This window comes from Sarcophilus harrisii, chromosome 4, assembly GCF_902635505.1.
Source record: "Sarcophilus harrisii chromosome 4, mSarHar1.11, whole genome shotgun sequence".
In the NCBI taxonomy this organism is placed as follows: Eukaryota; Metazoa; Chordata; class Mammalia; order Dasyuromorphia; family Dasyuridae; genus Sarcophilus; species Sarcophilus harrisii.
In genome coordinates this window covers 336,659,535-336,731,623 of record NC_045429.1, presented here as the reverse complement: position 1 = coordinate 336,731,623, position 72,089 = coordinate 336,659,535, and the positions used below count along the sequence as shown (strand labels likewise).

At 36.8% G+C, this 72,089-nt stretch overlaps 5 protein-coding genes and 1 long non-coding RNA gene across 7 annotated transcripts in view; 5 read left to right on the top strand and 1 right to left on the bottom strand.

The window, feature by feature from the left end:
• Positions 1-5,800, top strand: part of LOC100930272 (keratin, type I cuticular Ha1-like) — an 8,310-nt gene extending 2,510 nt beyond the window's left edge. The window contains exons 3-7 of the mRNA XM_003768237.3: positions 574-730; positions 2,799-2,960; positions 3,077-3,202; positions 4,103-4,323; positions 5,325-5,800. Coding sequence (XP_003768285.1) covers positions 574-730; positions 2,799-2,960; positions 3,077-3,202; positions 4,103-4,323; positions 5,325-5,463 — 805 coding nt within the window. The 3' untranslated portion in view covers positions 5,464-5,800. The remainder of the gene's footprint in view (positions 1-573; positions 731-2,798; positions 2,961-3,076; positions 3,203-4,102; positions 4,324-5,324) is intronic.
• An 11,586-nt stretch (positions 5,801-17,386) lies between these two features.
• On the top strand, positions 17,387-24,177 carry LOC100930528 (keratin, type I cuticular Ha3-I). The gene is made up of 7 exons (XM_012548294.3): positions 17,387-17,790; positions 19,057-19,139; positions 20,184-20,340; positions 21,538-21,699; positions 21,796-21,921; positions 22,879-23,099; positions 23,872-24,177. The coding sequence occupies exons 1-7, from the start codon at positions 17,443-17,445 to the stop codon at positions 24,008-24,010; spliced, it is 1,236 nt and encodes a 411-aa protein (XP_012403748.1). The 5' UTR covers positions 17,387-17,442; the 3' UTR covers positions 24,011-24,177.
• Positions 22,987-52,723, bottom strand: LOC116423309. Of its 2 annotated transcripts, XR_004233866.1 has the most exons (6): positions 52,604-52,723; positions 36,549-36,608; positions 26,878-27,032; positions 25,931-26,049; positions 23,196-23,300; positions 22,987-23,079 (listed from the first exon to the last, which is right to left on the bottom strand). It is a non-coding gene; the product is annotated as an uncharacterized LOC116423309 (long non-coding RNA). The 2 variants fall into 2 exon arrangements; XR_004233865.1 differs by lacking the exon at positions 26,878-27,032.
• A 271-nt stretch (positions 52,724-52,994) lies between these two features.
• On the top strand, positions 52,995-59,343 carry LOC105750378 (keratin-associated protein 17-1). Its single transcript, XM_031966251.1, has one exon. The coding sequence runs from the start codon at positions 57,456-57,458 to the stop codon at positions 57,792-57,794; it is 339 nt and encodes a 112-aa protein (XP_031822111.1). The 5' UTR covers positions 52,995-57,455; the 3' UTR covers positions 57,795-59,343.
• A 38-nt stretch (positions 59,344-59,381) lies between these two features.
• LOC100930792 (keratin-associated protein 16-1) lies at positions 59,382-64,749 on the top strand. The gene has a single exon (XM_031966243.1). It carries the CDS (start codon positions 61,935-61,937, stop codon positions 63,330-63,332), a length of 1,398 nt encoding a protein of 465 aa, XP_031822103.1. The 5' UTR covers positions 59,382-61,934; the 3' UTR covers positions 63,333-64,749.
• A 737-nt stretch (positions 64,750-65,486) lies between these two features.
• KRTAP29-1 (keratin associated like protein 29-1) lies at positions 65,487-70,039 on the top strand. The gene has a single exon (XM_031966247.1). It carries the CDS (start codon positions 68,496-68,498, stop codon positions 69,582-69,584), a length of 1,089 nt encoding a protein of 362 aa, XP_031822107.1. The 5' UTR covers positions 65,487-68,495; the 3' UTR covers positions 69,585-70,039.
• The last annotated feature ends 2,050 nt before the right edge of the window (positions 70,040-72,089 follow it).

Genomic DNA, 72,089 nt, shown 5'->3' with positions numbered 1-72,089 from the left:
TCAACATAATAGTGACTTCTGAATCCCTGTATTCAAACAGAGACAAGATGATTTATTCCTATTGAGGGTACTTAATCTGGGGCATATATATTCTCTTTGCATTTTTTGATAACTATCTATCAATATACTTAGTTTCCTTCATAGTCATATGCATTTTATTTGAAACATTTAAAAACATAGTAGCTAGGTTCTGATTAGAGAGAATAATGAATCCTCTGAAAAGTGGACAAATTATTCAAATTCATACCACACATTTCCACTAGGCTTAAACCAATTACAATATTTTACATAATTATAGCTTTGTATAGTATGAATTTGAGATCTTTTTATGAGATCCATTATTCACACTAATTGGGATGAAGCTGAATTCTAAGAAGGTGGCCTTTTGGCTAGACTAGACTGCCAAAGGAATCTATAAGCCTCAAAAGGTGAAGATTCCTCGGACTAGGATATCTCTAAATACATTCTGATTCTATATCCTATGCTCCTATGACTCTGGTTTGTGAGAGTAGATTTTCCCTTTGAACTTTTGCTTTCTTTGCATGTCTTTTGACTTCCTATCACATTTTAAAGGTACCAGACAGAACTGTCCCTACGTCAGCTGGTAGAGGCTGACATAAATGGCCTGCGCAGAATACTGGATGGGCTGACCCTCTGCAAGTCTGACCTGGAAGCTAAGGTGGAATCCCTGAAGGAGGAGCTGCTCTGTCTCAAACAGAACCATGAGCAGGTAAGGGAATATCGCCAAACTTAGGTATCTTGACTAGTGAGAAGGGGCCTGACAAGACATAGGGAACAGAAGGAAATGTCTTTTCTTTGTCTAAGAAAGTGAATATTTCTTGAGCAAGAAATGATCCTTGCTTTAGTCAGTCAACAAATGATTAAGCACCTATGATGTACCTTGCATTGTGTAAAGTTCTATGGATTTAAAGAAAGGAAAAAGATTGTGGAAGCCCCTGAAGAGTTCATTAGAGAATAATTAATGCACTCTGTTTTGTTGGCATAAAAATATGTGGTCATGAAATGTAGTTGGTTAAAACATATCTGATGGTTAATAGTACTCATTAAGCTTAGCATCCATACCAGTTCAGAGACCAGCAACATTTCTTTGAGGAGCAGGAGATCAGTCAAATCTTTCATATTATAACCAATCCGAATGTAGTAATCAGGAAATCTTGGTCCCAAAGTCTCTGTATGAAAATCATGATTAAAAATTGGGCATAGAGTCTTGTAAAGAAGAGAAACTAGAAAAACATTCTCAATAAATAACATCAATAAATATTTGCTACAAAAGGCAACGATGATAACTAATATTGTAAGTCCTGTAAGATTGGCAAAGTGTTTGATATTTGAGAAGTAGGTACTAAACTATTAATACTATTTTCCTATTGATGATACCAAAGTTCAGGTGAATTGTCCAGGATTAGTTACATAATGAACACTTGTTAATCAAATATTATGAGTCAGGAAGGGCAGCCAGACAAATTGTGGATTGAGTGTGGGACCTGGAGTCAAAAAGATCTCAATTTAAAACCAGGTTCAGACACTTACTAGATGTATAATTCTGAGCAAGTCACTTAATTCTATTTGCCTTAGTCTCCTCATCTGTAAAATGAGCTGGAGAAATAAATAGCAAATCATTTCAGTATCTTTGCCAAGAAAACCCCAAATGGGATCATGAAGAGTTGGACACAACTGAAATGACTGAACAACAATAAAAATGTGTCAAGTACTATGCTAAGTTTTGGTAACACAAGGAAAGGCAAAAACATAATCTCTGATCTTAAAGAATTTATATTTTAATGTAACTATGCACATTAAAGATTTATACAGAATGGGTAGGAAATGAGCTTAAAAGGGTCCCCAGAAAACTAGTGATGATCCAAAGAAAGTTTTGAATCTAGCTTGCTCCTTGCTCCTTCCTGACTCATAATATTTGATTAACAAGTGTTCAATAGAAAACAGGAAGAAGATGTTGGTGGTCCTGAGGATGGTGATAGTGAAAAAGACAGTAATGAGTAAGAAGAAAAAGTAGGAGGAAGAGCTGCCAGACTCCAGGAGATAGTATGCTGAAGGAAAAATTGGAATTAATGGGAATGAATAAATTGTTTTATCATTTTAGAAAAAGTATGATATAATGAATAGAGAGCCAGTCAACCCCAGGAAGGTCCATGCACAAATCTTATCTTAAACACATATTGGGCAAGTATAATGGCTTATAGTCAGTGGGTGCCAGTGAATGGACTTGAACCCAATAGACAAGTTACGGTGCTCCAGGAAAATCTTGGAGACTATAATTTCAAATCCAGTTGCTGACATGTATGGGTAAAAGGAGTTTCAATATCTAGAAATTCCTTATACTAATGAAATTATAAGATCAGAACTTATTCCTACCTTTTTCTATGAGTCATGGAGATGGGTGACATAGTGGATGGAATGTTGAAGTCAGAAAAGGCCAAGTTAAAATCCTGCCTTTGCTATTTACTAGCTATGTAACCCTGGGCAAATGATTTAACCCATCTCTTTCATATCCTTAACCTATCTTCCCATTTATAAAATGGGGACAATAATAGTATTCACCTTGTAGGGTTGCAGTGTGGATTATTGTATGATGTATGAAAAAATCACTAAGCAAATATTATTACTATTTTCTTCAAGCTCTATGTTCCCAGAGAGCTGAAATGCTTAATTACTGCTTTAAGGGAAAAAAAACTTGATGTGTTTTCTAATAATGCTCTCATAAGAGGCTTTATGAGCAGCCTCATTTCTGCTGGGTTCCTCCCTTTTTTCTTCCATAGGAAGTCAACACCCTACGATGCCAAATTGGAGAGAGACTCAATGTGGAGGTAGATGCTGCTCCAAATGTGGATCTGAACAGGGTGCTGAATGAGACTCGGTGTCAGTATGAGACTGTGGTGGAGAACAACCGCAGAGATGTGGAGGAATGGTTCACCACTCAGGTGAGGATCTGGTGCACTTTAATTCACCAGAATGTCAGGCAGAATTTATCAGTCCACCAGCTGCCTTCACTAGCTGCCTCAACAAACTTCCTGACCAAAACCAATTTCTTTTTCAGACAGAGGAATTGAACAAGCAGGTGCTGTCCAGCTCAGAACAGCTGCAGAGTTGCCAGGCAGAGATCATTGAGTTGAGACGCACTGTCAATGCTCTGGAGATTGAATTGCAAGCTCAGCACAACCTGGTGGGTTGCCCCTTGGCTCTGAGTTCACCTTGTGACTCCATCAATCAAACAATCAATGAGTCTACAAGCATTTATTCCATACCTACATTTCACCAGCCATTCTGATAGGTGCTAGGGATAAAAAACAAAAAACAAAAATCAAAGAGTTCTTTCTATCAAGTTGCTTATATTCTATTAGAGGAAATAACACATATATATGTGTATATATATATGTAGATAAAAAGTACTTTCGTAAGAGAAGGGAAGATGCTAGCAATTGAAGGGGATCAGGAAAGACTTCTTATAGAATAAAGAACTAAGTCTGGGAATAGATTTCAAAGGTCTTTGAAAAAGACTGACGAAAAATAATATTTTAATTTTTACTCACCTCTAACTGAAATTTATCATTTCCTTCAATTATTTAAAGACATGATTCTGGAAAAAGGTCCATAGACTTCACCACACACACACAAAATTAAGAATCTTGGCTATAGATAAGGGCTTGAATTAAAGGTTAATAAGGATTTTTAAAGAAGTACAGGCGAGAAGTGATTGTATTCTAGGCAAAGGGGGCAGTCAGATAGGCTATCATGTATTGAAACAGCAAAAAAACCAGGTTAGCTGGATCAGATGGTGGGTAAATATCACATAATGAGGCTGAAGAAGTGAGTGAAAGCTATGGATTAAAGGGGATTAAATTCCCAAACAGAAGGGGCTTGTATTTGATCTTCAAGAGAATATAGAGTTACTGGATAGATAAAGATAGAAATACAAGTAATGTTCATAGGGAGGCATCTGATTGTTTTCTTATTTGTCATCATTATAAGGTGACTGTGAAACTCAGGGAGATATTCTTGGAAGTGTCTTACAAAAACCTGAAAAAATGACACATCTGGCATTCTTTTCTGTCCTTCATCACAGAGAAATTCCCTAGAGAACACCCTGACAGAAACTGAAGCTCGTTACAGCTCCCAGCTGTCCCAGGTACAGTGCATGATTACCAATGTGGAACACCAGCTGGCTGAGATCCGTGGTGACCTAGAGAGGCAGAACCAAGAGTACCAGGTCCTTCTGGATGTCAGAGCACGACTAGAGTGTGAGATCTCCACATATCGTGGCTTGCTGGAGAGTGAGGATTGCAAGTAAGTCATCCTGTGGATTTTGGACAAAGCAGCATGTGTGATTATTCCAAATTATGACCGAAATCTAGCATGAGACCCAAAGAGCAGGAAATTTGTTACCAAAGTTTGAAACGCTAATCTGTCTGCATGGCCTTTCATGGTATGTTATTGGGAAGAAAATGTCCACATTATTTGTTCTCCTTCCCCGATTTAATTAATTAAAAAAATATCCTTATCATTCATTGTAGTGAAGAAAATTCCTTCTACAGAAAAAAACAATTTTGGCTGTCTTTATCAGTGAGAGGTCTCCTTATAAGCTTCCAAGACCCTGGATAAGTTCTTGAACTTGAACTTGAAATCAACAAGGCTTGGGTATAAATGCTGCTTTAGAGACACTCATTAGCTGTGTGATCATGAGTCAATAACTTAAACTTTCTGTGTCCTTGGTTTCCTCATTTGTGACATGAGAAGCTTGGACTTAATAGCTTCTAAGGTTTCAACTATGATTATAGGTCCTATCATTTCATTTGTGTAAGGGCCTCCAGAGGAAGAAATTCCTCTATCAATGCAAATCAGTACCTTCTGGGCATTTTTAGTATTGGAAAGTTGCTTTGAATATTGAGAAGTTAAATGACTTGTCCAGAATCACCCACTCAGCATAGGTTAGAGGTAGGAATTAAAGTCAGATCTTGTCAACTTTAATACTAGTTCTCTGAATTGAAAGTTATATTGGGAGTTTGATGCATACCTAGATAGCATAAAATGGTATCTTCCAAGGGAGTGATGCCATCTTAGGTAACTAAGCATGTGTCAAATCCCTACTACACAGGGTTAACAGTAAATTCATTAGAGAATTAAATCCAGATTATCAGTGCTCTGCCTTGATTTTTATAGGACAAATAGGGAATATGTGTATGTGATAATGTATATATTTTTTGATTGTATTACTGTCCACATTACACTTGTTGGTTGGTGAGAAAATGATTCTTATATTTTACATTTCCATAATTTTGTCTCCCCAGGCTTCCCTGCAATCCCTGTGCTACCACCAACGCCTGTGGCAAGCCCATTGGCCCCTGCCCAATCAGCAATCCATGTGTCCCCTGCACACCTTGTATCCCTCGTTCTAGATGCGGCCCTTGTAATTCCTTTGTACACTAAATTTCCCACCATCCCTCAGAGAGTGGAGGACAGAGGGTCATTTGATCCCAACCTTTCCTCCAGCTTCCTCTCACAATGATTATATCCTGCTAAATAGAAGAGGCCAAAGAAAGATTAGGAAGAAATGGACACAAATTTTCACAAAAATTGTCCATGATTCCAAGGGACTAGAAATTTGCTGGTTCTACACATCGAAGTTTCATGTTCCTGGAGGTCTTTGATTTTCAGATGTTTGAGCATTATTCCCTTCAGAAAGTATGATCTCCTCTGTTGCTTTAACCTCTTCTTTTTTCCTTGTAGTTCCCCTGTCATGCTTCTAATAAACTTCTACCTTTGCAAAGCACTGATGATTCTCATGTATATTCATTCTTTTCAAAGTGTGTGATGTTTATATTTCATAAAAAGCCACTTGAAAGCAGAGGGTTAGTCACTACTCTGGATCTACAAGTAGTCATCATCATGAATAACTCTCATGAACAGAACAGGCTTTGAGACAGCTTAGGCACTGTATAAAACTGCATGAAAAAAGCTCCCTGATCTGAATAGGACAAATACTTCAGTGATTGTAGCTTCTTTTAGTAAGATTTCCCCAAAAGATATTTTTGGTAAGAACTTTCCCTTCCATTGGGGGCTTCTTGGCAGAGATACTGGAATAGTTTGCCATTTCCTTCTGACTCAGTTTACAGATGAGGAAACTCAGGCAAATGAGGTTAAATGACTTGCTCAGGCCTATATAGCTAAGAAATGTCTGAGGCCAGATTTGAAATCAGATAGATGAATTTTCCTGAGTCTATAAAGTCTGGCACTCCAACCACTGTATCACCTCGCTATCCAAATGAATGGAACCTTTTCATAGTAGTCTCCATGGGAAGCTAGACACTTATTTCAAGTATTATGCCAGTATTCAAAATGTGCTGGAAATATCTTTTGGGGAAATCTTTTCAGAATCTATGGCAGGTTAATAGTAGCAAATCTACTCTTTTCTGAGCTTATTTAACCCTTTGGAATCACCAGAAATCATAGAAAGCCAAATCTAGTGAATGAGGTGGGTCATCAAGTTGAGTAAATCTCCTTTGGGTCCTAAAAGGAGGTATGACAAGAAGGTAATAAGGAGAAGTCTTGCATGGGGATAAAGGTCTGAGGTCATTGTAAAAGAATTCCAAGTGTGTTGGGGACAGAATTCCAGAATTGTGAGTGTCCTCAGATGCCATCTTCATCATTACCCTATGAACCATGAAATTTTGATTACTATATGTCAATATAATTGGGTTTTTTTGATCATATGCATTTTTCTTATGCCTTTAAAATATTTCCAGCATTTCCCTATATTTCCAAAGGGGCCCATACCACAACAAGATTAAGATTAAGAACTTTTGATCTAGATCAAAAGATCTATTGATTTAAATTAAAAGATCCATTGTAAATCTAACAAGTTTACTAACAAGTAAGGGAAAGCCTATGCAGGGGTCTTCAAACTACGGCTGCAGGCCAGATGCAGCAGCTGAGGATGATTATCCCCCTCACTTAGGGCTATGAAGTTTCTTTATTTAAAGGCCCACAAAACAAAGTTTTTGTTTTTACTATAGTTGGGTCCTCCAACAGTCTGAGGGACAGTGAACTGGCCCCCTATTTAAAAAGTTTGAGGACCCCTGTAGGGGTAACCCATTCCACTTATGGATAGCTCTGGTTGTGAGGAAATTTTTTCTTATAGCAAGTCCAAATTGTCCTCCTTGCAACTTCCACCCCATCCTTCTGATAATTCTTCAATATTTTAACTTTCCCTCCCCACTCACCCATCTTCCCTTCCTCCCCACCTTTTCTTTTTTTTCTCTTTCCTTTTTTTTCTCTTCCTCTTCTCATTTCTCTCCTCTTCTCTCATTTCCCTCTCCTCTTCTTTTCTCTCTAGTTCTCTTCTGTCCTATCCTATTCTCTCATTTCCTCTTCTTTTCTTACCTCTCTATTCCTCTTTTCCCTCTCTTCTCATTGTCTTCCCTCTCCTGCCTTCAAATCTTCTTGTTTCTTAAATCAACCCTCATTCCCAATATTACTGGAATAACTTTATAGCTTCTCAAGGTAATTACTTCAATGGTAATCTTCTCCCCCAAACATCTTCAGCTGATTGATGCATGAAATCCTACCATCAGAAAAGTATTTGGTTTTTTTTTTAAGTGTTCCCTCCCTGAATCTCATTTGAACTCACAGGTTCTGGAATGCTTGTAAATAAAATTAGCATCACTGCTTTGAGTCCCAACTTCTTTATACCAAAGTATGAGAGACTGATAGCATGACATAATTTCTTTAGCCAGAAGAATGTATCTTTCCTTCTGTCATTAGGCAAGCACAGATCCTCAGGATGAAGGTCCATTAGTTGTTGTCTCTTGGCTGATCGCTGTCATTCCAGTTTAAAAGTCTAGAAGATGTCATTTGCAATGAGGGACATGAATTATTGCTGCCATGCTTCAGGGACTAAGCAGCAGGAGGAGAACTCCATCCTCTAACCCGTATCTTGCCCCATCCACCCATCTAATCTCTTTCCAACACAGAATTGAAATGTTGGTGCTAGTGGAGACATCTAGATAAGGAAACCTCTAACATTCTTAACAATGCTCCAGTCCCCAAATTCCTTTCACATCCTTAATGTTGTGAATTCATAATATCATTGGATCGTATGTATGGACTAAAACAAAGCTTCTTAAAGTGTGGGTCACAACCCCATATGGGGACATATAACTGAATGTGTGGGTGTGAAAAAGTTGGCAATAGTAAAAGGGATCAAATACTTTGTCAAGATTTAATTCTTTACATAAAAATAAATAAGCAATCCATCTCATTAATATGCAAATTTGATTTCATCTTTAATAAATGGTAAAAGTATATGCATATTAAAGACATGTTTTAAAATAATTTTTATGATATTAATAAATGTTTGATTTGTATACCTATTTTATGTACCTATATATCCGGGATTGCATAAAAATTTCTCAGGTGAAAAGGGATTGCCAGTGGAAATAATTAAGAAAACTTCTTTGTAATTTTGTATTAGTTAGCAGGGGCCATGGCCAGTGGTCTTTACTTATGTCTTGCCAAAGGATTCTAATGACTTTAGAGGAGAGAATGAGGCTTATGACTTTGCATATCCCTGACTAGTTTAAATCCAATGCTCTTGCAAGTCAAGACATGACCCTACTGAGATGTTACTGGTCCTCTTCCAGAAAGAAGGACAAACAACAATAATAACTGATTGTTCCTGTGGGGTTTCAATCAATTAACCTAACAGTCTACCAATTAGCAAGCATTTAATAAGTACCTACCATGTGCCAGGCACTGTCCCAGATGCAAGGATACAAAGACAAAAGTGAAAAGAATATGTCCTCAAGGACCTTACAATTTAGTCAGGCATTTGCTCTTGTCTCCCCCCACCAAATACAAAAAAAGATAAAATGTAATTTGAGGGGAAGACGCTACCAAATTAATGGTGGAGTGGGTAATCACTCTTGAGATCAATCTTAATCTGACGTATGTGATATGTAGAAATGATCTTTTTGGCATGATATTTATAAAGCATAGGTATGTCTCTGTCACTGTCCTGCTCAATAAACCTCAGTGGTTCTCTAGTGCCTCTAGGATAAAATACAAACTTCTTTGTTAGGAACCTAAGCCTTAGGCAACCTGAACCTCCAAACTCTCTTTCCACATCATTCTCTTTAATATATCTGTGGTTCAGCTAAACTGATTTTCTTGCTCTTCCTCACAGAAGATAGTTCAGTTCTTGCCTCCAAGATCCTCCTTACCAACATCTTTTCATATTCTTAGCTTTCTCCAGAGCTCAGGTACCACTTCTTACATAGACCACCTCTAGGAGCTTTTTTCCTAACCCCCCTCCAAATAGCTTGCATTTATCTTGTATGCATTTTGTATGTGAGAGATACTGTGGCATAGAGCAAAACTTCCTAACTTGTGGGTCCGAAATCCCAGATGCGGTGATGTAACTGAATGTGGGAGATAGGTGAAAAAATTGTTAACAATAAAAGGTATCAAATATTCTTCTAAAATTTAATTCTTTATGTAAAATGAACAAGCACATCCATCTGAGTAGTATGAAAATTTGTTTTCATCTTTAATAAGTGGTAAAATTATATGTATATCAAAGAATTGTTTTTAACATTTTAAAATAAATTTCTTTATAATTTATTATCAATAAATGTTTGCTTTGTATACTTATTTTATATATCAATATATTTAGGGTCATGTAAAAATTTCTGGTGTGAAAAGGAGTGGGGAGTGGAAAAAGTTTAAGGTTTTCTGTGGAGCAAGAGGACCAGGCCTCCCACTTAGAACGATCTGCCTCTGATGTTTATTAACTGCGGGATTGACAAACCACTGAACTTCTCAGAGCTCTGGGCAACATTCTAACACTACAAGCTAAGTCTTGATTAGAGTAAATAATGTATCCTATGAAGTGGGCTCATATATTCAAATTCACACTGTTCAAAGTTATAATTATGTAAAATATGATAATTGATTGCAAGTCAGTAGAAATATAAAATCAGAATTTGAATAATGTGACCACTTCAGGGATGCATTATTCAAACCAATGGGGATTTAGCTTGTATAAGGTACAGAACAGAAAATAGCCTGCAGGGTTAGAGGAATTTTTCTCCTCAAGAGTTACCTAATAACAGTGAAATCGGTCACAATTTTTTTTAATGCTATCCTACTTCAGAGAAAGTACTGATACTGTCTGAATACAGACTGAAGCATACTAAGTTTTCCTTCCTCACTCCCTCCTTCTCTCCTTCCTTCCCTCTCTCTCTCCCTCCCCCCATCTTTCCTCCCTCCTTCTTTCCTTCTCCCCTTGTTCCCCCCTTCCCTTTTTCCTTTTTTTTCTTTTTCTGTTTCTGTTCAAATCTTTTTGTACAAAATGACTAATATGATAAAGTTTTACATAATTGCATATGTGTAACTCATATCAGATTAATTGTGTCTCAGGGAGGGGAAAGAGCAAGGAGAGAGGGAGGATATAAATTGGGACTCAAAACTTTAAAAAAATGTTTAAAATTGTTTTAGCATATAATTGGGGAAAATAAAATATTATTAAACTGCATGCATCTATATGTATACATGTTATTTCCTTTACCAGCTGTCAATCAGTCAGATTGGTAAATATTTAATAACCAGCTCTCAAAAAAAGTTTGATCTGAATTAACATTTTTTCCTCCATCAAATCAAGCCCTAATTTGATTCTTCTCAGTTTTCTGAGGTATAAATGTGCACACTGGCAATTGAATTGACTGGCTTCAACAAACCCTTGGCCTGATATATATGATATTCTTAAGGACAGAGATAATTATTTTTCCTCTTTGTAAAATCAATGCTTGGCAGTGCCTGTCACATAGATATGACATCATAAATGTTTGTTGATTGTTGCTGCTGACATTATTTACCAGCCTTGTCTTTGAATTTATCAGGAATCAGGAATTAACACTTATACCTGGGAGTCATCTCCTCTGACTCTGAACTTAACTCTGCCACTAATTCTCTTTGTGTGGTTTTAGGCAAGACACTTCCTCTTTCTATGCCTCAGTTTCCTCAATAGTCCAATGAGAAATTTGAATTAGGTGTTCTCTAAATTCCCTTCTCTAAATTCTAAATTCACTATAAATTCTTTATAAAATAGTTCTTATAGAGGGATTTTGGGACTTTCAATAGAGAAGATAGTCTTGCAGTTTTAAAATTAGAAGAAATCTCAAAGCCATTCAGTCCAATTCTCATTTTATAATGGAGGAAAGGTAAGTTGAGAGAGTTTATGTGATTTGTCCAAGGTCACAAAACTGGTAAATAGGCAATCTTGATTTGAACTTAGGGATTCCAAATCCATTCTTTTCCAAAAAATGGAAACTCCAAAGCATTCTTTTCAAGCCCTTCTCAAGACTACATATAATGTATGTGTATATATATATATATATACTGTATTCCTTTCAATGTCTTTTCAAATGGAATTTAATATTACAATGCCACTTCTTTCTGTTCCCTCTTCATGTATAGACTTATACTGTTACTAGTAGAGTATGAGGTCCTTAAGGGCAGGGAAATTTTTATTTTTATTTTGTCCATTTTTCTATCTCCAGTGCCTATCATAGTATCTTCCACAAGTATCTGTTTAATAAATGCTTCTTGGATTGGGCCAGTGGGAAATATTTTTCTCTAGGCTCCTAGACATCCATCTGTTGATTAACAATAACAATAATGATAGGAATCTAATAGGGTTCTTGATTTCCTTAGTGCTCATTCTGGGGTTCCCTCAAAGGTTAAAGGGAGCTCAGGGCGGGCATAAGGCATGAACACCCATCAAGCTGTAGCCTTTGTTTCTGGAATGACTGGTGTCTTAAATCTCTAGTGATATTTAATTAGCACATTGCAATAATGGCTTTTGCTTGGCTTCTTTTGAAACCTTTTAATGACTATTTTTTCTTCCTGCCCAATCTGGTACAAGTAATTAGCCAATGACAGAGGTCAGCTCTTTTGGTCTGATTAATTGAAATATACTAGCTGTATAAAATAATAAAAGGTCAGGAAGGAAACAAAGGGAATATAAAAACATCTTCAGAAGCAATTTAAAGGATTCTCAAAACATAGATTTGATTTATGGGTTATAAGTTGGCATTTCCATTTTTTTTCTGACTTGATCTTTGCAATATAATTCAGATTTAGAACTGGAAACAACTTTAGAGTTCACCTAATCCAATTCCCTTGCTTTATAGATGAGGAAATTGAGGCCCAGAAAAGTTGGAACTTCCTTAGAGGTCACATGGCCAGTAAATATCTGAGACAGGAATTGAACCTAGACCTTCCATGTCCACTATACCAGTGGTGATAAATTAAAATAGAAATAGGAGCCTAAACTGTGGTCCCATAACTTGACTTATTGACTTAGAAAATTGCATTTTTATATTTTACATGTTTTATTGCATTTTTATTTATTTTTGCTACCAGTTTTCCAATTACATTTTAATGTTTTGGGCTGTGGTGGAGAGAATTGTGAAACGTATGATGCCAGTAGACTGTCTTTCCATCCATCTAGTTATTCTTTCAGTCATCTTTCTATCCATATATACTAGTCTTGTCAAGGTGAACTGAGATATTAACCCCCTTTTTCAATTCTTCTTTCTGATCATTAATCCAGTGGTATCTACCTACATCAATGATGGAAGGGTCAGGTGAAGAAGCACAGATTTCTAGGTAGGAAAACACCTCTGAAATCATCTAGCTCAAGGCCCTAGAAACTCAAACAAATGGTTCCCCAGTCTCTACTGCAAAGCTGCTAATGAGGAGGCACCTGTCATCTCTGTCAATGAACCAGTCCCTTTCACATTTGGATAGCCCTAGGTTCAGAAACTATTTTGTTAAATCAAACTGAAATCTGTCTCTCTGCACTTTCTAACCACTGATCCTAGATTCTCTAGAGTCAAGCAGAACAATAATTCATCTTTCAAATAAATGTCTCAAGTTTTCTTTTCTCTGGGTTAAAAATCTTTATTTTCTTAAATGATCTCATTCATCTATTTATTCATCCATTTATCTCCTTCTTTATTAGTCTATTTTCCAATTTATGTAATCATTTCTATGTATCCATTCATTCATATATGTCCATCCTTCTCTCTATCCTTCCCTCCATCATCTATCTATCTGAATATCTTCCTGTTCTCTCACCATCTTACTCGCCTTTATTGGGATGTGCCCCAGTTTGCTAATATCCTTCCTGAAATATGATAACTAGTCTCAACACAATATCTCATATGTGGCCAAGCAGAATAGAACACAGTAAGACATGTGTTGTTTCTTTTGTTCTGGAAATAATGTCTCTTTTAGTGCACTATAAGGCAGCTAAGTGGCACAGTGGATAGAGTGCTGGGCTTGGAGTCAGAAAGGTTCATTTTCATGTGTTCAAATTCAACCTCACACGCTTATTAGCTGTGTAACTCTGGGTAAGCCACTTCACTCTATTTGCCTCAGTTTCTTCATTTATCAAAGGGCTGGAGAAAGAAATGGCAAACCACTCTAGTATCTTTACCAAGAAAACCCCAATGGGATCATGAAGAGTCTGAAACAACTGGCTGCCAAAGAATTAGGCCATGTTCAGATTTATTCAACTAGCAGTACTTCTGTAGTTTTTGTAAGGCTGTGTTGAGGACTTGATATTATTTGCCTGCATGTGGATCTTATTTCTCTTTGTTCTGTTTCACTTCCATTAGAACAGGCAGTAAAGAGCTCCTCGGCTATCAGCCTGAAGAAAACATCAGGCAAGAGATTGGATTTTCTGTGCATTGCTTTGCTAAAGAATCACGTATCTCCTCAATAGAATATAAGTTCCTTAAAGTTAGGAACTGTCTCACTTCTCCATTTGTATCTCTATAGTACCTGACATATTACTTACAAATTGCTTGTGGATTGATGAATAAATAGTTTTTCACTTAAGCAAATAGATGGTGCAGTGGATAGAGTGACAGACCTGAAATCAGGGATACTCATTTTCCTTAATTCAAATCTGGCTTCAGATATTACTTGCTATATGACTTATAAGGTAAGTCACTTAACTTTGACTGAGATCATCTGTAAAATGAGTTGGAGCAGAAAATGACAAATCATTTCAATATCTTTGCTAAGAAAAACCTAAATAGGGTCATAAAAGAGTTGAACACAACTGAAGAACAACTGAACAACAACAAATCTTCTATTTTTATTCTGGTTCTTGGTTTCTTTTCCTTCTGTGTTTGTCTTTATCATACCCAAAGGAAATTCACAGAACCATCTACTATTTAGTAAATACCATTTATCAACATCTATATTTATAAAATGAATTGGGGGAGAATGTTCATTTTTAAAAAATAGTATTTATAGAAAGTTTGACTATTCTTTCCTTTTAACCAATGATCTCTCTTCACCCACATAAAAGAACTAAATTTATAGAAATTCATTTAACAAATTTACAAACTAATTTACATTCATTTTTTCTGAATCTCACCTGTACAACTTGCAAAGGTCACTCCATCCTTACCACTTCCTCTCCATCACCATATTTTAGTGAGAATCATTCTCACTCTCCTTGTCTTCCCTGAAGCATTTGATTTTGGTGAATATCCTCTCCATTTTCAAATTCTTTTTTTCTTCCTTCCCATGAATTCATGGAGACTTTTTTTCCTTTTCTTGTTTCTTCTCTCATTTCTCTGACACATGTCCTCTTCCCTCCTTGAATGTGTTTCCCACGGTTTGATTCTTATTTGATCTTCACTCCCTATCTTCTCTACTTTGGAGTTCTCACCTATTTTTGCTATTTTTTCTATTTAAGTTTGAGCCTCCATACTTCTCCCAAGCTCTAAATCTTATACCTCTAATTACTAGTAGGGCATTTTTTCATTATATGTTATAGTAACACTTTAAACTCAATATATCTAAAATTCATCCTTTCCCCTCCCAACATGACTCTTATTTGTATTTTATTTTGTCACTCTCCCACCAATACTTCAAATTAATGATTAGTTATTCAAATAAATAACCATTTATTAAATGCCTATTATGTATTCAAAGAAGAAAACTAAGTGGTCCTCAGTCTTAAGGTACTTTTTGGAGGGGGGGGGAAAGGAAGGGAAGATACAGTGGCATTAATAAAGATAAATGCAAATAAAATATGAAGTAAATACAAAATAATTGATAGAGGTGATAGTGTGAGGAAAAACAGGGAACAAGATAGCGCTAACAAATGACTAGTATATGTGTGTATGTGTGTGTGTGTGTGTGTGTGTATGTGTGTTTGTGTGTAAGCAGGAAAAATCATATGGAAGAGGTAGTACTTGAATTGAACTTTTGAGGAAGATAGAGATCCAAAAAGTCAGGATGAGGAGCAAGGCATTTCTGGCATTGGGGACAGTTTATGCAAAGGCTGGGAGATGGGAGGTAGAATGTCAGAAATGGGAAATACCAACTAGGCCAGTATGAGTGGAATATGACATATATGAAGAGAAATAATGTAAAATACATAGAAAGCTCAAACTTTAGCATTTCCCTGATTTCCTCCTCCCTGCTACCCTGATATTTATCTGGCCATTGAGCTTTGTTGAGTCAAGAAGTTTAAATCTCGCCATTGCTTTTTCTGATGTAACTACCCTCATCCAACTCCTTGTCTCCTCATCATTGTGCATTTATGAAAACCTCCTAATTGGTCTGCATGGTTCTAATCTGTCCTCCTTAACCCAATCTGAACAATGAAACCAGATTAACGTTTCAAAATTTTTTTCTCTGATCAAATTACTTCTCTTATTAAGAACAAATAATGGATCTCCATGGTTTAAATTCCAACACTTAAGTCTTAAAGTCAAAGTCTTTTATAGTTTGGTCCCAAAGTATCTTGCCAAGTTGGTTTCCCACTATTCGTCTACATTTGTTTTTTAATAACTTTTCAGTTGTGTATGACTTTGTGATTCCATATGGGTCTCCATACTGAAGTGTTTGCCATTTCCTTCTCTAGTTCATTTTACAGTGAGGAAACTGAGTGACTTACTGAGTGCCACAAAGTATCTGATGCTAGATTTGAAGTCATGTCTTCCTGACTCTAGACCTAACAATCTATTGTACCAGCTTTTCTAATATTCTCTTCTATATAATCCCTCCAACCTCTCTGTCTCCTAAACACACAACTTGATGGGTGTTCTTCCATATTGTGTTGAAACTATTTCTTCTGTGAAAAACACTAGTTCTGAAATTCAAATCTCACTTATACTTGTCCGACTTTAAGAAACTCCCTTAACTTTCCTGGCCTCATTTTCCTAATCTGCAAAATGAAGCAATTGGACTAGATGGCCTGTGACAATCTTCCCAACTCTAGATCTAATATCTTTTGGAATATCTTCCTTCTATTTTCCTACCTATAGAAACCATTGCCATAGAAACATAAAATATCAGAATTAGAAGTGATGTTGGAGGCCAAAATGTTCTGTTCCCTCTTGTTCTCCATCATTTAAAGACCAAATCAAAATTCATTTTCTCTATGACTGTACCAGCTTATGGTGAGCTCTGCTTTTTACTTACCAATTGTCCTACTAACATCTCACTGCTTTTCTATCTGGTACACAATTGTTATTTGGTCATTCAGTCATGTTAAACTCTTTGTGACCCTGTGGACCATAGAATGCCAATATTGTCCATGGGATTTTCTTGGCAAAAACACTTGGCAAAGACAAATAGTACTTTGCCATTTCCTTCTCCATTGGTACATCATAGGTATTTAATAAATGTTTCATTGAGTGCTGTTATGAGTTATCTTATCAAGACTCAAGTCTTTTGTCCCCACTGGATTGAGCTCCCTGAGGGTATGGATAGTGCCTACACTTCCTTGAAATTCCTGTCCAGTGCCTACCAAAATTTATGCCCCTCAAAATATTTGTTGACAAATTGATAGATTTATTGAAACTCAGTTTAGAATGGGAGATATGTGATAAAGGGAGGAAAAAAAAGCTCTCTGATTTTTGTCACCTGTAAAAGGAGTCAAGAGGCAGAGTCAAGTTAATAGCTGGAAGTTAGGACACCAGAACTAGGTGGCAAAACAATATTGTCACCTTACCCACCAAGCCAAATTAACAATAGTTGGCGTGAGGGTTTTAAAGATTCTACCTCTTTGAAGCTAGACACATGAAGCTCTTATTTCACTGACAAAAAGCTCTGGAGAGGAGTCCTGACTTAGCAGGAAGCTCAAGTAAAGTCTTTTATGAGGTGAGGGACTTTTCTGATGGATGTAAATAACAAGCTGTGGGGAAGGGCATTTGAAAATCTGTGGGGTAAAGAGGTAAAAATAAAGGTGTGGTACCCTGTCCACACCCTCTGCTGAAGGGCTATAAAAGCTCCTTGGTGGACAGAGGCTCCACAACTTCGACTCTAGAGAGGAGTCTTCTGCACCTAACCAAACAACCCACCATCCTACTCACCACCATGCCTTACAACTGTTGCCTGCCCAGCATCAGCTGCCGTACCAGCTGCGCTTCTAGGCCCTGCCTGCCTCCCAGCTGCCATGGCTGCACCCTTCCTGGGGCCTGCAACATCCCTTCCAATATAGGCACCTGTGGCTGGTTCTGTGAAGGCTCCTTCAATGGCAATGAGAAGGAGACCATGCAGTTCCTGAATGACCGCCTGGCTAACTACCTGGAGAAGGTTCGGCAACTGGAGAGGGAGAATGCTGAGCTGGAGTCTAGGATCCGGGAGTGGTGCCAACAGCAGGTCCCCTATGTGTGTCCAGACTACCAGAACTACTTCAGGATCATTGAGGAGCTCCAGCAGAAGGTATTGGGTAGTTGGGCAGCACAAAGTCATTCTAAGACTTGATAGAGATGAAATCATAAATGAGAAACCACTTGTATTATGAAACTAGACAAAACAAATTCCATTTAAATTTAAGGCTTTTGAAATTGGCAATGACATTTTCAATCATTACATTTTTTCAATCATTAAGTTTTTTGGCCATTTCATACTCTGTCTTTCAGTGACCTGTTAAGTATGAATATTTACACGATGCTAATGATATAGAAGTTAACAGTACTTTGCATAAGAGAGCTGTAATTATGAGTTCCTTCTGAGCACTACCAGTTCATTCAACAAAGAGAGTGGAATTTCTTAGTTATTGGCCAGATAGATGAAAAATGGTGTTGAAAAAAGTTAGTTTAATTTTTCTGAATGAACCTCATTCATCTTTCTTAATTTAGGCTTTAGTCAACCTGAACATTTATTAAGCTTTTGTTGCACCGTTTTTTGGGACTATCAAATAAAAGAATAAAATGGTCTATGACTTTTGCCATATGTAAAAAGAGTCAGAGGCAAAGTTAAGCTAATTCTCAGGAATGAGGACACCACAGTTAGGTAGCAAAGCAACATTATCACCTTGTCCACCAAACTAAATTAATGAGGGTTGCCATGAGGGCTTTAATTATTCTACTTCTTTGAAGCTAGACACATGAAGTTCTTCATTGACAAAACAACTCTGGAGAGGAGATCTTAGCAGGGAACAGAAATTTTTTTGGAGGAGGGGTAATCTTTAATCTCAGCCAATATGTGTTTCCTATTTTCCTAGTCGATAAGTAAACATTTACAAAGTGCCTATTTGGTGTCAGGCACTATGATAAATGCTAGGGATACAAAAAGGTAAAATCCATAGATTCTGCTCAAAAGTGGTTTTTATGGGCTAGTTAGCTGTGAGGAAACAAGAGTAGGAGTGTTTGGAAGTATGTGTGTATGTGTAGTTTGGGAAAGGATAGGAGGATGTTGTAAGAGACACAAAAAATGGATGGGGTCCATGATAATTTTCATGTAGAACAGTAATATTGGGGAGAGACTTACCTGATAACATTTTTCATAAATGATTTTCTGAGTTTCGAGTACATCCCTATGGGCAGTGAATGACTTTTTACAATCTAGTAAGGATACTGTGGTCAATCAGCCATCCCCTTTTATATTGCTTAGATACAGTGGTCAAGGGGTCTAGTTGTATAAAGCTCATAAATGACTAGTTGCTCTAACACCTTGTTTCCTGTGTGCTGTGTTGGAATATTCCAGATCTTGTGCACCAAGTCTGAGAACGCCAGGTTGGTGGTACAAATCGACAATGCTAAGCTGGCTGCTGATGACTTCAGGACCAAGTGAGTTGTCATGGTGAAGCAGAGGCTATTGGTGAACTTATAAAAATCAGGGATGGGAGGGACCTCGGGGTCTTTTGGTACAATTTCATTTCTCCTATTTGAAGAAATAGAAGTCATGGAATGAAGCTACTAGTCCAAATTCCAAGCAGGTATCACTAAAGAAGCAATAGATCTAGAATTGGAAGTGACCTTAGGTCATATCATTGAGTTTCCTCCTTTTACAGATAAACTGAAGCATAGAGATGTGACCTGAATTTCAAGGTCACACAGGTAGTTGCAGCAAAACCTTAATTAGAACCCAGACCTTAAGTTCTGGACTTGGAAATCCAATAATCTTTCCATTATACCAAAGCTGCCTCTCTTTTCCCATTAATTTTCCTGGTCTGCTTCCTCCCCTGCCTGTCATTAATAGAACTCATGGCTTTTTCCTTGAATTTTCACCAGAAATCTATTGGAATCAGAGATCTTCAATGCTAGAAGGGTCTTTGGGAGAGCTCTTGTCCAATCCTTTTTATGTGTTGAGATAATTAAGACTCAGAGGAGTTGAAGTGACTTGACTTAGATTCCGTGGTGAGAAAACAGGTCATTTCCAAATCCACTCCATCATGCTGTTTCCCTTGTTTCATCTAGAACAAATCTCAGGCATGTGGTTTTTTTCTTGGGAATACAAATGATTACTGAACTTCTTTTTCCTAATACTACGTTCATCACTTTTTGATGATTTGTATACATATTAAATAGTGTTCTATCTGATGTCTAAGCTTTAAAGGGAGGGGAGCTTGGAGAAGCACAGAAAGCTATCCTGAGGGGATTCAATGTAAGGTGTCCCAAAAGTCTCAGTGCAGTTGAAAACTAGCTGAACTGAGACTTGAGACATCTTGTGTAAAGGTGATTAAAGAAATAGACAGAAATGGCTGCTATAATTCCTAGGTCCTAATTAGAAAAAGTCAAATAAAAACTATAACAGAAAAACTGCAGAGTCCCAAGTCAGAACTTATTCCCACCCTTCTCTCTACTAATCATCACCTCCCGGGGGTGTCACAGGTATGAGACTGAGTTGTCCCTGCGCCAGCTAGTGGAGGCTGACATCAACAGCCTGCGCAGGATTCTGGATAATCTGACTCTGTGCAAGTCTGATCTGGAGGCTAAAGTGGAGTCCCTGAAGGAGGAGCTGCTCTGTCTCAAGCAGAACCACGAGCAGGTAAGGCATGCTGAGCACCTGTGGGACTCCACATGATAGAACTTGTAGTGTAGTAAGTGGGGGTAGGAGGCAGAGAAGCCATTTATTATGCCCCAAGGATCTAGGGAAGTTATTTTAGTAACACAAATCCTATTACATAAAATGAGAGAATGAGTAATGTGTAAATTGGATACATGATATGGAATTTGAATTTTTCTGCTTGAGGCCAGACACCTGAGCAAAGAAAAACGAATGTATACATTCATGAAATAAGGTCAGCAGCAGGGCAGCTTTCCATGGCCTCCTTTTCTGAATTCATGGTAGAAATCCTTATGGCTTCAGGAAGAATAGGAGAAAGATCTGGAAAGGCCTTGGAAACCTTTGTCAGAGAAGAGAATGCTGAGGTTTGAATTATTGAGGTATTCCAAAATCACCTGACAAGTTAGGGGCATAATTGGGATCAGAAACCAGAACACAATTCTTCATCCGAGTAAAGTGCCATTGGCCACACACTCAGAGTATGCTGAATTCTGTCAGATTTGTGGTTTGGTTAGTTTTGCTTCACAGAGTAAGCACTTTGACTCTTTGGCAGCCTGTAAGAATATGTGAAGGAGGTTACGACTAGAAATGTCTGAAATTTTCCTTCATAGTACTTCTCCTTTCACTGAGAGAATCAAACAGCCTCTTGGACATACTAGTTCTGTCCATGGATGAACACCTTAAACATTTTTGTCCTTTTGCTCTTTACCCTGCCCTCCCTTTCTCTTTCCTTCCATGTTTCACTCCCTCCCTTCCTCTCTCCCTTCCTCCCTTTTCCATTCCTCCCTTCCTTCCCTTCCTCTTTTCCTCCCTCCCTCCTTCATTCCTTTGTTCCTTCCTTTCCTTCTTCCCATCTTCCCTTCCTCCCCAATAGTGATACTCTTCTTTTTCCCATGAGTGTTTGAGGTTGCATGGGAATCAAATGCCAGATTCCATTGCAAGAGACTTTAGACTTAATTGGTCCTGGGCTTTTCCCAAGTATAAATACTTGGGCAGTAGAGATCTGCCAATGGTGATTTTTCTCCTAAGATAAAATGACCAGTGCTTTCTCTTGTCGATGGAAATATTTTAGTGTGTGGTCTATGGAATCTATAGAATCCTTAGAAAGACTTTGTAGGTCTTTTAGGGAAGAAAGTTATCAGAATTCTTTGTATTCACTCTGACTCTTTGCTTCCTCAGGAAGTCAACACCCTGCGATGCCAGATTGGGGAGCGTCTCAATGTGGAAGTGGATGCTGCTCCAACTGTGGATCTGAACAGGATACTGAATGAGACCCGGTGTCAGTATGAGACTGTGGTGGAGAACAACCGTAGAGATGTGGAAGAGTGGTTCACCACTCAGGTAAGGATCTAGCTCATGGCCACTGCACAACTAGAATTTTTCTGGGGCCTTAAAGATCATATTTTCACCTTATGCTCTCCTTTTGTGACATTTCAGACAGAGGAACTGAACAAGCAGGTGGTTTCCAGCTCTGAACAACTGCAGAACTGCCAGGCTGAGATCATTGAGCTGAGACGCACTGTCAATGCTCTGGAGATTGAATTGCAGGCCCAACACAATCTGGTGGGTGACTTTAACACTGGGTGACAAAGTACATTCATCTAATTTAAATGAGATAAAATTTAATAGGTATAAATGTAAAGTATTATAGTTTAGGATCCAAAACATCAATTTAAAAAATTATAGGAGTAATGGTTATGTAGCAGTTTTTCTGGAAATGATCTGGGAATTTTAGTGAATTGTAAGCTTAATGTGAGTCAACAGAGTGAGGCAGCAGCCAAGAAGGCCTATATAATTTTAAGATACACTAAAGTGATTGGGACATCCAGGCCTGGGAAGATGAGAAGTTCTGTATTCTCTCTTAGTCAGACCTCATCTGGAATAAATGTGTGAAGTATATGTCATACATTAAAAAAGGATGCCAGGAACCTGTAGAGTACCCAGATGAAGGCAAACAGATTGGTGAAAGGTATTGCAATCATGTCAATATGAGAACTGAACAAAAGAACTAGGATATTTAGCTTGTAGAAGACCTAATAAGGATATGATTAATCTCTTCAGGTATTTGAAAGGTGGCCATATGATGGAAGAATAAAGACTTGTTTTGTCTTGGGAGACACTATTAGGGGAAGTGGGTAGAAGTTTTGAAGAATCAAATATAGGATTAATAACAGAACCTCCCTCCCAATCCCACATCTTCCAACAATTAGAGCTGTTCCAAAGTAGAATGGTCTCTTGGGAGGTACTGGGTTATCCATTACTGAAGGGTTTTTCAGTAAAGCTTGTGTGGGACTATTTGACTGATGTAGTATAGAGGCAATTATTGTTCAGGTATGGGTAGGTTTTGGATAGCTTATTCTAGTCAGTTCTCATATTCTTTAATATAGGCAACAAAAGAGTTCTCTGCTTTGTGGCAAACTAGAATGATAGAAAAATATGAGGGAATGTGGGGAAGGTCAATAATAACATGAATAAAGAACAGTTTCTGTTTCTGACTTTCTTTTTTCTTATCCATCACAGAGAGATTCTCTTGAAAATACTCTGACAGAAACTGAAGCCCGTTACAGCTCTCAGCTGTCTCAGGTACAGTGTATGATCACCAATGTTGAAGACCAGCTGGCTGAGATCCGGGGTGATCTGGAGAGGCAGAACCAAGAGTACCAGGTGCTTCTAGATGTTAGAGCCCGGCTAGAGTGTGAAATCGCTACATACCAGGGTCTGCTGGAGAGTGAGGATTGCAAGTAAGTACAGTATTAGTGATTTCTTCCCTGGAACTGTGATTTTTTTAGGAATTAATATATCATTTCAAATGGAGAGGATATGAGTTCAAAACCTACCTTTGCTTCTTGCTACTTCTGTAACTTTGGGAAGGCACTCCTCATGCTTTAGTTTCCTCTTCAGTAAAATGAGAAAGCTGAACCAGATGGACTTCCAATGCACATCTATGATCCCATGAAAATGTGGTGCTAAGTAGGTTGTAGTATTTATCAATGGGGAATTTATACTGAAGAGCAGAGTGCAGGTTTGAAATGGTAAATGTATGATCCATAGAGCCCTCCAATATAGACTTGGAGTCAATGCATCTTGGCAAAGATAGGGAGAGTGAGTGATAATAGATGTACTGGACAAGGGCTGTACTTGCATGCATGGAATATTAGTAAGCACACAGATAAGAGTCTTTCTTGCAGAATTTATGGGAGGGTTGGGGCAAGATTTGAACAAGAAGAGAAGGCATGGAGGGGTTATGATTCACTTCTTCAAAGTAAGTACATATTCACTTTGATGAAATCACAGATCCAACAAATTATTCAAGCATTCATCTGGGCATTGAGAATAATAAGATGATCCAGTTAAATCAAACAAGCATCAGGCACTATGTTAATATTCTTAGCATCTATTCTTACACAACTTGTCTTCTACTGGGAGATTTTTAGTTCTTTTTGTTCCCTTTTCTTTTAACCAAAAGTTACCCTTCTTCCAACTAATCCAACTTCATTAATTTTGTCTTTCCAGACTTCCTTGCAACCCCTGTGCCACAACCAATGCCTGTGGAAAGCCCATTGGCCCTTGCCCAATTAGTAACCCTTGTGGCCCCTGTGGTCCCTGTGCCCCTCGCTCAAGATGTGGTCCCTGCAATTCTTTCATATGCTAAGGACCCCAGCATATCAAGGAAGAGAGAGGAGGAAAGGACCAAGCACTGTCTGACTCTGCTCCAGTACTGTTTCATCTGAAGACTTCAAAAATAGAAACTGATTGCTCCCAGGCTTTCCTATTAGACAACAATATGAAAACTTCCCACCAGTCAAAAAGTACACTTTCAGGAAAATATGAATTTGATCTCTGTGACTCTTGTCTCTCACTCCTCACCACCTGCCTGCTCCTTCAGCACAGCATCTGCTTTTGGAGTGTCTCTTGAATCGGGCAGGGCACACTATTGTGACTGAAATGCTTCCTCAAGTAACACAAAACAGATTGGTTCAGACAAAATTATGTAATTATCACAACGATGAATGTTTATGATATATTACATTTTAATAACTTATTTTCTAAAATAACTACATTTAGTAGAGATGTGATGATCATACCATAAAAAAGAATGATTTTTTTGTCATTTCTGATAACTGTCTCTAGAGATTCAGTAAAAGTCCTTAGGTTATCCTCCCAATAAACTCAATTATTCTAGCACAATATAATCATGTCTGTTCTTTTCTATTTATTGATTTTGGCCTGGCTAGACTGAATGGCTGAAAATTGATTAGGTGTTCTTCATATGGATCACAACTTTCTACTGCATAAAAATATCCCTGCCTACTTTGTCTATGGAGCTAATTTGGGTGTTTGGGAAGAGGAGAGAGGAAAGGAAAAGCAAAAGATAAGACATATTCAGAACTATTTCTCAGGAAATGTTAACTGTCAGATAGTAGGCATTAAAACTCAAATGCCATACTGAATATCTATGGAAGGATAAAAGTACTTATTCTCTGAAAAGTGAGTAAGGGACAAATGCTAGATTTGGAATCTAAGGACCTTTGTTCAGATTCCAGTTTTGCCACTTGCATTGATCAAATTACTTAGTTTCTGTAGACTTTAGTTTTCTTCTCTTTGAGTTGGGTTTGATATAGTCTCTTTCAGAAATCTATATTCCTTTGAATTTATGTCAGCTTTTCATGGCAAACTGTTAAATTTATCTTTCAAGGCAAATGGTCTATTCAGAGCTCCTTGAATCCTATTTCGTTCAGATTTATTCGTCTGTATTTGACAATTAGGTGGCACAGTGGATAGTGTTGCAGGTTTGTAGTCAGGCAGATGAGTTCAAATCTGGTCTTAGACACTAGCTATGTGAATCTGAGCAAATCTCTCTTTTTTTCAAGGTAAAAGTAGAAAGGAATTTTATTACAATTTTGTGAGAAATGGCATCTCCATTCCAACAAGCAGTTAGGCAAGGAGAGGCTTGGACAAATCTCTTAACACTTGTTTGCCTCAGTTTCCTCATCTGTAAAATGATGTGGAGAAGGAAATGGCAAACCACTCCAATATCTTTGCCAAGGAAAACTCAGATAGGGTCACAAAGAGTTTAATATGACTGGAAAGAAATTGAACAACAAATTTGACTTTACCAGTCAGCAATAGAAACCATCAATATATGAAGTCAGTGTATTTAAGAAAGATTGGTCCTTAAGTAGAGATAATTTAACTATGAGAGTTGATCAAGAAGAGACTGAGTATCTATCTTTCAAATCATAATATAGTGGAAATGGACTGAACATAAGAGAACCTTGATTTAATTTAAAATTTATGTACTGTATAACCTTGCCAAGTTATTTTTCTCCTTTTTGAATATCAATCACTTCATTGTTATTATAAGGTCAGACTACATGATCTCTAAGTTTTCCTCTGTCTCTGAATCACTAAGTATAATATGCAAAACATTATTCTAGGTTTTGTATTGATATAAAGACAAAAGGAATACAATAGGTAAAGACAATATGTAAAAGATATCCAGGATATTGTTCTAGGATTGCTATAAGTTAAGGGAAGATAATGCATATGAACTGGATTTCAAAAGTCTCACCTCCCTTAGCCTTTTGGTCCTTTCAGCTTTCTTCCTATGTTCCTTGATGCCAGCAGGTCTCAGTCCTGCTTGTGTTCTCCACTTTCTATAACAGTGATAGAATCTAATCTTTCAGTTCCCTGCATATTTGGAAGAAAAAACAAGGAGGCCCATTACGATTCACAGTCATCTTTTTCCCCCCATATCTCTATATAACTTTTCTTCATTTCAGTTGAGTGGATTCTGAACTGAAGGAAGAAAATGGGAGGAAATTTTTTTCTCAAGTTCAAAGTCCCCAGAAACATGGAAAACTTTGGGAAAAGTCTATTTATCAATATTCTCACTCCACCAAGCTTACAAGACAATTTCTCTGGGTGAGAAGTTATAACTAAAATATAATTATCTTTTCTTTCTCCATGCTAGTTTCCTCTCTGAACCTGCCTGTTCCTGTCATTAATATTATCATTCTTTTAGTCTTTTAGCTTTGGTTTTTTTTCCTTCTATTTGTGTCCAACTCTTGATGACCTCATTTTGGATTTTCTTGACAAAGATACTTCTAACAAAGATAATAAGCTGCAATTTCCTTCTCCAGCTCATTATTACAGATGAGGAAACTGAGGCAGATAGGTTAAATGATTTGTCAGCATCATACAGGTATGAGGTCACATTTGAACTCAGGAAGATGAGTTTTCCTGATTCCAAACCTGTCACTTTATCCATTGTTCCACCTAGCTGTCCTCGAAACATGGGAGTCTTCCTTAAGTCTATCTTCTCCCACTTCCTTTATACATAGTGAATTTTTAAATGTCATTATCTATTTTGATTTCTCCATTTCCATTGTCACCACTCTAGATCAAAATCTACTCATCCATTAACTAGAATCTTAAAACAATCACCTCTCTTTTCAGTTCATCTACCCAATTCTTCCCTGTTCTTAGGAAGACCAAATACTTCTTTGAAAAAAATACCTGAGATCATTTTAGCTTTCCTTTATTCTTTCCTTTTTTCTAGTTCTGTGCTCCAAATCTTAATATTGTTCCTTATCCTTTCTTCCTTTGCTCTAGTCTTGAAGGAAAAGGGGTCGTTCTTGCACATTTTAACTTCTCTACTTGTGTCTTTCAGTCTTGATATAAATTCCCCAAGAAAGAAAAAGAAAAATAGTAAAAACAATAAAGGAAACCCCCTATTGGAAAAAGTGTTTCCTTACTTAACTAGGTGAAGCTTTTGCTCATAGGCCTGAGGTGATGGGCTGACTCATAAAAGAACTATGAACACTCAGTGTAAAAGTAGTTGTGATATATAGCAGCTGCAGTTCAATGGAGAAGCACCAGAAAACATTAGACCCTCAATGGAGAATCAACAAATGGCAACTTAGTAGAGGAAGCAGTTCAGCAGATGATATTAGCAGTTCTCTGGGGAAAACAGTAGGTGGAAACATTGGCTACAGAGTGGTGTTTAAACTAGGATGTGACTCTAGGAGCTTAAATTTGAACAACAAACATTTGTTTTGGAAACTTGTGGGGGGATATGTTCCTTGTGTGTAAATGGTGGTGGTGAATTTTGTCTTATTTACTTTGTTAGATTGATTTGCATTTGAACCTTTGTTTTGAATTGTAGGACAATGGAATACCTAATGAGGTATGTGAACTATATTTCTACACAGCAGAGTAGTACTTTGAACTTGGGAGTAACATTTTTAAAACCACAGTGAGGAGGGCCTGGGCAAAATTTGGAAGATGAATTTGGCAGTGCCATGCAAGATGGAATAGATGGCAAGAAACTGGAGAAAAGAAAAACAGATAGGAAGCCATTTCAATAATCTTGGAGAAATATGATCAAGGCTGGTACTGAAATGATGTATGTTCAAAGAGCCAGGATGGAGAGAATTCAACACTGTATTGAGAGCAATAATTTAGGAAAGCATGAAACTAAAAATTATATTATGCATAAATATATGATTAAATCTAAATTAATAAAAATCACTTTGAGATAAGAGAATACCATTCCCAGTTTTTGCTTAAAATTTTGGTTCCTCAAGGAGATGTCTTGAGCAGAAACTTGTTACTATATATCTAGACTATTGCAATAGCCATTAAACAGTGCTTTTTACTTTCACTTCTTTTCTCTTTCTCTTCTTATACATATCCTTCATACCATTACTGTACTAATTTCCCTTATACACAAGGAATATGTGCTCAAATATTTTGAGTGGCTCCCTATTGCCTACTTGAGTTTATAGTCTCTTGATATTCAAAGTTTTCTATATTCTGGTGCCATAACCTTATCTAATTTTACTTCCCTCCAGTAAAACTCTGTAATACTTTATACAACTACTCTTATCCTAGAATAAGACTTTATTCTTTTCCCATATTATGTTTTGTTTCCTATATCTGGAATACTATCCTTCCTCTAGCTTTACCTGCTGAATCAATTTTTTTGAAGCCCAATATAAGTTATTCTTCTTGAAGTTTTTCCCAATCTTCTGGTAGGTAAAAAAATTATCCCTTAGATTCTTCCCAGATCTTTATTTAGACCTCTTTCAACGATGTGTAGGGCCTAGTAGCACCTTCTCCCCAACTTACAGGTCCAGTTTCTCCAGGGATGACTATCCCATATTCAAAATACTCTATGTGTTTTTACCTATAAAATGATATGATCATAGATCTACCCAGATGTGCTTGTCTTCAATAATAAGTCACAGGACACAAATATTTATAAAAATGGTATAATAAGTAAAGTATCTTTCCAATGAAACTGGGGAATAACGTCTTACAAATACATTCAGAAGTAAAGAGAGTGAATACAAAAAGGTCATGAATTGGATACAATACACATAAAGGACACATAAAGGACCAGAGTATATTAGAGAAGAATGATGTCATATCTTTGATGCTACAAGCTATAAAACTATTAATTTCTTTTCATTAATCCTGCTGATCTTTGTCTTCTAGTCTCTCCCAAACTATGCTCCACTGGTCTCTGGGGAACACTGCTTACCTATTATCTACATTGCCCTTGTTTCTGTTTTGGCTGGAGTCCTTATTGGCTTTGCTCTCCAAATAATATATTTCAGTAATTGTCTGGATTTTTTTTTTTTACTTTTCTGAACAGCAGAAAGCTTCAGAAAATTTCCCAGTAGTTTTTGCTGTTAGAATCTGTGTGTTCCCCACTGCTCCATGAAATTTGCAGATAGATTTCAGTGGCAGTGTCTATGAACTCAGATCAAAAAATACTTTATTTTTCAATATAATTGTTTTCCTTTGTAATTTATGTAATCCCTAAATATTTAATATTTGGCATATAAAAACATTATTCTGAGAAGGGATCTATAGGCTTCACCAGAAAGCCAGTGAGTATTCATGATATATAAAAGATTAAGAATTCCTGTTCTAAGAGAAATAGTACCTGGAATTCTTGAGCATGTACTTTTTCCCTGATATTATTGCATATAATTCTATAAATGCTAACATGAACAACAAGACAAAAGAAGCTCAAGACATAAAGACAGGCAAAAGACAAAACTGCCATCCAACTGGAAGGCACCATGATGGCTTACTTAGAAAATCCTAGAAAATGAGCAAAGAAAATAGTAAACAATAATTTTATTAAAGGAGCAGAAAGGATATAGTAATAGCATTTCTATAGAGAAATAGAAAAATTTAGGTGCAAATAATTGGAAAGTAGTCTACATTAAATAAAAGTAATGACTATTATATACATATATAAATTTATAATATGCATAAACAGATGTATGTGTGAGTAATGTTTATATATGTACAAATATGTACAAATATATATGTTTCTCTGTGTATGCATATATAAACATTTCTCAAAAGTAAACCTAGCAAGGCATGCTCAAGACTTGTAGAGAGAGGGGTTTGCTAATAAATGTTTAACAATGGTCTCTCTAGGGAAAAATATGTTATGTAGAACATGCTTTTAAGTTTAATCTTCACTATTAGCACTTTTTAGGTTTAGACAATGAATATGCCTTAAACCATTATTTGTGGCTTTTGCCAATTTCTGAGGTATAAATATTCACACTCAAAATTGTGTAGGTAATTTTATCTAAATTATCTAAATAAAATTACAACACATTCCCTAAAGAAATTTAGAATACATTAGATCCTGAAGTTTATGTATGTAGCAAACTTCATTTTTTCTTGTTTTAAGAAATTGCCGCAGCCACCTCAACTTTCAGCAACCATTAAAGATAACCAGACTATTACATAATTAGCAATGGATTCTTGAAGAAAAAGTTTCTAAAGTTCCTCTTAAAGGACCAACTATCTTTATAGATGCATCCAAACATAAAATTTATGCTATATACTCTCGTGACTTAACTATAAAGATAGTCAGAAGTCCTTTTCAGTCCACTCAGCAGAATGAATTGTATGCAATCATTCTAGCTCTTACTTATTATCCAAGAGATATAAATATAATATTTAGTTTGGCCTGTTCAGTAGATGTGGTACAAAGAATTGCCACAGCCCAAATAAAATTTGTAGCCTCTAATATATATCAGCTCTTTAAGAAACTTCAAGAGCAAGTGAGAAAGCATCTAGGTAAGTTTTATATCTTGTATCCACTCTCATAGTGGACTTCCAGGTCCTATTTTTGATGGTAATTCAAAGGCAAATAGCCTTCTAACTATGCTGGCCAATACTCCTTTATTTCAAGAAGCCTAAGAATCTCATTTTAAATATCATCAGGCTGCTTGAGCTTTACATTTACAATTTGAAATAATAAGAAAGGAAGCTAGGAGCATAATAAAAGCCTGTACAGTTTGCCTTCCTTTTCCTGCTCCTACACTGCCTGCAGGGAAAAACCCTCGTGATTTGAGACCCAATGAAATTTGGCAAATGGATGTGACCCATTATAAATCTTTTGGTTATCTGTCTTTTATCCATGTTGTGGTAGACACTTTTTCAGGATTCACTTTTGCATTACCATCAGCAAAAAGACAGCCCGAGTGGTCACTGAATTCCTTATAAAAGCATTTGCAATTATGGGTATGCCACAAGCCATAAAAACAGACAATGGACCTGCATATACCCTCAGGAATCATTGTATTCTCCGAGACATGATAAGATTGTTGTAGGACTTCGAAACCCTCAGGAATCATTGGATTCTCTGAGAAATGATAAAGATGGAATCAAAATGATGAAGTAGAACCATCAATCCATCTGAATTCTCCCAATATATTGTTCCAAACAATTTTAAAATAATGCATCAAATTTACTTCTAGTGAGACATTTTTCCAGTCCAAGAAGACCTGGGAGGTCAGCAGGAGAAGTTTGTGACCCCAGAATAGAAGCCAGCCCAGAGCATTTATGGCAACAAGATGAGCTGTGGACTTTGGAGAGCAGATAGGAATACTTGTGCTTGTGGCTGCAGGGGAGCAAGGGCTCTTCCTAGATAATATACAGACAAGGAGAGCAGTGATTGAACTTCTCTCAGGATTATACCACTTTTGAAGGACCAAAAACCTGTGCTCACAGAACTAGGTCTGAAACAATAGTACAAAAAAGGCTGCCCTAAGGGACAGTGTCTCCTCATCCTTAGATGAGTAGAACCTAAATTTGACATAAAATTCAAAGTGAAAAAATAGTCTGAGAAAATGAGTAAACAACAACAACAAAAGAATTGGATCACAAAAAGCTACTATATGACAGGAATGATCAAGATACAAATTCAGAAGACAACAATGTAAAAATAGCTATAAGCAAAGTCTCAAAGAAAAATGCACATTGGACACAAGCTCAACAAGAATTTCTGGAAAAAGCTGAAAAAAGATATGAATTGTAGGTAAAAAATGGAAAAAGAAATGAGTGATGCAAGAAAATAATAAAAAGTGAATTAACAATATGGTAAAAGAGGCACAAAGAAACTGAAGAAAAAACAGAATTGGCCAAAGTGAAAAATAGGGACAAAAGCTCGCTAAAAAAAACTTCCTTTTAAAATTAGAATTTGACAACAGGAAGCTAATGATTCCATGAGACATTAAGAAATGATGAAGCAAAGTTTTGAATTTGAATTTTAAAAATAGAAGAAAGTGTAAAATATCTCATTGGAAAAAACAACTGATGTGAAAAATAGATTGAGAAGAGATAATTTAAAAATTATTGGACAAACAATGTCACAATAAAAAAAAGGCCTAGACATCATATTTCAAGAAATTATAAAGGAAAGTTATCTCAATATCTTGGATAGAGAGGGCAAAATAAAAATGGAAAAAATCCACCAAACACTTCCTGAAAGAGATTCCAAACCCCCAGGAATTTTATAACCAAATTCCATAGCTCCCATGTCTAGGATAAATCAATTTTCATGGATTTGCAATCAGAATCACACAAGATTTTGCAACTTCCTCATTAAAGAAGTGAAGGAATTGGAATGTAATATTCCAGAAGGCAAAGGAGTTAGGATTATAACCAAGAATAACCTACCTAGCAAAATAGAGCACAATCCTTCAGGGTGAAATGAATATTTAATGAAATAGAGGACTTTTAAATATTCTTAATAAAAAGACTAGAGATGAATAGAAAACTTGAATTCAAACATAAAACCAAAGAGAAGCACAAAAAGGTAAATATGAAAGAGAAATCAAAAGGGACTTAAGACTATAACACATTCCTACAACAGATGATGATACATTTAACTTCTAAGAACTTAATCATGATCTATGCCCAAAGAGCTATAAAATCATGTATATCCTTTGCCCTAAAGACACACTACTAGTTCTGTACCCCAAAAGAGATTTTTTTAAAAAGGAAAGGTCCTATATGTACAAAAATATTTCTAGCTGCTCTTTTCTCAGGGCAAAGAATTGAAAATTAAGGAGATGTTCATCAGTTGGAAATTGGCTGAATAAATTGTGTCATATGATTATGATAGAATACTGTTGTCCTATAAGAAGTGATTAGCCGGATGCTTCAGAAAAACCTGTAAAGCTCTCCATGAGCTCATACAAAGTAAAATGTATCACGTACAAACTAATAGCAATATTGTGGGATAATCAGTTCTGAATAATTTTGCTATTCTCCACAATATCCAAGACTACTCTGAAGGACTTATGGTGAAAAAATGCTATTTAAACCCAGAGAAAGAACTGATTGTGTATGAATACAGATTGAAGCATATTTTAAAAAAAACTTTATTTTTCTTGGTTGTCTTTTTAGGGGGGGGCTGTCTATGTTTTCTTTTGACACATAACTTTTATAGAAATGTTCTACATAATCTCACATGTGCCTTCTTAATGGGGAAAGAGGTAGGATGAGAATCTGGAACTCAAAATTTTAAAAACATAAAAATTGGTTTTACATGTAACTGGGAAAATAAAATATTTTAAAATAAAAATAAACAGTTTTTAAAAAGAAAAAAAGAACTTTATTATTGTTAGAACAGTTATAAGGTTCTCTCTTTATATACATACATACATATATGTAAATATATATATGTTTTCTACATAGATGGGGGTAAAAAGGTGTGTTGATTGTAAAAAGAAAATCCCAAGTTCTTTTGAAGATGGCTTTAATTGTTAGAAGATTTAGATTATATGTGTGTGCACATATGACATTTAGTCTCCTTCCCAGTAGGGTAATCTTTAAAAAAAGGAGGGATGAAAAAAGAGAGCTGAAAAGAGGGAGAAGAGAGGAAGAATGGGAAAAATTATGTCACATAAAACAGATTGCAAGGGAGTTACAGTAGAAGGGAAAATGAGGGTGATGGTGGCAGGTAATACTTGAACATCACATTGATATTAGTTCAAAGAGGGAAGACTGTGTGTGTGTGTGTGTGTGTGTGTGTGTGTGTGTGTGTGATATTATCCAACAAAAGGTGGAAGATAAGATAAAAAGAGATGGTGGTGTTAAGTAAGAGAAAAATGGAAGAGCAGATTAAGGGAGGCAGTGGGTCAGGAAAAAAAAACAGACATCTGAGGAGGGACAGGGTAAAATTAGAAAGATTCATAAGCAGAAGAAAATAAGATGGAGGGAAATACATAATAATCACAACTTAATGTGAATGAGATGATATCACTCATAAAATTGAGGTGAAAATCAGAGTGGATTAGCCACAAGAATCCAATAATATGTTGCTTACAAGCAACTTGAGACAAAAAAAGACATACACAGAGTTAAAATAAGAGACTAGAGCAAAATCTGTTATGATTCAGCTTAAGTTAAAAAAGATAAAGATAAGAATCCCGATCTCAGACAAAAGAAAAGCAAAAGAAGACCTAATTAAAAGAAATGGTTAGGAAAACTGTGTTTTGCTAAAAGGGACAATAGACAATGAAGAAAGATCAATACTAAACACATGCAACAAATGGCAGCACATTCAAACTCTTAAAGGTACTAAAAAACATAACAAAAATAAAAATAAGTGAGCCAAAATCAGAAGGAAAACAGGAAACTGGGAGAAAAAAATTTACAAGTTTTGATAAAAAGCCTTACTTCTCAAATATGTAGGAAACTGAATTGAATATAAAAATAAGTGCCACTCCCCAACTGATAAATAGTAAAATGATATGTAGAGGCAGTTTTCAGAAGAAGAAAGCAGATATCTATAGTCATATGAAAAAATGCTCTAAAGTACTATTTCTTAAAGAAATGAAAATTAAAGATTCATACCTATCAGAAGAACTAACACGACAGAAAAGAAAAATGACAAAATGCTGAAATGGATGTGGGAAAACACTAATGCATTGTGAGTAGAACAGTGAATTAGTTCAAGAATCCTAGTGAACAATGCCCAAAGGACTATAAAACTATGTATACCCTTAGACACAGTAACCAAATCTGTATCCCAAAAAGATTTTTAAAAGAGATATGTGTGTGTATAGATAGATAAGTACATATATGTAAACATGCCCACACACACAAACATACATATATATCTCAGCTCTTTCTCTGATGGCAAGTCGTTGATAGTTGAGGGTATATCTACCATATGACTGTGAAAAAATAATGTGCTGTAAGAAATGATGAACAAAATGCTTTGAGAAAAGTCTGAGAAGACATATATAAACTGATGAAGAATGAAGTGAGCAAAACCAGGTGATCATTGTACACAGTAACAGCTATGTTTTAACAATGATCAATTGTGAAAGTCTTAGCTACTCTGATTGACACAAATGATGCAAGCCAATTCCAAAGTACTCATGATGAAAAATGCTATTCATTTCCAGAGAAAGAACTGATGAACACCGAGTGTGAATTGAAGCATAATTTATTTCTTGCTTGTTTTTGAAATATGACTAATATAGAAAAGTTTTCCATGTGTATAATTGATATCACATTGCTTTCTTTCTCAATGGTACTAAGAGGCTGGAGGGAGGGAGAGAATTTGGGATTCCAAAACATTTTTAAATGAATATTAAAAGTTAATAATTAAAATTTGAAAGTTGAAAGAAAAATTTAAAATAATTTGATACCACAAACATGAAATTGATTATATTTTGATAGATAAAAGGTTACTCTTTAATTATTTGGGGATCATTCTGGAATCAGCTGTCTATTTACTGCCAAACAACTGGCTTATTAAAGCAAATGTCAAAATTAGTACAAAAGTAAAACGGAATAAAAATGAGAAAAGGATGGTAAGCAATCAAGACAACCTGCTCCTGACATATTCAAATAAGTTATTGAAGATAAAAATATCAATAGAAGACACTGACACACACACACTCTAAAAATTTCATGCAATATTTTAACTAAATAGCTTAAAGACTAGGTCAATCAGCAAAAACCTGACTTACTTGCTGAAGCGGAAATGGAAGCCTAGAATAAGACATGTTTATAATATAAATTTGTTCATAAAATTTTAGTGAGGAAGATATGGAAGATTAAGAGCAATGTTATCCTTAAAATAAGAAAGACAGGAAATAATAACCCCAGTTTAAATAAATTTGGTAATAAATACAAATAAGTAAAATCATTACAGATTAAGGAAGAAATTTAAGATTTGATGAAAGAACAGAGATTTCCATAGCTATTTGAATAATAGAAAGAGAGAAGTTGGACAAGTTGGAGTATTCTTGGCACAGGATGTAGCCTTTAAAAGTTTCTGAAAAAGTAAAAGGTAAATATAAATATATATGTATAAATTATACATGTACATATGTAATATATATGTTCAATAAATTTGCCTGAGGGGTACAGGTGGAAGAGGCTGAGAACAGATCAGAGGAAAGATAATGAAATAGTTCTTGAATACCCTGGCTGAATGTTTGGAACAGTGATAATTTTTAAGCTGACTCATTTTTATGTGAATAATATATGTAGAGATGGAAAGAAAAGAATTTTTGTTTAGCTGCCTTCTCCATTCATTCCTTCATCCTCCATTTTGAGGAGAGCCCCAGATTTACCACCCTTTATTGTCCAACTTCACTGCCATAATGTCAAATGAATTAATTATCTTCTTTACAACATATTCACATTTTTTTCAACTTTTTTTTTTGAAGTGTATTGTCTTCTCCCTTTAGAATATGGTACTTGAAGGCAAAAACTGTCTTTCTTTTTAATTATATTTGTATCACCAGTACATAGAAAAATACCTGGCACATAAAATGATTATATTATTAAGTACACTGCTGCAGGTACTCTTAGAATGCATTCTCCTGGTACAATGACCATACCTTCCCATTCCATCATTCATCTGTGTTGCTCACTGTGATGTTGATATACAAGATCCTAACCTATAAGCAAGGTAAAATAAAAGAATTAATTTTTAAAAGTTTACAGGCATGAGGAAGCCTATAAATTCTAGAGAGAGTTATACTGAAGTCTTGTTGGAGCCTGGAAATATGTAAGTTGCTGTAGGTCTAGCAAGAGATGACCTTGGCTTTAAGTAGCTGTAGATATAAACATAAAGAGACAAATTTAGGAGACATTATGAATCAACCAATCAATCTACAAACATTTTCTATATTCTAGCATTGTGCTAAGTGCTGGAGAATATAAATATAAAAAATGGAACGACACTTACAAGAAACTAATGAAAGTATAAAGTCTCAAAATTTTATAACAAAGTATACAGTGCTTATTGTTATTTTAAATTATTAGTAAAGTGATACAATTAAGGGTTAAATTGGCATAAGGAACCTGAAGGCTTTCTCTTTAGAAGGTATATTTAGTATTTATTCTTTGATTGATTTAGGCTCTTGTTCAAGATTTTATGCTTATGACTGACGGAATGCTGTAGACATAAGAAATGATGAGCTCAATGATTTTACAAAAATATGGAAAGACTTGTACAAAATAATGAAAAGTGAAATAAGCAGAACCTAAAATTGTATACAGTAACAACAACTGCTTTAAAAATGACTTTGAGCAAATAAGTCATTTTGACTATTATAAATGCCTGCATTAACTATAGAGGACATATGAAGGAAGATGCTATCTGCACTCAGAGAAAGAAATGATAAACAGAAGTACATATAGAATGATTTTATATCTAATAGTAACCATCAGTAGAGTGGTGTGGAGTGAAGGAAAAAAAAAGAAATTTGTATGATAATGTTATTATATATTTAAATGAAATAAGTTGTACATAATAGCTGTGCAGTTCATACATACTTTTGAAATTATGTTATTGAAATGTTTGTAATTATAGTATGTAAGTCCCATAAATTAAAATTCATTAACATGGCATTCAAGGTTTCAATGGATTTTCCAGTCTTGATTCCTGCTGTTTTACTTGAAATCCTCCATATTCTTCCCTGTCTCCTTCTGCCCTTTTCTCCTAGCATGTTGTTAGCCTTGATCTAGTAGATTCTTCCTTACTCCTAATGTCTAGTTGTTAAAAGTTTTTCCTCTTTCAAAAAGTGAGTTACCAATTAACCTTTCTTGAGCTTTCCCCTCTAGTGAGAAATCCTTCCCTTTTCAAATTTCTCAGACAATTCTTTTCTTCCTTTCTTTCACACTTAAGGAATTTCTAACTTATATTAATAGTTATCTGTGTCTATGACACAGATCTGTATACTTACTGGACTATAAGGACCTCAAGGATAAGAATGTTATATTCCTAAAATTTAGAATAGAGCCTTGCACATAATATTCACTTAATTAATGCTTGTTGAAATGAATTAAATTTAAATGACTACTAGGATTCCCCCCTCCCCTTTCCAAATAGATTATAAAATTTTGGAAAGCAGGCAGGCAGACAAGTATATATTGAACAGTTACAATGCACCGGAAACTGTGTTAAGTGCTACAGATACAAAAAAGAGCAAAAATTACTTGTCCTTAACCTGAAAAAGCATTCATTCTAATGTGGGAAACAATATATAAACAACCAGGTACAGACTTAGTAACTGGACAACTGGGGAAAACCTCCTATAGAAGGTATATTTTGAGCTTGAAGAAGCAAGGAAGCCAAGGAAGAAAGCCAAAAAGCCAAGAAGCTTCATAGGAAGTCAAGATTCCCTGCCCTTGGGTAATTAACTTGCAGAAATCTCCTTGTACTTCTTAGAGCTGATTTTGGAGGCATTTTGTGTGTGGCTTTCAAGGTATCTTTTGGCAATGATTCACCTCCCTAAGTAGGTTTATTTTAGAGCCCAGACAGCTGTATAATGGACTGAGAGGACCCTTGTGATCCAATTTCCTCTTGCATTGTATTGTCACTATTGAAGGCCCTAAAAGAAGATTGAAAGCTGGAGACCTTTAGAGTTCTAATGAACTTCATGTCTGATAATAGAAAATCTGTCCAGACTTCTAGTAAGTTCTCTCTATGCTAAACTCTGGTACACTTCTAAGTAATTATATAAGTTGCATTACTTACTGCTTTCCCTGGGAAGTGTTACTGATCCAAACCCAAACTCTAGGTTCAACTTCTGCTCTGTTATATGAGAGACTTTGAACAGATTGCCTTAGAGTGAAGGAGTTCAATTAGATGATCTCTTGGCATTCCTTAAAAGTGCCTTTTCCTTTCCCCCCATATATATTTTATATTTATTGCATGTACTCAAGAAGTGAGGAAAATTAAACAAAACACATATACCATTGTATCCTGCCTGTTAAATGGAAGTGATTTGTAAGAGGGCTGGTTGAACTCTGCCTTTGACAACATCCACGTGTAGCCTGTCTCCTTTCCATAAGAATGCCTTTAGTCAGAAACTCCGAGAGAATAGACTTTTAGCCAGCTTTATTGCTGAACCCTCCAAGGGTTTTCTCTAGCTATTATACTGCTGTCTGGTTTCTAAAATAAGCCTACTCAGGGAGGTGAATCATTGCCAAGAGATCTCTTGAAAGCCACACATCAAATGTTCTGGGAAACAGAAAGGGATCTTAGAGGTTACAGCATGACCCAGCAGATAGAGAGCTAGGTCTGGAGTCAGGAAAACCTGAATTCAAATTTGACCTCAGATACTTATTGACTGTTTGAATCATAAGTTACTTAATCTCTGCTTCAATTTCCTCAACTTCAAAATTGAGGATAATAGTAACATTATTTATCCCTGGGTTATTTCGATAAATGAGATAATATCTGTAAAATACCTGGCAGTAGGTGCTTAATAAATACTTATTTCCTTCTTCCTATTACAGAAACACAGTTTTAAATCTGGAAGGGACCTTAGAAGTCATCCAGTCCAACTTTCTCATTTTATATATGACAAAAACTAAATCTCTGAGAAATTGTTTGACTTGCCCAAAGTGATCAAATCCAGGTCTTCTGATTCCAGATCCAGAATACTGGGCATCTTGTCTAATGCTTTCCATTACAGATGAGAAAACTGAGGTTCAGATAGTCCCACAGATGATATATAGAACTTTAATGGTTTTAGATCCATAACTTCATTTGATCTTCACAGTAATCCTGGCCAGCAAGTACTATCAACATTATTATCCCCATTTTACAGAAAAGGAAATCAAGTCAGTTAGAGGTTAAACAGTTTGCCTGAAGTCACAGTTTGAACCCACTTACTGCAGGATTTTTTCTGTGGCTCTTTCCTATGGCATTAATCTAAATATCTGGGGGTGTTAAGATTTGGAAACAAGCTCTGAGATTTGATTTTCTCCAAAAGAAATTCCTATCATCCAATTGCCTAAATGATCAAGAAGGTTTTTATTTCTTGTATACATGTGAGAGAATTCCAAGTCCCTTTTTTGTATATTGAAGAGTATACGTATAATAATATATTTATATTTTATGATTAGTACTGGTAGTCTTTTGGTATCTTAAGAGAGCAAAGGATGAGGTTGATGATTTATTCTCTGCTCTGTGTTGAGATCTTTTCTAGAAATGAGAGTCAAGGTACATGTAATTTACAGTGTAGTATAAGAGGAAGGAAGTCTTTATGCACAGGTTAACAATTTGGTTGAGAAGACATAACTAAAACACTACTCATTTATATTGGTCCCAAGTACAGTAAGAAGTCTTTGTGAGAGTTGATAGGGATTTGAGAAATTAAGGAAGGCTTCATGTAGGAAGAAAAATTTAAGTGGGATCTTGAGAATAAGACGACTTGAATTGTTATGGAAAGGCAGGAGATTCTAAGCAGGGAAATCAGCAAAAGCATGAAAGCAAAAATAAGTATGTCATATTGTGGTGGACAGTGACGACTGATTCTTCTTTTAAGGAATGCCAAGAGATCAACTAATTGAACTCCTTCACTTTAAGGCAATCTGTTCAAAGTCACTAGTATAACAGAGCAGAAGTTGAACCTAGACCTTCTGATCCCTGGTCCATAGTACTTTCTATATATGTTAGGGAGATATCAGGATATGAGTGAGATTAGGTAATTAAGATGGAGTCACTTGATGAAAGAGTTTGAAAGTCAGTTAAGAGGAATTTGTGCTTGTGGGATAGGTTGTAAAGGAAGCTTGTTAGGTCCTAAAGACAAAATAAAAGCAGAGGTTTTGGAAGATTAATTTGGAAGGGGTAACTGGAGGTGGGCTGCATTATAAGATAGACAGTAGGAAACTAGATGGAGACTTGAAATAATCCTGGCCTAGATCTGGGAAGTGGTAATAAGGAAGGAAAGGAATGTGAATCCTATATGCATTTCAAAGAAAGAATGACACAACATAGTGACAAATTAGATTTAGGAAGTGAGGCTAAAATAATCTCATTTTGGGAGATGTGAGGGGAAAATGGTGATACTTCTAGAAAGGGAGGAATGGGAAACAGGTTCTGATTTCAGAAGAAAGATAAATTCTTGTTTAGACTTGCAATAAAGTCATGTATGACCTTAAGGGTCTGCAGAAAAAAGATAAGAGAATTAAAACAATCATATTTAATGTTATTAATAAAATTACTTTCTATATGCTAGGTAGAACATCTTAGGTTTAATATAGTGAAAACTGAAAGCAAGAAAAATTTAATGCTTATGAATTAGGCAAGAGGCATGATTTGGTAACATATATGATGTCAGAGGACATAGTTTAGGATCTTGGTTTTGTTATTTAGCACCTGTGTGAACTTGGGAAAGTTATTTAACTTTGGGTTTCATTTACTGATCTTTAAAATGGAGAAATTGGAGTGGATGGCTCCTAAGGTCGCTTTCATCTCCAAATCTATGATCTTCTGTAATAGATTGGAGTGATTAGCCATTTTGACATTCAGCATTTTCTCCCTGAAGGCCTCTACATTATATTGTTTTAGTGTCTTCATACTATCCCATTCTATGAAAATGGAAGGTTTAAGTTCAATCTCCCTAGTGCTTGTTCAGCAGATGTGACCAGCTGTTCTTTGGACACAAGCCTATGTACTAAGAAAACGAGATCACGCCTGGATACTCATTCCTGAACCAGATCACTGAGTCACTGAAAATGTCATATGGGATCTGCCACATTGATCAATGGCCAGTGATAATAGGTTAGTGAGCTTGTTTTTGTTTCCTGGGAAAATTCTAGATTGGAATACTAACCATCAAAAAGATGATCAGTGAACATCTAGAAAAGGAAGTGTTAATTACAAACAGCCAAGATAGCTTTATCCAGAAAAGGTCACACTAGACTAACCTTCTTTCCTTTTTTTTCCATAGAGCTGTAAAATGAGAGGGAATGCTATGAATATAATTTATCTCGATTACAGAAATGTTTTCATAAATGTCTTATATTACTCTGGTGAAAAACATAGGGGCTGGATGATAATATACATATATGAATTTGAAACTAATTTGATAACCAGATTCAAAGAATAGGTATGAAATTAATGACTTAATATCAACTTGGTCTGAGGTTCCAGTGGAATGCCTCAGCTTGAGCTCATGTTAACTAGGATAAATCAATATTTATTGAAATATATATATATCTATGTTGTCATTTAGTCATCTTTCTGTGCTGTCTGTCTCTTTGTGACTCTCTTTGGGGTTTTCTTGGTAGTTAAGATACTAGAGTGGTTGGCCATTTCCTTCTCCAGCTCATTTTACAGAATACAAAACTGAGCAAACAAGGTTCAGTGACTTGCTCAGGATCATACATCTAGTATCTGATTTCAGATTTGAACTAAAAAAGATGATGCTTCCTAACTCCAGGGCCAGCATTCTATCCACTGCACATGGAATCAGGAAGACCTGTGTTCAAATCTTGTCTCTAACTCAAAGCCAGACACTCTATTCATCCCACCTAGTTATCCTTACATCCATCCATCCATCCATCCATCCATCTAGATAGATATCTGTCTATCTCAGATTTGCAGATGATACAAAACTGGGTCAGATAGATAGCACATTTTATCAAAGAATTGAAAGTCAAAAAGACTGGTTCATGTCTAATATGATGAAATTTAATAGGAATACATGTAAATTCCCTGAATTGGGTACCAGTCTAAGTCAAATGATTCTGTGGGATGAATGCCCCCCAGAAATCATCTTTAAAAGGCTGAAATCTATTGGGTACTTCTTCCTTACCCTCCTTTCCCTATTTCTGACCGCTATAATTCAAAAGACAAACATTCTATTTTCCTACTTCTGACCACTATAATTCAAAAGACAAACACATTCTATTCTTCTGAGGTATCATAACAAGACAGATTGTCTTCATTATGTTGTAAGTCATTTTCTACATATTTCACCTGTCAGCCACATCTATTCTAACATCAGCTTTTATTTATTTATTTATTTATGGCTGGGGCAATTGGGCTTAAGTAACTTGTCCAGGGTCACACAGCTAGGAAATATTAAGTGTCTGAGGCTAGATTTGAACTCATGTTCTCCTGATTTCAGGACTGGTGTTCTATCCACTGCACCATTTAGCTGCCCCAATATCAGCTTTTATAGATTTTTGTGTATGACGTTTTTCAGATTCTTTTTAGATCATCACAGTCATTTCCTAAATTTAAGATCTCATTATATCTTTCCTACTTTGCATATAGTAATATAGCAGAATTGCTCTACTATCTTGTCCAAGGTGACACAGGTTATAAGTACCGGAGTAGAGATTTGAATCTAGGCTTTCCGTCACTAATATTTTCTATGTAACAGTTTAATAGCTAACTAACTTTGATGTATTGTTTTAAGATTCGCAAAGTTTTTTACTTATCTTACTTCATTTGATCCAGGTTACAACACTGTGAGCTAGGTGCTATTACTATTTCTGTTTTACAGATAAGGAGACTAAGGCTACCAGTCAATAAACATTTGTTAAGCACCTTCTATATACAATTCATTGTGCTAAGTGTTGGGGATAAGAAGAAAGGCAAAAGACATCTTTACTACAAGCAGCTTCCAATTTAATGGGAGAAAGATCATACAAACAAGGGTCGAAAAGGAGGGAAAAGTATAGGTTATAGAAGCATGATGAACTCCAGAGAAGTGCCACCAGATAAGAAATGATGTAATAAATGGATTGCTCTGAGTGTTCTCATTAAATGGAGGATATGGGAGCAGCTTCCTAATATCTATCCTCCACTCAGAGGGAGGGAAGATGCAAGGGGCCTGGAAGACAGAGATATTGAGGTGTTGACTACAATTATTTTGACACCAGATCCGGCAGTCTTATCTATGGTACCATCCAGCTGCTTCCTAATTAGTATCTCTCCTACTGTTTTTCCTTGCTTCGATACATCTTTCTACACAATTGCTAGAAACATCATTCAGCTACTTATCGCCTCTCAATTAGACTATTGCAGTAGTTCCCTAATTGGTGTTTCTGCCTTCATCTTGTCAAATTGATATTCCTAAAGCACAAATCTGACCATGATTCTGGTCTGGTCAAGAAACATCAGGGGTTCCCCATTACTGCTAGAACAGAACAGAAATTTGTTTGATATTTTAAAAGCCTTTCAGTTTCTGGCACTAACCTTTCTTTACAAATTGGTTTAACATTAAACTCCTCAAACATTCTATGTTTTGAATAGATGACTAACGAACATATTGAAAAGGAAATGGTGATTACAAAGAACTATCCAGAACACATCATGCCATACTAATCTCATTTCCTTTATTGACAGGATTATTAAACTAGTAGATGAGGGGAATGCTTGGTTATAATTTACTTAGATGTTAGCAGAATTTCTGACAAAATGTATCTTTTTTTGTGAGAAGATAGAGGGGAATAGACAATAATTAATTTGTTGGATTCAGATTTAGATTGATGTTTGGACTCAGAATTATTGTTGATTTGGTGTTATTGGGACAGGAATCCCTCAGTAGAGTACACCAAGTAATTTGTCCTTAGACCAGTGGTATTTAATGTTTTTTTTTAATGATTTGGATAAAGGCATATGAATGTTCATCAATTTTGCAAGTGATACAAAATTAAGAGGACATGATATGGGGCAGCTAGGTGGTGCAATGGCTAGAACACCAGCCCTGAAGTCAGGAGGACCTCAGTTCAAATATGACCTCAGACACTTAACACTTCCTGGTTGTGTGACCCTGGGCAAGTCACTTAACCTCAATTGCCTCAGCAAAAGAGAGAGAGAGAGAGAGAGACAGAGAGAGAGAGAGACAGAGAAAGAGAGAACATGATAGTTGTTTTCAGTTAGTTGCCTAATGGAAAGTACACTGATTTTGGAGTCCATAGATCTGAGTTCTCATCCTGGTTATAAAACTTATTGTCTCAAAAAATAAACCATTCAAATATTGTGGAACCACAGTTAGGATGACATACAATTTAACCAATTTTTACATTAAAGGATCAGAGGGCCTGAGATAATGATAATAAACTTTGACATTTCATCTCATATATGGAAGAAAAGGGTTGAGATTATGAAAAGATAGGTATAATGTGCCATTGGTGTAGCTATGGACTAGTTCATCCATTCTATAAAACAATTTGGAAATATGATAAGAAAATGACAAAAATATACATAGATTTTTACTCAGCAATCTCACTGTAATACACACACACACACACACACACACACACACACACACCCCTGAGGATGAAGATAGAAAGGTTCTATACACAATAAACAATGATTTTTTTTTTGCATTGTAAAGGACTAAAAAAATTTTTTTCTTACTTTTTGCTGCAGTCATTGGGGTTAAATAATTATCTAGGGTCACAGCTAGGAAATGTTATGTCTGAGGCTAGATTTGAACTCAGGTCCTCCTGACTTTAGCTGGTACTCTAGCCACTGCACCATCTAACTGCCCCTATAATATTTCTTGATTAGAGAATGGCTACATAACCATTGTAATATATGGATCATGAATGTAATGGAATATTATGCTATAAAAATTAGTGAGAACAAGGACTACAGAGAGGCTTAGGAATATTTATATGAACTCAAAAGCAGTATACACAATTGCTACAGTAATGTAAAGAAAATGAACCTGAGTGGTACAAAATCACAATAACAACATTTGGCTCCAGAGGTTGTAAGAAAATTCAATTTACTCATTAGTTTATAGTGAACGAAGGCAGAGAGCAGGAGATATTATAATTATGGAGCTCTGTATTTAATGTTGGTCTTGATATACCTGTTAGCCTTATTTTCTTTTTTTACATATTTATATGTTGATATATTGGGTAATACAGGTGTTGTGAAAATAAAACATCAATAAAATGGGTCATGTTTTACAGCTTTTTATAGTTTACAAAGGACTATATTCAAAATAATGTTATATTGTAAATTAAATTACATTCTTATCTTATTTTTATGGAAAAATAAAAATGATAACAATATGACAATCTCCTTACTTCAGTTAATCATACCTATGAGAAACCTTGCTCCTGGGACTATGAAGTTATATTAGTATTATGGTCCCCCTGGTGACACTTTATTTTACCTGTTGCTGGGAAACAATAAACAACCTCTTCTCGTTCCAGTTTTAACTCAATCTGTTCTTTTTCATTTATTGTACTCATTTAGCATTCATTAACATTCTTACAGGACCATGTCATGTTCCTATAGTTATCTTTGGTTATCTACCTTTGTTTTGGTCTTCTGTTTCTTTTAAAAATATGTCATTTTTTCATTTAAATGTAAAGTTTAAAAATTGAGTTCCCAATTTTCTTCCTTTTTTTTCTTCCTCCCTCACTGAGAAGGCAAGCAATTTGTTATGGGTTATATATGTGCAGTCATACAAAACATATTTCTATATTAGTTGTGACCAAAAAACCCTAAGAAAAAATAAAAGTAAAAAAAAGTATCCTTTGATCTACTTTCAGACTCATTTCTTTCTCTGGAGGTAGATGGTTTTTATCATGAGTGCCTTGAAGTTGTCTTAGCATTGTATTGTTGAGAATAATTAAGTTATTCACAGTTGATCATTATGCAATAATGTTGCTGCTGTGTACAATGTTCTCCTGGTACTGCTTACTTCACTTTGCATTAGTTCATTTAAATCTTTCCAGTTTTATTTGAAAATACCCTAGTCATCATATCTTACAGCACGATAGTATTTCTATCATAATCAATAATGCAACTGGTTCAATCATTCCCCAGTTTATGGATATCCCCTTAATGTCCAATTCTTTAACATCAGAAAAAGAGCTGACAAATATTTTTTGTAAAAATAAGTCCTTTTTCCTTTTCTTTTTGGATATAGATCTAGTAGCAGTCAAAGGGTATGCACAATTTTGTAGCCTTTTGGACATTGATCCAATTTGCTCTTCAGAATGATTGAATCAGTTCACAACTCCATCAACAAGTACATGAATGTCCTAATTTTCCCATATTCCTTCCAACATTTGTTATTTTCCTTTTCTGTCATATTAGTCAAGACTGATAGGTGTAACATGGTATCTTAAGAATTGTTTTAATTTTCATTTCTCTAATAGTGATTTAAAACATTTTTTAATATGACTATAAATAGCTTTGATTTCTTCTTCTGAAAACTGCCTGTTTATATCCTTTGACCATTTATCAAGTGTGCAATGATTTGTACTCTTATAAATTTAACTCAGTTCTCTAAATATCAGAGAAACTTGCTAGAAAATTACTACCCACCCCTGCCTTTCCCCCCTGCACCTTTTTTGCTTTGTAATTTTGGAAGTATTGATTTTGTTTGCAAAACCTTATGAACAATTATGTAATACAATTACTCACTTTATATCTCATAATGATCTCTATCTCTTTTTTGGTTATAAATTCTTCCTTTATTCATGGATGTTACAGGTGTACTCTTCCATGTTTCCTTAATTTGTTTATGGCGTTACCCTTAATATCTAAACCATATACCTATTTTGACCTTTTCTTGGTATTTAGTGTGAGATGTTGGTCTTTACGTAATTTCTGCCAAAATGCTTTCCAGTTTTCCAAGCACTTTCTGTCAAATAATGAGTTCTTGTCCCCAAAGCTTGGGTCTTTGGTTTTATCAAACAGTGTTACTATGACCATTTATTGTGTATCTAATTTTAAATTACCCTGATCCACCACTCTTATTTCTTACTAGAACTACTTTTCTGTTTATTTGAAATATATAAGTTGATGAGTTTCCTGTGTATCCACACACATCTTTTCAACTCTTGATTCCCACTCTCTTTCATTGGAATGCTTTCCCTTTTTGTTTTCAGAACTTTAATCATGAGTCTCCTATCCCCCTATAATTAATGGGATTTTCCTATCTTTTCCCTGAACCCTTTGAAATTTATTTTTTCCAAAATTTATAGTATGTTGCAGATAATGCTCTAATTTCTTTTACTTTTCTATCACAAATTCTAGAAGGGAGTGATCACAAGTTGTGAATAGTCTCTTAATTGCCAGATGTAATGGCTTTCTTAATCTTCATCCCAGTAACCCTTGACACATTGGCAATCATCCTTTTCTCCAGTATATGCTTTCATTTCTAGGTTTTCATAGCAACTTTAATCTTGATTTTCTTCCTACCTGTCTGAATTATTTCCCTCAGATTCCTTTGCTAGCTCTTCCTCTAAGTCAACCCCACTAAAGTAAGGGTATTTCCTTCAAGGGTTTATCCTTGGTCCTCTTTTTTTTTTTTTCTCTTTAAACTATTTTCCCAGGTGATCCCATTAGCTCCATTGAGTTCACTTATCTCCACTCAAATGAATACCAAAGCTATTTGTTCAGTCTTTACCTCTGCCTATTGGAAATCTTAAATGCATTATCTATTTTTAACATATCCAAAACATAATTCACCCCCCCCCCATTTTCTCTTCTTTTGAATTCTTTTATTACTTGAGGATACCATTATCCTCCCAGGCATTTAATCTTTAAACTGGGAGTCATGCTCAAGTCTTCATTCACATTCTTTAAGGTTGATCTGTTCACAAGTCTTATCATTTTTGCCTTTACAATCTTTCCTTCAAACTCTATTGCAAAGAAACAGTTCTAATAAGTTGGCTATGTAACCTCAATGCAAATGCACACTTATATAAAAGACTATTTACAGAGAAATAGTATTCACTACAAGGAATGTATTCACTTGGAGATCAGAAGTGTTACAAGAACACTCTCAAGCTTTCTCTGAAGAACTTTTGTAATAATTGTAAGACATGGGAGATGCTGGTACAAGATTGCTCAATGAGCAAAGTAGAATCCAAGTAGTACAAAGGAAACATGAGATGTGAAAATCTAGAGACATGTCACCCCAAATATTCAAATGGACTATTTATCCCGAACCTGTGGTAAAGCCTTTCAAATTTGTTTTAGACTTTTCAGCTACAATTGAACATACTATACTTTGACCTCAACATAATGATGTCATTTGTCCTCTTCAAGTTTAAAGAACCATTAACAACAAAAAGTTCTTTTCAAGTATGTTAAGGTCTGTCACATGGAGAAGAGATTAGTTTTTTTCTTTCCTGTGGGCCCAGTGGGCAAAGAGTAGAATTTACAAAGAGGCCAGTTTAGGCTTGATGTCAGTAAAAAAGTCCATCATTTGAAACACCTCCAAGTAGGATGGACTATCTGGGGAAAGTCTTCAAGCAAACATGAGATGAACACTTGCTGGGAACTTAAGGAATTATCTTTATGTATGGGTTGGATGACATGGCTGCTGACGGTCCTTCCATTTCACAAATTCTATATGATAGCATTTCTCAAAGTGTAGTCTGAGGATCCGTGGGACTCCTGTGATTCTTTTAGGAAGTCTATAACATCAAAACTCTTCATAATATTTTAAGATTTTAATTTTAAATGTGGTAAACATAAGCATAGTTCACATAACCCAAGGCTCTTGGGAGTCTTTAATAATTTTTAACAGTGTAAAAATATGTTTTGCATGATTTCACCAGTATAATGGTATATAATGAGTATCATATTGTTTGCTTTCTTGGAAGGTGGGGGAAGAGCAGGTGGGAGAAAAATAGGTACTCAAATTTTTTTTAATGTTAAAATTAAATAATGAATGTTTTAGAATCATGGGATAATGTAATTTATACATATTTAAGAAACTAAATAAAATAAGATTTAAAAAACTAAAAAACAATATTTTTTATATGCATCTTCTTCTCTCTACTACTGTAAGCATCACCTTGGTACTCACTGGCCCTTATTGCTTCATGCCTAGACTATGGAGATAGCCTCCTGGTTGATCTATCTCATCTTTCTCTATTCCAGTCCATAGTTGTTGGTTCAGCTACCAAACTGATAATACAGGTTTGAACATGTCATTCCTTCTTTCCCTATCTCCCCCTGCAAACTCCAGCCAAATAAATTCTTTGTAGCTGCCTCCTACCTCCAGGATCAACTATAAAGTCCTCTGGTTGGTTTTTGTAATTTTTATAAAGGAGTCTTGTGTGTTTCTAAATAGTTAATATAAATCAAATCATTGGTACTGGTTTAAGACAGGAATTTGGTTAGTCTTATACATTTCATTAAAAGTGATATTAGGTTGGGAAGGTAATTTTGGAAAGGTGTTTCCTAAAATATGGGCACCAGGCTCCTTTCATATTCCATCGCTGGACCTTCTGTACCCCTGTCATTCCCACCTTTTCCCTTAGGGAATTGCAAGTTTCTTTTGAGCCTTCTTTAATATTTCTAATTCCTTTATTAGGTATGTTTTTGACTTTTCAGAATGAAACACTGTGTCTCAGCTGCAGTTTCATCCTGGGATCTTTTACTTTTTACAATGGTGAGCTCCTCCTAGGATCTATGTTTTGGGAAGGGACCAAATCAGTTAATCTCCCCATTCCTCTGCCAGCCGTGTTTTTAACTTTCTAGAATTCAACATTATGTTTCAGCTACAATTTCTTAATCTTGGCAATTCCTCATCCTGGAACATTTTTCCATCATGCCAGTCCCATTCTCTCACTGGTAAATTCCTCTTTGAGCCTCCAACTTGGGAAGGGCCTAGATCAATCAATTTTTATTTTTCATTGCTCTCTGTTACTCTTCTGATTGCCATACTTTTATATCATGCTCCCAAAGAGGGAGTGACATGGTCAAGCCTGTATTATCAGTTTCGTAGCTGAACAGACTATGGACTGGAATAGAGTCCTTTTTTCTCCCACTGTTTCCTCATAATCCTCCTTTCAGTCCCTTTCTGTATTATATTCCATTCTATTAAAATATTAAGTATAAAAGTGAAAGTATATCTTTGCCATGTAGTTAGTCTCTTTTGGTATTTCTTGGGTTTCTCCTGTTTATTCATTTCTACCTTCATTTTCTGGATTGAGACTCTTTGCTAGGACTAGATTCTGCTGCCTCCTCTCTTGTACATGTATTGTTCAGTGCAAGTGCTATTTAAGCAGGTAGCTTGGGAGAGGGTGTACATCATTTTTACCTATATCTTACAATTTGTAACCCTGTGAACTTCATACTCTCTTCTCCTCCATTCTTTCCTGGATCAATATTCTTCACTGGCTATATTCTCCTCTCTTTCTAATCTCAATCTCTTCATATACCAATTCAACCCTAGAGTATCTCTACTCTTGAATCCCTTACCCCTTGACCTTAGCAAACTCAACCCTGGGTCACACCTGCCATTACACTCCTTTGTTCTTAAACATATACTGATGAAAAAAACATATAGTGATGGAGCTGGAGGAACACATGAAAGTGCTGTTTGGGTTCACTATAAATCTATGCTATAGAATCTCATCTGAGCCTCTATCATAGTAATAAGCACTTTGTACTCCATAGTAATCAATTTGCTATCTCCTTGCAATAACAGCTATTGCAGATTTTCTTGTTTTTCCTCAATCCTGCTTGGGAACAATCTTTCCTATCATTTCATCAGTGAACCTTGATTATACTTCATTAGAAATATTGGGGCCATCCTCTGAGAGATCCCTTTTCTCCCCAATGTCACACCTCATCCCCCCCTCACATGTATTCCCCTCATTATCTCCTTTAATCTTGTTTCTTTAGAAGGGACTTCTCTTGTGAAGATCAAGCAGCCTTGATTCATCCTATATGTATGATTGATGTAAACTCTCCAGTTTTTTCTCAAATTACTGCTCTATCATCTTCATTCTCTGTAAACTTTCCCTATCTTCTTATATAATGTTTCCCTCCCTGTTGTCTACAAATATATTCATATATTCTCCAATCTTTAATACCTCTCATTTGACCCTAAAATCTCTGTTAGCTATTGTCTTATATCACTTCTACTCTTTTGGACTAAACTTTTTTTTTTTTTTTTTGAAAAAGCTAACTACCACTCGATGCCTTTAATTGCTCTCTTGTCATCTAAACCCTCAGTATTCTGACTTCTTATCTCATCCAACTGAAAGTGCATTCTCCAAAGGTTCCAATCTCTCTTAACTGCCATGTCTAACAGCTTTTTCTGAAGTATCATCCTTTCTAGATTTCTTGGCAGCATTTGACACTGTAGATCACTTTCTTCTTTTTGTCCATCCTTTCATTTCTAGCTTTTTGGGAAACCACTAATCTCTTGTTCTCCTACATGCCTATTCCCCTGTCTCATTTCCTGGATTTTTGTACAGGTCATACCCATTAACAACTGTGGGTAGTGTTCTCCACAGCTTTGTTCTGGATCCTCATCTTTCTTCCCTTTATATTTCACTTATTATCTCATCAGCACCCACAAGTTCAGTTATAATCCCTATAAATGATACTTAGTAACCCTAGTGTCTATCTTTAACTTCAGTCCTGCAGCATCAAATGTCTTTAAGTCATCTCAAATTAAATGTTGCATGGGCATCTCAAATTCAGTCTATCTGAAAACTTATTATATTTCTCCCTTAAATCCTCCCCCCTTTCCAGCCTTCCTATCAGTGTTGAGGTTACCACCATCCTCCCAATTACTTAAGCCTGCAATCTTGGTATTTTTCTTGAATCTTCATTTTCATTCATGCCACATCTCCATCCCTTTGCCAAATCTTATATTATTTTCACAATGTCATTCTTATGTTTCTCTTTTTCTTCACTTACCTATCTACTAAACTAGTTTTAATTCTTCATCACTTTCTTCCTGTAATATTGTAATAGTCTCTTGGCTGTTCTGGCTGTTCTCCAGAGTAAGCTAACTGGAACAGCAGATAAGAGTACTAGCTGAGTTCTGAATTCAGATTTGAACTCAGATACTTATACTATGTGATCTTGAGCAAGTTTCCTTAACCTTTTAGCTTGTTTTCTCAACTGTAAAATGGGAATAAAGTAATAACATCAAATTGTTGTGAGGATTAAGTGAGATAATATTTGTAAAATGCTTAGTAGAGTATCTGCATATAGTAAGAACTTTAGAAGTGCTAGCTTTAGTTTTCTCAACTGTAAAATGGGAATAAAGTAATATCTACCTCACAGGGTGGTTGCAAAAGTGTTTAGCATAATGCCTGGCACATAGTTCGTACTTAAAAATGCTTATTCCTTTCCCCTTTTCTTCTCTGCCTTCAGTTCCTTTCCATACCAATCTATTCTCTACCCAGCCAAAGTGATTTTCCTAAACTGTTGTTTTGTCTATGCCTTTCTTCTACTCGACAAATTCCAACAATTTCAACTGCACTGCTGTCATTTAAAGTTATTGATAATTTAGTTGCTTCCTGCCCTTCCAGTCTTGAAACTTGCTTGTTTTCATGAATTCTATGATCCAACTATTTTGGTCTTTTTGCACATAATACTCCATTTACCATCTTTGTGTTTTTGTACTAGTTGTCCTCTATGTCTGTGTAATGCTTTGCTTCCTTATTCCTGACTTTTGGTTCTTTTCTTTAAGATTCTCCTTTAAAGCCACCTTCTGTTGAAAGACTTTTTTATTCTTACCCGCCAAGTGCTTTCTGTTTTCCCTTCTAAAATCACTTTCTATTTACTCTGAATATATTTTGAACATATCTAGTTATTTGCAGACATATATGCCCGACATATTCATACCTTTCTAAAGGCATTTATTGAGTTCTTATAATGACATAGTAAGAATTTGTGATTACATTGGAGTTGCCTCCAGCAAATACCAAATATCTTTACACCTAGACAATAGATAATTTTTCTGAGTTTCTATGCCTGAAGAAGTTAATCACCCACAGGCCAACCTTCCAGTGATAAGGCACTCTGAACTTAGCTAGGTGGGCTCTTGGATGCTGGACACAGGATCTATTGCTTTGTCTATACTTAATGCCTTTTAAGCTTGGTGGATTCTGTAAGAGTTTGCTCTCTAAAGACATAGCTTTTGAGAACCAGTTGTCACAGTTACATGGGAGTCCCACAGTGGATATGGGAGGAGGACTTCAAGGGGGAGAATTATAACATACTTTTTTTGTTTGTATATGTATCTGATCACACTATTCTAGACTGTAAGTTCTATGAGGGCAAAGAGCATTTCTCCCCTTTTTGGTGTAATTTGTGACCCAGTGCCCCCAGTTTTGAGTTTATATGGATTGTAGATCATACTTGTGATTGCACGTATGTTATAGGCTGACACCATGAGATTATTTAGGACTTTTGGAATGGGGAGTGGAATTCACTGGGTGATTGTTTATGGCATATTGTGGGTCTCTGATGTTTTCTGGGCAGTGACATTAATTCTTTTTCTGCATTTGGCATGAATTATCACATTCAGGGAATGCATAGCAGCTATAGGCCGTCTTAGCTATACCTGCAGACTCAGAGCTAGACACAAGCTATGACCAAGCAGAAGTTTGAGGATTAGTATAGAAATGGGTTGGATGTTCTAACATTTGCTGGGGGAGCATTTCTAATGAAACCCTGGGTGGGCAAAATGAACCAAGATAAGATTTTGTGTGTGTGTGTGTGTGGGGGGGGGGAGAAGGGGTGAGGGAGCAGGATGTGAAATCGAGTTCATATATACCCCAGCACCTGCAGTACTAGACCCGTGCTTATAATTATATCCCGCACAAAGCTTAGTTTATGCTTTTTATAGTTCAATCACCATTGCTGAATTTGGAAATGAATTCCATTTTTTGTGTTCTGGCCATTAGATGGTTAAATGGTTGTATTGTGATTCTCAGGGTTGGTTTAAATTCTGAGCTTTGTTACATTTTACATTGTACATTTACATTACATTGTAATTCCTTCAGGATTGTTTTTTAGTTCTGATCTCGGTTACATTGTGATCCCTAGCACTGATGTAAGTTCTGAACTTGTTTATAGAGTGATATACAGGACTAGTTTAAGTTCTGAACTGTGTAAACATTTTTTTATCGGAGAAAACAAAAGTGTTACTGGGCAGCTTCAGGGGAGGTAGTAATAACTGCACTGTCTGTGATGCTTGAGGAGGTATGATACAAGTGAAAGGGAATCCTTTCAAATACTGATTGTAATATCACATATCAAACGCTAGGGGTCACTAGAATAGATAACATTCCTTGCTTTCTATAACTCTTTGGGTCAAAGTATTGTGTCATTAATTTCCCAAGGCAGAAGCTCTCCAGGTGCCCAAAATAACCAAACCAGGAAATTCTTAGAAGGCAGGTTCTGTCTGGTGACAATGAGTGTGTATCAGTGTGATATCTTACATCAACAAGCACCTGCTTGTTGAAAGTCTAACAAGCATCTGAGTTGCCAGGAATGCCAAGATTGGCCCATTAGTTCAATGTCAAATCTTGGAAAGCAAAGGGATTCTAATTTTCTCCCTGAGCCTTCTCTAGAGAAGCAGTCTGGTACAGTGGCAGAAATGTTGTAATTGGAATCAGAGGAACTGAGTTTGAATTTGGGGCCTGAATAATATTTTGGTTCTCAACTGGCCACCAATGATTTAGAGGGTAGTTAAGTGCCATTTCTTATTGCAACTTTATATGTATTGCTTAACTTTTCTAAGCTACAATTTCCTCATCTGTAAAATGAGAGATTGAGGCTAGATCATCTCTAAAGACACTTCTGTTCCTCTAGCTATGATCTTCAAGGCCTTCTCTGCTACTGAGTCTCTCTTAAAAAGAATTAAATTCTGCTACCATTCAATAAACATTTATCAAGTGCCTAATATCTTCATAGCACTGTGCTGGGGAATGGAAAGATGAAAAGCATGGTATAGTTCCTGCACTCAAAGAGTGTAGGAATAAGAATATAGTCTGTATATAAGGGCAAAGGAGGGATGTCTCAATGAACAGTTGCAGCAAAATTTGTTGGGATGGGTGGGCTTTTTCAGTTAAAGATTTAAGGGAAAGCAACCAGTAGAGAAATTTAATGGGAGAGGGTGTGTCTTTGTTCCTTAATTTTGATCAGGCTGGCTTGCCTATAGCAAAGGCTGCCTTAGTTAATTCTAGCTATTTGGAGACAGGCTGTCTTTTTCATTGTAGAGTTTGATGATAAAACAAAGCCTCAAACTGGAAAAATGAATAAATGCCATGTCTCGAAATGACTTGTATATAACATTCATATTTAGAAAAGATTTTATGTGAAAGTTAGCTAATTCATAGTTAGAAAATATTCTACTGTGAAAGTTAGCTGATTCTTGAAGTTTCTTCCCAGGGATGAAACCTTACATTACATACTTTCCTTCAATCCCAAGATTTCTAAACCCTGACTTTTCTCAACTAGCAATGATAGTTGAACTCTAATGAGTTGTAATGAACAATATCTGGTGTTGGAAAACTGACAAGAAAACATGAGCTTCCTACTCCCAGGGAAAGACTATGAGATGGAGAAATGTGTTATATGCTATGAGATATTGCTTTGTCCAGTAGCTTTGCTTGAATTTTTCCCTTTGTTATAAAGAAGGGCTCGTTGTCAGAAGGTGTTTTAAGAAAAAGCAACAATAATTTAAAAATTTTGAAGTACAATACTAGTCGCAATTCTTTGGATCCTGAAGCGTCTTCCCATTTCCTATTCTTCCTCTTTACTTTGTTTCTTCTAAAAAACACATTTTTATGGATATTTTTGTTTTTATATCCCTGAAGTTCTCACAAACATTTTTACCCTCACCACCCCTTATTATTAACAAGTCTTTGTTTCTCCTCTTATCCCTGTTCATATCTACTCAAGACTGTGCCACTTGAAAGCAACACTTGGAAATATCATGTAGAAACCTGGTGTGACTTCTTAAGAGGTGCCATGCAGCCAATAATGTCACACCCAGGCCCATAGTGTTTTTATGATGAGTCTCTTTTCATTTCACAGGAGGTGTGTCCATTCCCAACTAATCTCATCAACAGCTACCAGATATGCACAGGTACATCTCTCTCACACACACACACACACATACCACACACATTTACTGTACAAAAATGACCTGATAATGAAGATGACTTTCTTCTCTTGAGAGTAGTCAGGTGAAAAGCTCTATCACCTGGTTTTGTCAGCACCCTTTCATGGACTAGGTAGATCAGAACACTCAACTTTTTGGCTTCCTGGCTGCTCTCTGATGGAACAACGACTCAAAATAACTGGGTCATTTATTTTAGCTCCTATTTGCTCACCAATGAGCATGTGGGAGAGGAGTGTGCCATCGCTGGCTTCACATACCTCTGATCAACACACGGTTAATGATGGCTGGGGTTTACCTGATGATGATGATAGGTCTCTTGCAAGATGTATTTTTATTCCCTGGACAAATAACAGTTGGAGTGAGTCCTAATTTAGCAGCAAACCAAGTATGATCCCCTTCTCCCTCCCCATTTTTTTTATGAGTTTAGCTACTCTAGCCTGGAAAATAAACAGCCAGATAATAAGCCCTTCTTCTGGAAATGAGCATAAATAATAACAAAGAAAACATCCTGTGCTTCATGCCAACACCCTCTGGGAAGGGAATATAAAAGCCACAGGTAGGAAGGCTCTTGTCAGACTTGGAGAACTCTGGCTTTGTTGCGGTCCTGAGACCTGACCAGCTGGGACCATGGGTTGCTGTCCCACGGACTGCTTCAACTGCTGTGGCGGCTGCCAACAAGACCAGTCCGGGGACTGCTGTGAGATGTGCTGCTGCCAACCTAGTTGCTGTGGTTGCTGTGGGTCCAGTTGCTGTGGTGGCTCCGGCTGTGGTGGCTGCGGAGGAGGTTGTGGTGGCTGCGGAGGCTGTGGAGGCTGTGGAGGCTGCGGAAGCAGTTGCTGTGGTTCTGGCTGTGGGGGGTGCGGCTCCGGTTGCTGTGGGTCAGGCTGCTGTGGTGGATCCGGGTGCTGTGGGTGCTGCTGTGAGCCCGTTTGTTGCCAACCATCACCTGTGTGTGACACAAAATGAAGACATCTGGAGGAAAGCCAGAGACCAAATCTTCACTGGAAGATCCTACATGGAAAGACCCCTCTCCATTCCATCTGCTGCCTAGGACACCTTTCAATCCAAAGACAGTGTCCTCCCTCCCACTCTCATTATAGATCCTGTCCTGTGTACATTCAGAGAAGGAATGCAACTCAAATATCCCATCCAGGGGGGAAAAAGACCCATCTGGTGAGGAATTAAAAAGCTATATCAAACAAGGGATCCAAAGAAAGAAAAATAAGGGTTCCTTACCAAGACTTGATTCTCATGAACTTGTTCAATATCTTGTCATTTCAGGACATCCTTCTTTTTCAAGGTGTCTTTGGGATGTATTGCCTGTCTGTCCTCTCTACTGCTTCTGAGGTTTCTTTGGCTAATCAAAGCCTTTCAAAAGGCTTCTTTGCTAATCTTTTAATAAATTCAAGCATTCTGGCATAATTCAATTGGTCTTCTTGGCTTTTCCTTCACTTTATTGGGTAGATCCAAGCAAGAAATATGAAGTGTAGGAGAAAGATTTGGTCATTCTCTCCCAGTTCAAGTGCTTGAAGGAGAGACATTTGGCCTATAATTTCTGAGGGAGTATTAAGGGTTGGGTCTCAGATTAAGTCAAGACCATTTTACTAAGTCAAGATCATTTTAGTAGGACCAGGAGAAGGCCAATTTGAGCTGGGGAGGTTCCAGATGCAAGGCTTTGTGGATGGAGAATTTTCCAAGAAGGTTCTTTATAGTCTTATTACCTTCTGTGAGATACTTCTCTTTGACCAGGATTTCCAATGTGTTTCAAGTATTTACTCATCCTTTGAAGCTATCATTTATCTTGCTTTCTGAAAACCCAGAGTAAATCTAAAATGATCATATACACTGGCTAGGAGTTGCCTGATTCTGAGGGTCAACATTTCTAATACAATGGACATGAAGCTGTGATTAAAACCACAAATCTCTGAACATTGACCAAAATAAACTCCAGGGCGAGTGGAGGTTAGAGTGGCTTGATTCAATCATCCAGGGATAGCATCTGCTTTTAGCCCTAAAGAAGCTACTGCCCATGCGTGGAGTACATCCTCCACGGGGTCTTGGAACTGAGCCAAATAGAAGAGCCAGAATTTCTCTTTTCTTTCATTTCTCAAATAAGAAGCTTAAAAAAACCACTAAAGTCAATGGATGATAGATTAAGAAGAATTATAAGGAATTTAGAGTTCATGTAGTCTCATTTTATAGATATGGAAATGGAATCTCAGAAAAGTTAAGTGATGTGCTCAGCTGTTTAGGAATCCAGGGCCCCAATTTACATTATACTATGATGACTCTCCCAGTTGAACATGACAAAGTGAAAAATGCAGAATTGAATTAAAACAAACTTAACAAAACCAAATATCTATTTTCCTTGGGTAGTTGGAGGTGTGTGTATGTGTGTGTGTGTGTGTGTGTGTGTGTGTGTGTGTATGTGTGTGTGTGTATGTGTGTGTGTGTGTGTGTGTGTGTGTGTGTGGTATTTTTGACTCTCAAGAAAGGGACTCCCAATCTATTGTTACAATGCTAATTAGGGTGGGGGGGAGGGGAGTCCTTATATTGGCTATGTCTTCTGTAATCCTCACTTTGTAATAAACTTAAACAGCTTAAATATATTTTGATTTAGCTAGGCAGAATTAAACAAATTCAACATTTAACATCATATATTTGACTAGATTATGGGACAGAAAGCTCAGCACTTTTTATTTCCACATCCCATTCTACACATATTTTTGACTGATGAAGTAAGAAAGAGAAATTTTGACTTTTAACATTTGCCTCAGTTTCCAGGTATTTATGTAAATCAGGCCTAATCTAATAGGTCTGTAATCTTCAATCAATCAATAAGTATTTATTATGCATCTACTGTGTGCCACACACTATGGCAGTCAGAGATAAAGTACAAAGAAAGTGACAAACTCCATATGTCATGAATTTACATTCTAATAAAGGAGACAAGAAGTACAAAAAAATAGAGCATAAATATAAAGTTCATAAATATCAGGGAATACAAAGTAATTAAATCCATGAAATTCAATCTTATGGCTATCAGGATTCTATTTAGAGGAAAAGTACATATACTATATTCCAGTGATAAGGATTGGGACAAAAGAGGAGGATTTCTTGCAGAGGAAAGCAGGAAAAAATTTCTATTTTCAGTATTCCAATTGATTGCTAAAAATGTTTGCCAGACATATGCTGAGTGACAAATGAAGTGAAGGTGGAAATAGAGGGAAGATTTACCAAGACAACATATTTCTAAAGCTGCACAACATTATATAACACTGAACTAAAAGGCTTATTGGTTTTCATGAAATAAAATTTGACTTCTGTCCATGAAATGATAATAACTACAATTGCTTACCTTCATATAGTGCTATAAAACTAGAAGAACACATCAGATCGCATTCATTTCTCACATCGACTCTATAAGGGAGGGGTTAAAATTAAACTCACTTTACAGATGAGGAAACTGAGGCTCAGAGAGTTTTAATTGATTGTTTCAAAGTTTCCAGTCTTGGGCACAATTAGAACTCAGTTTATCATGAAGCCTAGTCCAATACTATATTGAGTTGTAGAAAATGACTTCTTCATGAGGCAGAAGATCTAGCCCTCATAGTTATAAAAAAGGAAACACATAGCTTATTTTCATTTCACTCAAGCTTATGAGAGCAACAGTAAGTTTTCCATTCATAACATGTCTTTGAGATACAAACACTGAAGGAGATCATCGGTGACCTGATGTCTTTTGATGCCATCTTTCGCTTCTTTTTTGACTCTCAAAGTTAGGAGCCCCTCAATTTCACAGGTAGACAAAGAGATGGAGAATCTGTAGGATTTTTGAATCGAAGGCAGAAAGGTCTTGGCAAGTGATTATTATGAGTGGGGAGAATGAATGGTTTGGATTAAACTTTGATGGTTTCAGAACTTTGATTGTTCTATGGTGTAGTCTGTGATACTTGGTTTTATGGAAGACATCTTGCTGAGAGATTGGTGTCTCTAACTACATTTGCTCTTTGTGCTTCAGCTGTTAGTAAAATAAAGGAAATGCAGTAGCGATTCTTTAATCATCTAATTATCTGTGAATGTATGAATCTATTAAGATTTGCATTGATAAATTTTGTTTTCATAACATCTTAATTTCCAACTATATCCTGTCTCCTAAGCCAGTTATTCATTGTAGCAAAGAATAGGAAAAAAAGAAAAATATCATTTATCAAAGCTAATCATAACATCAATTTGGTCTGACAATAAAGATGATTCTCCCCACCCATAATCTTTAAAGAATGTCTTATTCTTTATGACCCATAGTATTCATGGGATTTTCTTGGCAAAGATACTGGAGCGGTTTGCCATTTTTTCTGCAATTTTTCTTAAGGCAACCTGGAGTTAAGTGATTTGTCTGGAATTATATAGCTAATGAGTGAGATTGGATTTAATCTCAGATATTCCTGACACCAGGCCCAGCACTCTATCCACTGAGTCACTAACTGCTTCAGCAAAGAAGGTTAGGGGACATACATTTTCTGATCATTTCCTTCTGGGCCTGACTTGTGAACCTATCATTTTAAAGGTATAGCTTATTTGACACAGAAGCCAGGGAAGGATTATTGCTATGCAAATCGTAATACTGAGGAGCTCAGATCTATCTGTCTAGTATCACAAAATCATAGTTGGAAGGACTTACAGAAGCCATCTAATTTAACCTCCTACAAACAATACTTTCCCCACAGGAATAATAAATTAAAAAAATGTTGGAACTTATCATGTATCCTGTGTACAGATTTGCAGATATGGTAACATCCTAGTTCCAGTCCCATAAAAAAGGGGCCCCATAGAGATTCCCAAAATATAAGAAGGGCATAAATTTAGTAAGAAAATAAACAAACATTTTTTTAATAAGGAGCCAAGCAACTCTCCTGCAAACAAAAAACATTCTAATAAGATGTTTCCGTGCATACTGGTCCAAACAACAACAAGGAAAAGATGTCAGGTCTTCGGGAAGTACCCGTGACTTAGGGGATATAAAAACTCCAGGACACAAGGCAATGTTCAGACTTAGGTAGCTCTCTTCATACAGCTTAAAGACTAATAGAAAGAAATAGATCAAAGATGTCTGGCAGCTGCTGCTCTGGGACTTGCACCATGGTGCCAGCCATCTCTATCTGCTCAACAGAGGTGAGCTGTGAAAGTCCTGCCATCTGCCTGACCACTTCCTGCCCAAGTCCAACATGGCAACTGGTTAGTTGTGAAGAACCATGCAGCACATCCCCAAGCTGTGCCCCAAGTTGCTGTGAATCCTCTTGCTGTGAGCCCAGTTGCTGCCAGCCAGTATGCTGTGAACCTACTCCATGTGAACCATCTTGTTGTGAGACCAGTTGCTGTGAGCCCATCTGCTCTGTGTCTTCTTGTTGTCAACCAGTCTGCTCTATACAAGCTTGCTGCCAGCCTGTTTGCTGTGAGAGCAGTTCTTGTGAGCCATCTTGCCCTGTGTCAACCTGCTGCCAGCCAGTCTGCTCTGTACAAGCTTGCTGCCAGCCTGTTTGCTGTGAGAGCAGTTCTTGTGGGCCATCTTGCTCTGTGCCAACTTGCTGCCAACCAGTCTGCTCTGTTCCAACTTGCTGCCAGCCTGTTTGTTGTGAATCAAGTTCTTGTGTACCATCTTGTACTGTGCCTGCTTGCTGTCCAGCCATATGCTCTGAGTCCAGTTGCTGCCAGCCAGCTTCCTGTGTGACACTGGTCTGTGAACCTGTCTGCCAACATACCGTCTGCTGTCTACCCAGTCCTTGTGAGTCAACTTGTGTAGTCCAAGAGCCTTCTTGTTGCATTCCCAGCATCTGCTGTCAACCCACCCTTTGCCAACAAAGTGTCTGCCTTCCTGGTCCAAGTCAGCCATCTTGTTACGTAGTAAAACGCTGCCAATCAGTTTCCTGCGAACCCATTTCCTGCAGACCCACTTGTGTGTCCACCTCCTGCCAACCACTCTGTTGCCGTCCTGGGTCTTCTGCCTCTGTTGCCTGCCGACCAGCTTGCTCCCGACCCACTTTCTATGTACCCAGTTCCTGTAGGCCACCTTGTATCACATCTATTTCTTACCGCCCAGCTTGTTACCGCCCCATCTGCTCTTCTCCTCTTGGCTGCAGACAACCTTACCTGTCTTCTCTTTATCGTCCAAGCTGCTACCGCCCAAGCTACTCCCTACCCTTTCTGCGCAGGCCAGCCTGTGTCACTTCCATTGCTTCTCGGCCAGCATGCTGTCAACCAGTTTGCTCCGAGCCTAGATCCCCTTCTAAGCCGACTTGTGACAAGTCCACTTCTGGCCAGCCAGATGGTTCTGAGTCTACTCCCTGCAAACCAGCTGTCTCGGAGGTTAGTTCTAGTGAGCCAACAAACTCAGTGACCACTTCCTGTACTCCCACCAGCCCAACCACCTGCGAGTCAACTGCTGGCAAAGTAGAGGATGGTAAATCATCTGGCTGCTGCTCCAGATCCGGCAGGTCCAGGCATTAGAAAACTTGCCTCAACTATGAAGAAAAAAGCCTCTGTCCCTATGAGTAGTTATTACATGTCTAAATCCCCCCCTTCTCTGTCCCTTACCCCATTCTGCTTATGCTATAAAATATCTATTTGAAATATCCAACCACAATCTAGACCCAGTTGAAGACCCAGTTAGGCATGGAAAAAAGGGTACCTGGTATCCTTTTCCCAGGCTGCCATCAGACCATGAAGTGGTGAATGGTGTCTCTTGTCTCCTGACTTATCCCCTTCCATTTCCAAAGCTTCTTCCAGACTGTATGGTTCCCTTGAAGCCTTTTTTCTTTCTTGTTCATGATGTTCTTTTAGGTGTGAGAAACTTCTCTTGTTTTCAAATAAAATTGGCCAGATATTACTCTCATTACTCCTCATCACTTATTCCCATGCACTTATACTATTTCTCGACCTTCAGTGGAGGTATATGACTGGAATTAGGTTAATGGCGCTGTGGTCAGGGACTTTGGAAAGAACTCCTTAACAATAAAAGGAGAGTAGAGGCAATAAGAAATTCCATTAGGCCTGGCCCATAGGAGAATAATGCTCTAATATTTCCTTTCCTAGGAAATACTTTTCGTAAAGATTTCATATTCCCTATTGAGGTATATTAATATAATGGATGAATATATTAATGTTGAGATATAATAATATAGTGGATAAAATGCTGAATTTGGAGTCAAAGTCCAGGATTCAAATCTTGCCTCTGATCATGGATGAACATTCTCTAAGGCTTAGTTTTCCTCTCTGTTGAATGATGGGGTGAGACTAGATGTCTTTTCAGTTCTAAACCTAGTGATTAATAAGTGATAGCTATATAGCACATTACTTATGAATATAAGTCTAAGCCTCACATAAACATTATGATATGGTTAACATGGATATAATTATCCAATCTCTTCTGAACCCAGGTTTAGGACTACTAGACTATATTGTCTCTAAAATTGAATTCATCCAACGAAGATCTCTACAAGAAGCATCCTAGATGGAAGAGGCATAATTATAATTACATATTGTAGAATATATAATTACAGGTATAATCAAAGCTCATTCTGCACCTCCAGATCAATTCAAGGAATATTATTAAACCCTTGCTATGTACAAGCTTTTGATATATGCTGGGAATTCAAAATCAAGATGAGACAGTTCTATTCTCTAGTTTATCTACTATTGGGACATAAAACACACACACATAAATGCATACAGAGGTAGTTATATTAATAGAAGCAGGAAAAGAACATTAAGAACTGGATCAAAAACACCATCTAGGTGGTACAGTAGATAAAGTGGAATTGGGAAGACCTGAGTGTAAATATGGTCTCAGACACTTAACTACTTATATGACCTTGTGTGAGTCACTTAAATGCCATCTGCCTGTTTCCTCATCTGTAAAACAAGGATGATAATAATAGCACCTAACTCTCAGAATTATTGTGAGAACAGAATGAGATTTTTTTAAAGCACTTTGCAGACTTGATATTATTACTACTATTTCAACAATAATGATGACGACAACAACAATTACTACTACTACTACTACTACTATTACTACTGTTACTACTACTACTACTATTACTACTACTTCTACTGCTACTACTACTATTATGATTACTACTACTGCTGCTGCTACTACTACTATAGTAGTATTGTTACTGTTGCTACTGCTATTGCTGCTACTACTATTATTATTATTCATCCTTTTCTTTCTCTTCTTCTTCCCCCCTTCCTCTTATGGTACCAGAACTGATTCTTGAAAAAAGTTGAGAGGGAAACCCAGGTTTGAGGGAAGCTTGTAGGAAGGTGTGGAGAAGGAAGATAGAACAACAAATCCAGAGACAGCTTAGTAGTCTAGTTTTGCTGGGATATAAAGGAATACTGGGAAGTAAGGGCTAAGAAATAGTTTAGGTTCATTGTGAAGAACTTTCCATATCATAGGGGGGAGTTTGTGTTTTATATTAGAAGCAATAGGAAACCATAGAAAGTTTTATCGATTACATGAAAGTCTAGGACTATATGAGATGGGCACCCTAGTTATTCTTCCCATTTTATAGAAAACAGAGTGAGATTTTTTTTTAGCACTTTGCAAACTTGCTATTACTACTTCTACTACCACCACCACTACTACTATTATTCCTCTTCTCCTTCTTCCTTCCCCTTCCTCTTATGGTACAAGAACTGATTCTTGAAAAAAAGCTAAGAGACAGAGGAGTGAGTGAAATCCAGGTTTGAGGGAAACTTGGAAGGCATGGAGAAAGGAGATAATGTGATAAGTTCAGGAGACAGCTTAGTAGTCTAGTTTGTCTGGAAGATAAGAGAAATAATGGGAAGTAAGGGTTAGGGTCATTCTGAAGGACTTTCTATATTGGAGGGAAGAATTTGGAGTTTATCTTAGCAGTAATACGAAACTTTATAAAGTTTTATCGATTAGGTGAAAGTCTAGGACTATATGAGATGGGCACTTTAGGTATTCTCCCCATTTTATAGATAGGAAGTTGAGGCTCCAAGAAGTTAGGACAGGAAAAAGAGAAAATGAATTGCAAAAAATGTTATATGCTACTGAGTGATACAGGTCCTGGGGTTTGCTACTGCTTCTTCTCATGGCAATGTGGTCAACTAATTTTATCTTAACTTGGCATAGAACCCTCTTTAGGGCCAAGGAACTTTCTTGGAAGGGCAAAGGTTTAAGAAATGGACAGAATTTAATTTACTCCATTGACTCCTCCTAAGAAGAATGCAAGAAAAATGTTTGAAAGGCCTGAGGGTCAGAATGCTAATTCTAGGAGTCCTTGGATAATATGTTGGTTGTCCCTGGTCCTCAGTAAATCACAGCTTCCCTCTCCATAAAAATCAGAGAATGAATATACATATAATCGGGGGTTGAGAGGTCACACAGTGGGAGGAAGGATGGTGAAAACAGGATAATGCTAGGAAATGAGGATCTGGGTCTGGCATTGTCTTTGTTGTTCTCAAGATTATCTCTCTATCATCTGTCTGTCTGTCTGTCTATTTATCCATCCATCCATTTAATCTTGAACGTAGAGAAGTCTAGCATTTAGGGGTAGATGGGATTCTGATCCAGGTGTCTCATACAGAGAAGGAAACCTAAGATCAGATAAGGGAAGGTCACAAGGATAGTAAGTGACAAATTGAATATGCAAACCCAGGTGCTTTGTTTCCATTCCAAATCTCATGCTTTCTCTAACATGTTATTTCAGGAAAAAAGCCATTGTTCTTCTCTTTGAGTGCTTCTTAAAATAAAAAAGAAATTGGACTTAAGTGCCAACTATCTGCCAGCCACTATTCTAAGCACTTTACAAACATTAACTCATGTGATCCTCATCACAACCTGGGAGATAAATGCTGTTAATATTCTCCATTTTTTCAGATTAGGGAACTGAGGAAGACAGTGATTAAGGACCTTGCTCAGGTTCCTCAGCTAGTAAGTTATCCAATTCACTTACATGCCATAGCATCACCTCCCTGACATCATAGTCCTCTTCTTAAATGAAGGATGAAACAACAACAATCTGAAGCTGAATTTGAACTCAGGTTTTACTGACTTCAGGCCAAATACTCTTATCCACTATGTTACCTCAAATTGCCTCAAGTGATTAGATCACATTAAACAGAAATCTCTTGAGCAGGAGAGGTAAATTCTCTGGAAGGGGAATCAACTGAAGAAAGTGGGATCGTCAGATGCACCAACATGTCCTCGCCTATCTTTTCCAATTGTTGTTCAGTTGTTTTTAGTTGTGTCCACCTTTTGTTGAACCCAACTGGGGTTTCCTTGGCAAAGATACTAGAATGGTTTTACATTTCCTTCTCCAGATCGTTTTACATATGAGGAAACTGAGGCAAACAAGATTAAGTGGGTTGTCTAGGGTCTTACAATTAGGAAGTGTCTAAGGCTAGATTTCAACTAGGAAGAGTTTTCCTGACTCTAGGCCCAGCTCTCTGTACACTATGGCATCACCTAGATGGCTTCTGAGGATGTTGAAGGACCTGAGGATGCATAACCCAGAGAATGAAAGACTTTGGGGTGTAGCAAATGTCTCCAAGAACTTGAATGATTGTAATTAAGAATTGAGATTTCACTTGTTCTGTCTCTGGCTAAGAGTAGTGGGTGGAAATTTAGATTCAGTATCAGGATAAGCTTTCAAATGCAGACAAGTGATATTGTGGAAATCATGTTGTGCATTGAGTCAGGAATAACTTGGGTTTGAATCCTGTCTCGGCCATTTATTTGTTAACTATGAACCCCTGGGCATGTCATGTGATTTCTCAGCCACAGTTTCTGCATCTGTAGAATAAGAATCATCCCAGCACTCACATCACAGGGTTGAGATGAAGACCAAATGAAATACCTTATGTAAAGTACTTTGTAAAGCTTAAAGCACATTTTTAATGCTGGCAATTAGAGAAATCTTGGACTTTTCATTTCAGCGAAGGACTTCAAATGAAGAATCAATGACCCCCCCTTCCCCCGCACTTTTTTTTTTTTTTAACTGAGTGTACCACAGAGGAGATTTTTATTTAGGTATTGGTTGGTTTAGTTGATCACTGGGGTAACTTCCAATTCTGAAATACTATGACCTTGGGAACAGAAAGAATCCTGAAAGAAGAAGGGAATTTTCATTTTCTTTGGCATCTCATTAGGTTCATCCTGATTTCCTCCTGACTCTGGTACAGGAGGCAGGACTTTGCTTCAAGGCAGCATCAGTGGTTAAGGGCAAACATTCCAGGAAGAGGAGGGAGTGACACTTGCTTAGGTATGAATGGGGGTGCAACCCTGATGAGAGGTTAGCTCACATTCTGTTCCTTTTCAGGTAAGGCTGAGGAACTCAACTCTAAATGGGACAGCTGAGTTTGTGGGCTAGTGCACTCTGACCCTAAATTTAGCTGAGAAGGCTCCAAACCCACTGGACAAGTTTTCTTTAAGTGGGGCCAACACTTCTGAGACCAATGAAGCGTACTAATCAGCTGTTTGTATGTACATGGAACCTAAATAATAACAAGGAAGAGATGCCCAAGACCATGCCCATATGACGTGAGGGTAGACTATAAAAGCTACAGGGTATAAGGGACCTTAGACACAGCTCATTCACTTCTTGAACCAATTTAGCCACCACCAGATCTCTTAACACTATGACTGATAGCTGTTGTCTCAGAACCTGCCAAGCCATTCCATCCGCACCTATCATCCCTTTCTATTCCAATGGTGGCACCTATGGAAAAGCTATCTGCCTCCCTAGTTCCTGCCAAGGCAAAACGTGGCAACTGGTTACCTGCCAAGAAAACTGCCAGTCATCTGGCTGCAACTTGAATTGTCCTGAACCTACATGCTGTGAGCGCCCATCTTGCCAACTAACTGGCCTTCCATCAACATCTCGCGTGGGTTTTGTCTGCCAACCCATTTGTAATAGTGCTAGGTGCTGTGAAACCAGTGGTGGTCAGTCAGCTTGCATTGTCAGCAGCTGTCCACCACCTTGCTCTGAATCTAACTCCTGCCAATCAACTTGTGATGCCGCTCCCTGCCAACCAGCTTCCCGTCAGGAAGCTGCATGTGTGACCAGATCATGTTCATCATCTTGCTGCCGATCAACAGGCTGTGAGACCAGTTCTTGCCAGCCAATCTGTTCCGAATCCACTTCTTGTCCTCAGATGTCCTGTCAGCCAGCTGTCTGCATGCCTAGCTCCTGCCAACCAACTTCTTGTCAGATAAGTTCATGTCAACCAACTAACTGTGAAGGCCAGTCCTGTGGACCAACATACTATCAGCCTGTTTACTTTCTCAGCTCTTGCCAACCATTTGCTTGCATGCCTGCTTCCTGTCAGCCATCTTTTTGTATTCCTAACATTTACAAACAAACTTACTGTGTGCCTTTGTCCTTCCAGTCCTTTTATTGCCAGCCATCTTCTTGTATGTCTTATGTTTGCCAGTCAAGCAGCTGCCAACCCAAATGCTCTGTGCAGAATTCCTGTAAACCAGTCTGTGGAACTTCTGTCTCATGCCAACCAACTCACTGCATGCCCCTTTCCTGCAAAGGGGATGGATGCAAATCTACTTCTTTCCAGCCAGCTTGCTGTGTGACTGGTTCTGAAAAACCATCTAGCTGTGGCATTGATTACTGCCCATCCACTTACCCAGGTTCCTGCAAATCAAGTAGCCGCCTGCTCAGATCCTGCCGACCCAAAAGCTATGTAACCAACATCCGCAAAACTACTTATTGCTAATGGAGAAGACTGCCTGATCTGAGAAGCTGAGTCTGCCCATCAACACACTGCTGCATTGTTTGTGTCTTATTTCTTGGTATACAGCAAAATTTTCCAAATGTATATTTCTATTGTTTACCAGCTATGCCATGTATACTCTTTGATTCCAAGCCTGAAAGTCTCTGCAGGCATTGACTAGGTATGGAAGCAGCTGCTAGGAAATGATTTTCTTAAAACACAGAGAAAGACACTGGGCAACAATGAGTGAAACTATGTCCTGCGTTTCTTGATTATGTCAATTTTGTTTCAGCAAATGATCTTCCCTGGGTTCTTCACTCTTCAAAAATCAACTTGCTGTCTTTGTTAGTAATGGTTAATAAATGTAATAGTTTAAGCAGCAAATGTCACTCTCATGGTTCTTCACTGATTACAATCTATTCTCTTCACTATATTTCCCCTATATTTCATTTCAGCTTGATAGCCCTGGATTCACAACTTTAGGTTTAATAATTTAAATTTCTAAATTTCTTTAAGATTTACATATAAGATTAGATTGTGTAGTAGATAGAATGCTTGGCTTGTGGTCAGAAAGACCTGAGTTCAAATCCAGCTCCATTATTTATTAATTGTATGGCTCTGGGCAAGTCATTTAACTCATTGCCTTAATCCACTTGAGAAGAAAATGGCAAACCACTCCAGTATCTTGGCCAAGAAAACCTCCTGAACAGTATTGGCATGCGATGGTCAACAGGGTCATGAAGAGTTGGATGTAACTGAATGACTGAACAATAACAGCCATGTGAAGTGAATTGTTAAAATATTATTATTTCAGTCTTAGAATTTAAGAACCTGAAGTTTGTAGCAATTACAACTTGTCCATGCTCAAACAGCTAATAATTCAAAAGCTTGACTATAAATTTGGTGTTCTTTAACCCTATACCATAATACCTATTCTGTGAGTTCTATGGTCATCTATTTTCTGTCTGCTTTTATTTATATCACTGATGATATAGTTTTCTTGATGCTCAGATCACCATGACACTCTTCTTATCAAAATACCACTGTGTTTCCCTATTGTTCTTGACATACAAATAAATACTATGTACTCTGGGACTTCAAAATTTGGCACAACCACTTATCTCATACTATTCTTTATACATATTCACAAAAGCTTATTTCAAAATGATTATAATTTGATAGCACTTTCCTCAATATTTAAAAACATTCTCAATTTCATTTTTAAATACCTGCTGGATATCTCTTTACAATATCAGCACCTTAGGTGCTCCCTATCCCATACCTTCCCCATTTCTGTTGATGACACCACCATCCTCCCAGTTATCCAGTGAATTTCCTTTGATTTTCATTCTATTCTACTCTCCAATTCCAACCTTTATATATTAAGATCTACTCTGCTCCTTTTGCTCCTTCACTGTAGTCCACATTGTTACCCCTAGAAGCCATGTTCATGGTACCTCTCTTTTGAACTTATCTTTTCCGTTCAAAACAAAGAAAGTTGAGAGCCAGATTCTCTGGAGGACAGTCTATCCCCTTTGTTCATGTGATTATACCTGTGGGATAGCTCTATTTCTTCCCTTCATACACCTATCCTCTGCATATTATAGTTCCTCTCCCCCAACTGCCCCCAAGTAAAAAAAAATATATTTTGGATTTTGTAAGTACATTGCATATTTCTAGATGAAAGTAGCTGTATATTTAAAATCAGATTCCTGAGCATTTAGTATAATACCTTATACCCATATGAGCCTTTAATTTCATAGATTGAGAACTAGAATGACCCATAGAAGTCATAGTGTCCTCTACTTTATAAAGAGGCAAATGACATGCCTAGGGTCACACAAAGCGTCCTTACTTGAGGTCTGTGGCTCTATCCACTATGATCTCTAGCTTTGTTGTTGTTGGATATTTCAATTCCATCTGATTCTTCATGATGCCGTTTGGGGTTTTCTTGGCAAAAATACTGAGTTTGTCATTTCTTTCTCATTTTACAAATGAGGGAACTGAGGCAAACAGGGTTAAATGACTTGTCCAGGTCACACACTACAAGTGGCTTAGATCAAATTTGAATTCAGGTCCTCTTGACTCCATGGTCAGTGATCCAACCATTGTGGCACCTTGCTGTCCAGGAATGACATCTAACTAGCTTCTTCTTAAGCATTAAGTAGATGTTTAACAAACTCTTAATGAGTTGTTGGTGTATTACATTTGTGTAGCTTCAAATAGAAATCTCTAGTTGAAGTTCCAGATGAACTAAGCATGGAGAAAATGTGCCTGAAGCCTCCAAATTTATACTTTACACTTAACTTATGCATGGATGTGATAAACAGGAATAGATGAAAATGGAGTGATGAGCAGAAAGTGGGAGAGTTGTGAAGTTATGGGATGATGGAAGGGAAGAAGAGTGATTGAGTTCCATAGAACATGGAAACCAGTGAGTTATTGGAATTCAGAGATATAGGAGATAATAAATTTGGTGGTTCATTCTATCACAGATGGAGCTAGTGA

Excerpts from the sequence above, each read along its gene's own strand:
- KRTAP29-1 (XM_031966247.1), top strand. The coding sequence starts at position 68,496 with ATGACTGATAGCTGTTGTCTCAGAACCTGCCAAGCCATTCCATCCGCA.
- LOC100930528 (XM_012548294.3), top strand. The coding sequence starts at position 17,443 with ATGCCTTACAACTGTTGCCTGCCCAGCATCAGCTGCCGTACCAGCTGC. Across the intron at positions 17,791-19,056 it reads TTGAGGAGCTCCAGCAGAAG|ATCTTGTGCACCAAGTCTGA; the intron begins GTATTGGGTAGT and ends GGAATATTCCAG. Across the intron at positions 21,700-21,795 it reads AAGAGTGGTTCACCACTCAG|ACAGAGGAACTGAACAAGCA; the intron begins GTAAGGATCTAG and ends GTGACATTTCAG.
- LOC100930792 (XM_031966243.1), top strand. The coding sequence starts at position 61,935 with ATGTCTGGCAGCTGCTGCTCTGGGACTTGCACCATGGTGCCAGCCATC.
- LOC105750378 (XM_031966251.1), top strand. The coding sequence starts at position 57,456 with ATGGGTTGCTGTCCCACGGACTGCTTCAACTGCTGTGGCGGCTGCCAA.